This window comes from Herpailurus yagouaroundi, unplaced genomic scaffold (assembly GCF_014898765.1).
Source record: "Herpailurus yagouaroundi ecotype Mexico unplaced genomic scaffold, PumYag 159, whole genome shotgun sequence".
Taxonomy (NCBI): Eukaryota; Metazoa; Chordata; class Mammalia; order Carnivora; family Felidae; genus Herpailurus; species Herpailurus yagouaroundi.
The window spans coordinates 60,323,424-60,395,512 of record NW_024412400.1 but is presented as its reverse complement, the minus strand read 5'-3'; positions in this window follow the sequence as shown (position 1 = coordinate 60,395,512).

The following is a 72,089-nucleotide window of genomic DNA, read 5'->3' as shown; positions in this document are numbered from 1 at the left end:
CAGGTCACGATCTCACGGTCCGTGAGTTCGAGCCCCGCGTCGGGCTCTGGGCTGATGCCTCAGAGCCTGGAGCCTGTTTCCGATTCTGTGTCTCCCTCTCTCTCTGCCCCTCCCCCGTTCATGCTCTGTCTCTCTCTGTCCCAAAAATAAATAAATGTTGAAAAAAAAAATTAAAAAAAAAAAAAGAGTACATTTAGGTAAACTTACTAAATAGTCAACCAAAATTAAAAAGAATAATCAGGATTATTTTTTTAAAAATCTGCTTTGAAAAAAATATTTCTCAATATTCCTGAGTCCATGACATAATTTTTTTTGTCAGTGGACCATTGCCCCATTCAACTGTTTACTTCTCAAATTGGCTTCCTGCTCAGCCCGAAATTAGAAAGGCAGTGAATGGTAGGGGTGATCCACAGTTTCAAGTGTCTCAAGTTCTATTATTTCAGATGTAGAAATCCAAACTTGGAGAGCAGAGTCTAACCAATGACCCAAATATGAAACTGTTTACAAAAAATGCCAATACAATGGCCATTATTGCTTGTCCTAGACTCTGGCAGAACTGGTGCAGGAGCCTCCAACAGAAAACCAGTCTGCATCAAGATGGGGTTGTTGGACTTTTCCTCTGGATCCTTGCAATAGTCTCAAGGGCAAATCAGTAAAAAAATGTTATAGTCTCAAATTTGTAGTCCTTTGAAAAGTCTTGCTAACCATCAAGGATTCAAGAATAAATGTATGGATGAGTTGTTAGTTATGAATCGGACTAAAAAAAAGAAAGAAATTACATGGTTGCATCAAACACTGTGGCCTCCTGGACCTCAGAAACAGTTTTGAAACTTCTAGGAGGGTAGATTTGTTATACAGAGGGTTATTAAAATGCTTGTATGAATCTATGCCTTGTAAACATAGGTTTTTTTGGTTTGCACGTTTTTCTTGAGGAAAATTCCTTAGTTTTTATCAAGTCTCAAAGACTGTTCCCAGTAAGATTAGGGAACATCGCCCCCCTCTGTCTTCTCTCTCACACACATTATTTTAAATATATATATATTTGTATGTATTGTAAATATATATATTTATATATATTGTAAATATATATATTTATATATTGTAAATATATATATATTGTAAATATATATATATTGTAAATATATATATTTATATATTGTAAATATATATATATTGTAAATATATATATTTATATATTGTAAATATATATATTTATATATTGTAAATATATATATACACACACACACATATATATGCAAACACATGTGTAAAATATGCATACTTATATAAATATATGTATATAAGTATTAGTAGCTACAATCCATCTATTATGTACCACCACGTGCCTGGGTTAGAACTTTACATTTCTTCTCTAAGTAAATTGTTCAAAAAACCCAAAACTGTAGTTTTTATACTACAGTTTTATAGATACGGAAACTGAGACTAAGTATAATTATTTGTTCAATATCACACAGCTAAAAAGAGCTAAATTTTTGTCTGCAAAAGCTGTACGTATCCACTTTCAAAATAATGTATAAGAAGCCGTGTTCTTAGCTAATACCATAGTTATAAAATGGTCAGAGACAAGTTCACTCATAACACCTTATGGCTCCTCAGTGAATTAACATTCTGCCACTTTGTCATTATTGTTATTATATTGTTATCATTCTTCTAATATTCTGTCTCAGTTTGTGGTAAAACAAACTAACAAGTAGAAAAATTAATTACAAACAGCCTTTTTTTGAAAGGCTTACTTATGAAAGTACTTACTTATGAAAGTAAGGGGGTATCTTACTCTGGATTGCTATAACAAAATATCATAATCTGGGTGGATTATCGACCACAGCAATTTATGTCTCACATTTATGGAGACTAGAAATCTGAGATCATTGTGCCAGCATGATTAGGTTCTGGTGAGAACCCTCTTCTGGGTTGTAGAGTGCTGGCTTTTTGTATCTTAAATTGGTGGAAAGAAAGCTAGCCAGCTCTCTGACATCTTATAAAGACATTAATTTCATTCATGAGAGCTACACCCACATGAGCTAGTTACCCTCTCAAGACCCACCTCCAAATATTATCCTATTTGGATTAGGGTTTCAATATATAAATGGGGGTTGGGTGAGGCATAAACCTTCAGTCCATTGCAGGGAATAATCAATCTGGACATTTTCCAGGTTCTGAGGTTTCAGCTGGAGTGGGAGATCTGCAACTTGTGCTGTTTCAAGTTTAATCTCATATAGAGAGGCAGCTGGTTGAGGAAAGGATTGATATTACAAGTAAAAAAGAAAGAGAAATTCACTTTTTCAGTTACCAAACAAATTCTGGAAGTTGAAGAAAAATGTAATTGACAGAAGTATTATAGAAAATGTCTTTTGTGCATTCTTTTTTTTTTTTAATTTTATTTTTCAACGTTTATTTATTTTTGGGACAGAGAGAGACAGAGCATGAACGGGGGAGGGGCAGAGAGAGAGGGAGACACAGAATCGGAAACAGGCTCCAGGCTCTGAGCCATCAGCCCAGAGCCTGACGCAGGGCTCGAACTCACGGACCGCGAGATCGTGACCTGGCTGAAGTCGGACGCTTAACCGACTGCGCCACCCAGGCGCCCCTCTTTTGTGCATTCTTAAGATGAGATTCTGACATAATTTCAGCATAGCAGAATATAGGTCAGAATGAAATGTTTTTCTTGAGATTTTTTCTACTTTGGCCCACCATGCAGTATTCTACAGAGAAAGTAATTTCTTATCCTGCTTAAACAGAGGCAGTAAGAAAGAGAGCAATAGACAAATAAAATGGAAATAGCTTGTGTCTCAGAGAACGGGAGAAGATCCTCTCCCTGTGTCACAAAAGAGATTCTGAAAGAAGGTGTCTGAAAGAAGACTCAGTTTTAGCTACTTTATGCTAAGAGTATTAGGCACGTCCTTGGCTTTGGAAGAACAACAATAATTAAAGCTGAACTCAGGGTTCAAGATGGTTCCTTGGTCTTCTAGAAGCAATGGCTATGTGAGACATCTGGTGCATGGGCCAAAAAGCAATCTTACCTAAACCCACAGACCTAGTGTCAAATGCAGAAACCAGATCCCAAGCCTTCGAAAGGGCTTTAGATTTTGGTGAGGGAAAGATACCATGTGCCCAAAACAGTCTTATGGTTGTGATTAGGAACCCCAGGAGCTCAGTTGGTTAAGTGTCCGATTCTTGATTTCATCTCAGGTCATGATCTCATGGCTTTGCGGGTTCGAGCCCCACATCGGGCTCTGTGCTGACAGTGAGAAGCCTGCTTGGGATTCTCTTTCTCCCTCCCTAGCTGCCCTTCCCCCCGCTCGTGCTGTCTCTGTCTCTCTCAAAATAAATAAATAAACTTAAAAAATTTAAAAAAAATGAGAGAGAGAGAGAGATCCCAAATACCAAAAATCAAATAGAGGCAAGTTTGCCAAAGTTTTGGACAAGAAAGAGAGAATTAGAAGCTGCTTTAGCTGCTGTAACAGAGCTATGGGGTCAGATGATCAGAAATTGACCCGGAAGACTATAAACCCAACAACTGTAGACCTCAGTGGATGCCAGTGAGGATAACTGTGGGTCAGGCACCTCTTCCTACTTCATGGTGCCTTACAACCAAATCTGTCCCAGGGAAAAAAAGGGAATGAACAGAACCTATATGTGAGAGAATTTAACCCTGAACTTACAGAGAAATCATGCTAATATTGCTTTGTTCTTTAACATAGAACTTACATCTGTGAGACACAAAATGCATAAGAGGAGTTCAAATTTGCCAAGCTTTTTTGTCTTCCGGAAGGGAGAGCCTATTTGTTTTTAAATAATTGCTAAAAGTACATTTGTCTCCTCATAGGATTCACTATCAACAACATAAGTATAAGGTCAAAACAAAAAAATCACTAGAAAATCTTGAAAGAGGACATAAAACATAAAATTTCAGCCTTTAGTCCAGGTCTTTTTGATGCCACAGCATAATACAGTATTATTATTGAATCATCTTCTAGAACTTTTGCAGGCCTAGTATGGAATGATTAAAGGTAATATTTATCTGAGGAAAAAAAAAAACGCACCTTTCGCAAATGCCGTATATTCACATAAGAATTCATTAAACTTTTTTCATTATCTCAGCTGTAGAAACTTACCCCTGGACTTGATCAATAAATCTATGGTATTTAAAATTTAAAGTAATGATTGTCTTTTGACTTTTCTCTACAAAATATCATTCTGACTAATAATTGGAACTTCATATCTCCTTCTCCAGCATCACTTGTTATTTGCCTCTACTATTAGCAAATCCTGTGTGTAATTAAGTTTATAGCCACTTACTCCCTGTGGATTCTCCTAAGCTGTTTTTTTTTCATTAAGAATATTTCTCACAAAGACATAGAAGTGGATAATTAACATACATTCATAGATTAAGTTAATTCCCCCAAATTGATTATTATGTGAAAATATTTCCGCCTTCATTATTTGATGACTGTAACTACTTATATATAATTAGAAGTTTAGATACATACAGGATATAAGTCATATACAAATGGTGCTATTTATTAATATCTCTTTATCAAAATTATATGAGATAGCTATAAATCATTCCAGTACCAGGCAGGAGGAGATAAGTGCTGTTACTTTGACTTAGGGAGAGGAGAGAACCTCATGAAAAGTATGAGTTACATTTGACAAGTACAGAAGAAGATAAAGGTTGTTTTATGGGGGGGGGGGGGCCAACTGTATGACTAAAACATGGAGATGAACGGTTAACCAATGAGCAATCATGAGTTATTTGTTTATTTGGAACACAGTGTGAAAAAGAAAAAATGGTGAGAGATGATACGGGAAATACAGCTTGGAGTCAGATTATAAAATACCTTTCTAAAGAATTTGTGTGTTTTTCTGTAGATCAAATTTCCCACTACTTGAGCACCTCTGGAGCCTGGTATTGTGATAAGCACATTCCATATATTAAATAATGTCCTCAAATATCACAGATCGTCTACCTATTTACCTAAGACCTTTGTAATTAATGCTTTTATTCTCTCAGAATAAAATGGAAAGAATATTTTCCCATTCTGAATCAGCTGAGCATTCTAATATGGTGGTATATCAAAATTATCCAGTGTTTTGTATGCACGCGCACATGCACATACACACATACAAATATAAAATGAGACCTATTTTTTTATTGGTGAAATTAATGATAATACTAGCTAAAGCTGAGGGCCCAGAGAGATTAATTAGTTTGAGAAAGGTCAAGTACTAGTTAGTACCAGTGCTGAGGTTAGAATTAAGACCTTTTGACACCAATTCTACATTACTTTTTCTATGTTACTTCTTCAAGTATGTTCACTAAAACTGCTCACTCAGACTCTCTGGGTGAAGATCAATTTTTTTTTAAAAGAGTGCACTATATTGCTAATGTGTTTTATTACCATGAAGAGCAACTCTAACCAGGTGGATGAAGTGTGCCAAGTAGAATTAATTGCCAAAATAAAAATTAGTGCTAAATTAATGGCTTACATGAAAATCCATATTTGAAAGATCTTTGATGTCAACTAATGTAAGCATTACTTGCATAACCTTGTTTACATTGCTAATTTAAGTAAAAAATCCTTATTCATTTATTGCATACGTATTCACAGTTTTTGTGCATATTATCTATATTTCCAAATTAATGGACTTTACCAAAAACAGAAAGGTTTTTCTTCTTTAGAAACTTTGAAAAAAATAAAATTTAATTAATTTAGTCTTATAATATTCTTGAGAGTAATAAAACTATGTTATAAAGACTCATGACCTGATTTAAAAAGACTACTGTCTCCTCAGAAGCTAAGATGAAGTAGGTAAACATAAGTCTTAATTTAAATGAAATCTGTCAACTCAACTGCCATCATTCTCAGATGAGTACACATTTCACATTTCTTCTTTTTTTTTTTTTAAGTTTATTCATTTTGAAACAGAAGAAGAGTGAGGGAGAGGCAGAGAGAGAGGGTGAGAGAATACCAAGTAAGGTCCACACTGTCAGCACAGAGACAGACACAGGACTCGAACTTACTAATCATGAGATCATGACCTGAGCCAAAATCAAGAGTCAGACACTTAACTGAATGAGCCACCCAAAGCCCCACACATTTTGCATTTCAAAACATATGGGTATAATATATTTCATGGAGCACCTAAATTAATAATAATAATTATAATTATAATTATAATAGTAATAATAACAACAAATATATATGATAAAAAGTATCCCCACATTTCTAGGAAAAGAAGAGTCATTGTGTAGCCATGGTAAAAATAGACCTGGAACCAGTTTAAACATGCCTAATTAACAAATGGAAGATATGTATTTATGATAACAGCCACTGGAACCATTTTTAAAGCAGCTTAATCAATAAATAACAATACCTCACCTCAGTGAACACGTTTTTTTCCCACCAATCAATGAGGGCTCCTTACTTCTAAAAGTCAAGCAATTAAAAGTGGACTTTCATATGAATGCCAACCACTCAACAGTACTCTCATTCTAGACAAATTATGTCAACCCACTCATCTGTAAAACTCCACCAGTCCTTGGGTTCCATGCTTTCAAAATATTTTGTGGAAAATCAGCAATTAACTCTCCCTGGGAGACTGTGCTTGACTAGCAAGGTTTCTCTATTATAGTAAAATTACATTTAGGTTTCTGCTCTTTCCTTTAGATAGTAAATAAGAATTTCATCCTCTGACAATCGTGAGATTACATGAAGACCATGTTGAAGACCTTTGCTTGTCAGCCTTTTGGGGGGCCCTTGAATCAACAGACCCACATGCTGGCTTTTTGTGTCCAAATTCTGTTTGTCTTTAAGATTTACTTTTGGACAAGTCAGTCTCTAGAAATTTGAGCTCTGTCTTCTTATTCTAGAATTTTCTAGACAAATAGGTGTTTGGATAATGTCAATAGACCTAGGTCTTTATATAAAGTAGTTAGATCTTCTCATCATTTATTCTTGACTACATTGATGGGTAACAATTCTAATGTCCCCTTTTTCTGCTTTACATCACCTGGTATAAAATTATGTAGTTGGCATCCTAACATGGTAAATTATCACTTGAGTGGCCGTTTGCAGGTCTTTAAAGTTCTCTGAAGCTTATGTGACATGAAGATAATAATTCCTACTTCACAAGTGGCTTGTGACACTTGAATTAGCACACAAGAAAACATGTAAAATATTACTTATGAAAAACTTTATAGAATCTGAATGATAGTCTCAGTTTGCATAGCAACAAATTTTGGTCACATGCATCTCTCAAATACTGTTGTATCCCTCTCCCTAATCTCCATATATAACTCTAAGCATGGTTAAGGAAGACTACACTTCTTTTATTTTTAGGTTTCAGGTAACATGTTTGCACATAAAATTGTACACATTTTAAAAATTCTCATTTTTATTTTCTTTGGGTCTTATTTACTTCTTCCATATTCATTCCTTAAGAAGTTACACAGTATATAGAGAATTAGAGAGCATTAGGAGTTACACAAAGGAAAAAAAAAAGCCTACATTTGAAGCAGCAGAGATTTTGGACACAGGAAATAAGCCTATTATCTAAAAATGTGGAACATAAAACAGATGGTAGAAATTATGTTATCCAAAGTCTTCAATGGGTTTGCCTCATGTTAGCAAATATTGGTATTTACTTAAGAAGCAAATGAAGGGTATGTAGTATTTTTGTTTGTTTTATTTTATTATTATTTTTTTTTTTACTTTTGAAGGGCATTTTTATTGCTGTCTGTGATGGCAAAACAGGAGAATAAAAATAAATTAGTGTAATTGAAGTCAAATCCATTTGTATTTATCTTAAACCATAAGTTGATTAGTAACATTTTCTTTAAAAGAGTTCTAATTTGTTTTGGGTTTTTATTAATTTATTTTTGCCAATAAAGCACAAAGGAATGAGCCTATAAAAACATTTTTGCATAGTACTGAATTTGAAGATTTGAGTCTAGCAGTATCCTTAAGCAAAACACTCAAATATTATGGAACAAAATTTCATAAACTGCAAAGCATTTGCATTGTCAGAAGATGAGAACTGACATAGATTTTTCAGAAATTTATATAAGCACTGGAAATGCTGGATTCATGAACATTTCAAGAAGAAAGAAATACTAAGGAATATAAATGGTTATTTTTCATTTAATGTATTATCCTATTATATAATAGCTATGCCAATTACACATTTATCATCTATTATTACTTTCAAGGCAAAGTTTTACCAAGTCATTTTCCAAAGTAACAAGTAGATGGCATTATATTACTGTTCTTAACACATATTCTTAATGGCAAAATTCATGAAAAAACAATTCTGCAAAACTTTTCAGTTTTAAATTTTTTTTTTTCTTCAACGTTTTTATTTATTTTTGGGACAGAGAGAGACAGAGCATGAACGGGGGAGGGGCAGAGAGAGGGAGACACAGAATCAGAAGCAGGCTCCAGGCTCTGAGCCATCAGCCCAGAGCCTGACGCGGGGCTCGAACTCACGGACCGCGAGATGGTGACCTGGCTGAAGTCGGACGCTTAACCGACTGCGCCACCCAGGCACCCCACAAAACTTTTCAGTTTTAAAACTCGTAAGTTGAGTAAACAAATCTGTTCTTATTCAATAATCTAGTCACTTTGGTCTACTTAAATCTAAAATTATTGCAATTCTAGTGATTTTCTTGAAATAATTGCTTTGTTAAATTAAACTAATTACTTAAAGAAAACTACTTAACATGGCAAGTAAAACTTTTAACATGAAATACAATCCCTTATATTTTATGACATTTAGGGGTCTATAAAGAGTTCTAGTTTATAATGAAATATTAACCTATACAACAATGTACCCTGCTAGTCCCAAACCTAAGTAAATGAACAAGATAATTAAAACAAGAAAAGCAAATAGCAGCACGCCTCACTTCAAAGTAAAAAACAAACAAAAACATTGAAACCCTAAGTATATTGTTCTAAAAACAGTCACAAAGGAAACAGACCATAGAAAGTTCTAGGAATCCATGTATAGTTCTTACCCAGACATACGGGAAAAGAAGCAGAAACCATGCTAATATCCATCCACTTTCAGGTACACTACAGAGCTTCCTCTTCTTCCACTGGGGTTACATCCCAGCAAACCCATTGTATGTTGGAAACATCATAAGTCAAAATGCATTTGATACACCTAACCTAGCAAACATCATAGCTTAGCCTAGCCCACCTTAAACGTGCTAAGAACACTTATATTAGCCTAAGGTTGGACAAACTCACCCAACACAAAGCCTATTTTAATAAAGTGTTGGATATTTCCTGTAACTTATTGAGTACTGTATGTGTATGTACATATACATACACTGTATGAGTATGTATACATGAGTATACATGAGTATACACATGTATATACATGTAGTATATTGAGTACTCAATGTGTATGTACATGTACATACACACACTCATACATATATATGAATTCTATAATTATTACCAAGAGATATTTCTAACAATGAAACAACATTTAAAAACAAGAAAAGAGATTTAAAAAACAGTGTGGACACCGAAGCTGCTGATGGCCCAAAGAAGAGGGCCACTGAAAATCCAAATTTAAGCCTTCCTTTCTTGCTGAAAACTTATACTACTCAACATTTAGAAATTTTGCCTGTTTTTACTTCCTATTTCAGATAGGAAATCAGGGGTGGATGCTGTGAAGATTTGGCTAAAGTATGAAAAATAAATGTTTGGCTTTTTTTTTCAAACATAAAGGATTCAAAACATATCCTTAGTTAGAAAAACAATGCAAATCAAGATGGTATAGCCTACCAAAATATTAACATAATTAATATATATCTAGGTATATTAATATCTAGATCTAGATATGCATTATGTGTATGTATATATGTATGTGTATGTGTGTATATATATCCACCTTTACCCATATAAAAGAGATTATTTTATAGAAATCAGAGAAAAAATCCAAAGAGATTAAAGCAATTAAACATAAGATAAAAATATGAAAGGAAGAATGCACATGAAAAGTGATGATGGAAAGTTTAGAATAAAAGATATTTTCTTGAATGAAAGCCAAAAAAAAAAAAGAAAGAAAAGAAAGTAGTCAAAGGTCACTTTCTGCATCCCTTGAAAATTGTGTACATAGTTTTCATTTCTGATACATATTCTGTTAAGTTTTCTTGTTTTCTAGGAAGAAAGATAATTCTTCAAGAATGAAAAATTAACTGTCTATAATAAGTGTGTGTGCATATATATGTATGTCTGTGTGCATATGTATGTTTATGAAAATTTGTGTGTGTGGTGGCCATTGAAATGCACCATTAAGAAGTAGCTAGTGCTGCATTTGAATGCCCACACAGCAGAGCATCTGACCAAAGGATGGAAGTGTGGGAGCATTTTCTAAGGTTTCTGTCAGGAAGAGAAGCCCACTATTAGAGCTCGTATCTCAACACTGGCCAGAGAAGTAGGGCAGATTGTGGTGGTCAAGGCAATGGTCGTGTCTTAGATCTTATGCTGTAGGGACCATAACTGATAGCCTTAGGTGCTGCAGAAACCGTTAGCTAGTACATTAGCTCTGAAGCTGTGTTTTTCACTGTTGCTTCAGAAAACAAAACAAAACAAAATAAAAAACTGGCATAGATAGAAGGCAGGTCATTCCTGTGAGTATGGAGTTCCTATAAATGATGACATAGCCTTGAGAAAACCCCCTCAGTGTGACAGCAGCCAAAACTTTTCTTTGAAATCCTCCCTTCCCTTGCTCCTTCAAAGAATTCAGACTTGGTCACCCCTCCTTTTCTGGATCTCTCCTTTTTTTTCCTCTCAATAAATCTCTCAATGTTTTTTCTCTCAATACATCTCTTGTATTCCTAACAGTATCTTGGTGTCTGGTTTTCAGAGATCATGATCAATGTGCTTGTAACTTTCGAATAGAAAGAGAAAATGAAGCTAAAATTTTGATAGTATACCATGAATATAAATATAGAACTACATAAAAAATCTGAAGTATCTATGGTTGTAATATAATATATATATGAGTATATATTACTGTATATATAGTAGCTTACTGTATAAGTAATACAAATAATAAAACTAATAAGGAGAGCAGAACTCATGTGTTTATAGAGCCAATATTTCATGGAGCTAAATGTATAAAGAATAGGTCTCAAATATTGGTTGTTAATAGAGACCGTAAATAATTAATATGTTTAGTGATAGATGATAATCATAGTTCATAATCATAATTAATATTTTCTATACTTTTCTATACTTTCTATACTTTATTTTTTTTAATTTTGTACCATTTATTTTTTTAAAAATTTTTTTAATGTTTATTTATTTTTGAGACAGAGAGAGATAGAGCATGAACAGGGGAGGGGCAGAGAGAGAGGGAGACACAGAATCCGAAACAGGCTTCAGGCTCCAGGCTCCGAGCTGTCAGCACAGAGCCCGACGCGGGGCTCGAACTCACCAACCATGAGATCATGATCCCAGCTGAAGTTGGACGCCCAACTGACTGAGCCACCCAGGCGCCCCTTAACATTTATCTTTGAGAGGGACTCACTCATTAAGGCTTTTATTACCCCATTTATTTATGGATTTTCAAATTTATTGTTCATTTTTTTCCTTTTATTTAACATCTTTGACACATGGACCCTAGATAATCACCAAATTTTACTTTGAGTGTATGTGTCTTGTATATGTGTGTGTTTAATTTACATATATATTTGTATTTTAAATTATTTTATGGGACATATTTCATCTTGAAAAACCTAGGTATCAAAATTCTTAGTTGATACATTGGGATGCATGAATGTATTAAACACATTTCAACACTTTTCAGTCTACATGTCATATTCCTCTTTTGGGAGTTAATCAATTATGATGGCTTGTTTACATGTGCTGATTTTTGATACAGTAATGAAATAAGGTAGATTTTTAAATAGTCAGAAGAATTGTACTTGCATTGATTAAAATTATACCAGGATACGGTATAATAAAATAAATGTTTAGCTATGTAATTTAGCTATAAGACTATATGAATATAAGGTCATAAAGTTATGTAAACAAGGACCCATCTGATATTAGAGCTTATATAAATATGGTAAACTCCAATTGCTTGGAAATCATTTTCTCAAACGATTATTATCAGTGTTCTACTAATCATAGCTCCTTCAATTATGGATGTAAAGGTTAATTTTCACATTTGTTATTTTGGAAAGAAGGCTTTCATGCATGGCTCAATTAAATTTTAAAATAATTATAAGTAAAATTCTATCCTTCTCCAAACTCAGTACAAATTTTTTGAGTAGTGTCTATAAAAAAGACACATCTTTTCACATTTATTCATGATAGAGAATAAATTTATATATTTTTAGATTCAAGGAAGCTGATGGAGACTCAGTTCTTTGTTTTAATAACAAAAAGCAGAACTGTGATTAGTTTGCAATTCAATTTTATTTATCCTTTCGATTAATAGGCAAACATATTAATATATGCCCACACAAAATGTGTGCTTTAAAACATGTGATATTGGTATAAATATAAGAATAAATCAAGTAGTTTATTATTACTCTGCCAACAGCAGTAATGATTATCCAGAATAGTAAAGTCTAAGGAAAGGAACCACTTTATCTTGAGATAAGAAGATGAAAAAAAAAAAAAACAGTCTTTAAATATATCTTAATGACATCAATACATGAGCCTTATATCCTAATATTTATTTTAAATCTGTTGTTACAGGATTCAAGGAGTACAATTACTTGAGTTTTTTTCCATCATTTTGTTGAGTCATAATGGCTATGATACATATACATTATAATATTTATGGTAGATTAATGAAATTGGTAGATCCAAATTGACCTTTTTTTGTAGCCTGTAGGTTAATTTGAAATATAAGAATAGGATTTGATGAGTTTAGTAAAATCATTTGGTTTTCTTCTCTAATTCCCATTCGTTAGATTGAACACACTGTGAAAAGCCAGGGTGTTGTTAAGACTGATTCATTCATTTGGGATGACAGCTATTGCACCGAAAACAATGAGGATGGGGTGCCTCAGGATGGCTCAGTCAATTGAGCATTGGACTTTTGATTTTGGCTCAGGTTATGATCTCACTGTCTTGAAATTGAGCTGCATGTTGGGTTCCTAGCTGGACATGGGTCCTGCTTAAGCTCGCTCTCTCTTTCTCAAAAACAAAAGAAAGAAAAAAAAAAGAAAAGAAAAAAGAGAAAGAAAACAATGAGGATGGAAAACGAGATGTGATTCTTTATTATGCAAATGATGGAAATAAGGAAGGAGCTCATCTAATGTTCATTTCACTGTTAGAAGTTTTTTATTTCACAAAGTTGTATTTTATTACCACTTTTCTTGTATGAAGGACCTAAAAATTTTAAAGGGAGATAAATGTACATGCATGTGTAAAAGATTCAGGAAGTGCAAGATGTACATGTTTATATTATATAGATATGTGACATCTGGAAGTTCACCCTGATAAAGGGATGTGCTGAAAGTCTGGAAAAAAGTGAGTAGAAAGTGACTAAAGGAACTCTATGCTTGAAAATAACTAACAGATTTTATTACTTTAAATTCTAAACCAGAGTTATCTTAGACATATTCCAGAATAACATTTTTTTAACTGATGAGTAAACCAAGGTACAGAAATGTGTATATAGTCTCTTAGGATTTCCTCAGTTTATAAAACCTGTAAGATAACACACACACAAAAATAAGTTGAGAGAGATTGACGTGATTAGAATATTCCTTAATATAGATCAAGAGAAACCCTTTGAGTTTATGTGCTTTGACATTTGAGCTAAGATTTAAAGAATTAATAGTCACCCATGAAAGAGTCTTTTATACTGACTTCTAAGTTAGCGCTCTTTTCAATTAACTATAATTCTGTGGGTCCATTCACTTAAAATTAGCATATATTGGTTAAATAACCATAGCATATCCATACTATGAAATAAAAGACAGAGAAATGAACAAACTGTTGACATACCCAGTTTCCCAGATGAATCTTCAGAAAATAATGTGAGTAAACAAAGCCAATCTCTAACACATGAATACACATAAACATTCTTGAAATGACAAAACCATAGAGATAAAAAAAAGTAGTGGATTCCAGGGTTTAAGGAGGGGCTTCATGGAGAAGAGAAGAGGTTGGCAATAAAAGGGATAACATGAAGGATCCCAGTGGTGATGGATATGTTCTATATCTTGACTGTGTCAATGTCAATATCCAAGTTGTGATATTGTACTATAGATTTGCAAGATCTTATCATTGGGGAGAAGTTGGTTAAGATCTATGGGATCTCTTTGTATTGTTTCTTACAACTGCATGTGAATCTACAAAATATCTCTATTTCAAAATAAAAAGTCTACTAAAAAAAGGCAAAAATTAGCATATATTTACATATGTGGATTTATTTATTAGTTAATTATAATTCACATTTGATGATACCACAAAAATAGAATTTTAAAAAGGATTAAATAATATGAATTATTTTTAAAATGACTTACAGATATGTAAGTTTTAAATATCACTTACTGGTATTTCAAGGCACACTGTTAAGTGTCTTATTCGTTGTTAACAACAGTGGTTATAAATCCATATTTAAACTAGTTTCTACAGCAGTTTCTAACATTGTGACGGACTTATCATATCTAAATACAATACATTGTTACTTTTTTAGACTTATTGTGTGCCGAAAGAACTTGTATTGGAGTTGTGCCTGGCATCAGATCACTTTTTTTGTTGTTGTTCACTTATGTTCGTATTTTCCAAAATATTCAGTCTATGGTTTCTCTGAAGGAATCTTTTCGTAGTCATTTTTCTAGTTTGTGAGAGTTAGTTTAGTTAAAACTCAACAGCCTATTGTCTGAACCCACTGAACCAGGCATGGGTAACCCTCAATAAATTACAAACGAAGGGACTGAAACACAGAGGTGCTACTGTCAAGCCCTCCCTCCTCTAAAACTTCTACCCCTCCTTTTGATACTTCACCCACCCACATATCACACCCACATGACGTGTGATATGTGAGATATGGACCCAGTGAAAGACACAGGAGCAACCTGTCTACTAAATACCAGTAAGGGTTTTTTTCTGTTTTGTTTTTAACTTTTAGATTAAATAAAAAAGAAACATAACTTCTATCCATTTATTTATTTACCTCAATGGGCTGTTGCAGATACTCCCTGAGGAGTGCTCTCAGTGGAAAGCTCTGGTCTTTTCATTTTTGGACTAGAGGGAGGAGCTCAGGCAGCTCAGGGGCTAATGGATGTTTTACTTAAGAAAATGTCTTTTCCCAAAGTAGTTATATTTTGAAATATCCACACTACTAATGCTCTGACAGCCTCTTGGTAAACAAAAATATGGTAATGATTAAGGAGCTGCTGAGCAAAAAAAAAAAAAAAAAAAAAGAGAGATAATTGAAGTGCCAGTTAGGTAAATGTATCATTAATTCTGATAAATATCAATTACACTTTAGCTTTTATCTACTTAACATAGTGGTTAATTAGTATGCTACATTCAGCAATTTCTTTTTCTAGAGGTAGACTTTTGAAGCTAAAATTAAAATATCGAAAGTATTTCATATTAGCTGTATGAGGTTTCTCCAGAGAAACAAATAGGATGTATGCACACACACACACACACACACACACACACACACACCCCACACAAATATATGAAAGGAAATTTATTTTAAGAAATTGCCTAGTACAAATGCGTGGGTTGACAAGGCTCTGTGTCTTCAGGGAAGTCAGCAAGCTGGAGACCCAGGGGAGATGAAGGTGTCGTTCCAATCCAAATCCAAAGTCCAAGAACCAGGAGAGCTAACGGTATGGTTCTGTTCCAAACACTGGCAGACTCAATACCCAGGAAGAGCAGGTGTTTCAGTCTGAAGGCAGTGAGGCAGGAAGAACTCTGTCACTCTAGGGAACGTTGGCCTTTTTCTTCTATTGAGGCCTTCAGCTGATTGGGTAAGGCCACCCACGTTGGGAGAGCTATCTGCTTTACTCAGTCAATCCATTTAAATATTAACCTCATCCAGGGCACCTGGGTGGCTCAGTCAGTTGAGCATCTGACTTTGGCTCAGGTCATGATCTCATGGTCTGTGAGTTTGAGCCCCACATCCGGCTCTGTGCTAACAGCACAGAGCCTGGAGCCTGCTTCAGATTCTGTGTCTCCCTCTCTCTCTTCCCTTCCCCCATTCACCCTCTGTCTCTCTCTCAAAAATAAATAAACATTAAAAAAGTTTTTTTTCAAATGTTAATCTCATCCAAAAACATCCTCACAGAAACACTCAGAATAGTCGACTTAATATCTTGTCATCCTGTTGCCCAGTCAAGTTGACACATAAAATTAACCATCATATTACCCTTGCAGTAAACAAGGACTAATTTTAAAAAACCCATTAGAGATTTAAAGATGATAGTCATCCACATTTCTGTCAGATATTCCCTTAAGAGAAACATCTTTCTTTAGGTGACATTGCCATTTATGACAGTGACATTTTATTAAATCTACATGGCTGCTATGGCTTTCATCTGTAAATACCCCTCTTTATTACTGGCAGCAGAGGAAGGTAAAAGAGAAAGCCCCTTGATCATGGTGTTTCTTCTGTGGTATTAGCATTATTGTCACATAAAGGAATCAATCATTGAGACCTTTGAAAGCCAATAGCAAAGAATCAGGTTTTAATTATCAGCTACTGATTCCTGAGTAAATGCATGTGGTGCCTTATAGTTTTTCCCACAATGTCTCTATTCTCCACAATGCTTGAGTGGATAACATTGTCCCCTAATTTCTGTTAAATCCTATTGTGTCCTTGGGTTTTGTTTTGATTTTGTTTTCTGGGAGCTGGGATGGGGTGGAGGTTGCCAAAACCTACTCAGAGAAGAGTTTGCTTGCTGTGAGGAAATTATGCATCACAAAATATACAGTATAATGGTCAATAAATCATAATGCAAAATATATTCCTGTATTAATAAAATAGGAATAAGACCCAAAAAGTAAAATACAAAGAAGTATGAAATAGAAATAAGAAAATACAGACGAGCAAAATCTATGACTGTATAAGAAATTCAAGTGCGTACAATGCATACTTTTTCAAAAATTTGCATCTTATACTTATAAAACATAAATAATGTGCTGGTCTCAGAATTGAGTAATTACCAAGTTTCATATCATTGTTTTACTGCTTCAATGAAAATTATTAATTTTACCCCTTCTTTCTCACCTGCACCATTCTTCTTGCTTATTTTGATCAAAATGCAAGTCAGAGTTGTAATTCATGCTGATTGAACAAAGCTCTATATTTTCATTCTGGGACCCCGTTATATGCATATTCTCCTTGCATTGCATGGAGACCTCCAGGCATTTTAGTGATGACTTATATTTTCAACTTCCTACACGAAAAGTCTGGTCAATTCAGAAAGACTAGTGGGCTATTCCTTTCCAGCTTAGTTTTACATGAAAAAATTATCATTTTTAAGAAATTGTGTCTTTACTAGTGGTGTTTTTCTTAATATTGAATTTTACAATATTGGAATTTCATCAAAATTGTACTGTTATAAAGATTAATAAAAGCCTATTAATTATGTTAAATTTTTTTTACTTGTCCTGGCAATATTTTTCCCACATGTCAAAGAAAAAGAAGGTTGGTGGATATTTTTTCTTTATTTTAATCCATCATTAATTAATATATATTTTTAATTTTTTACGGTTATTAATTTTGAGAGAGAGAGAGATCAGGGGAGGGGCAGAGAGAGAGAGGGAGAGACAGAGAATCCCAAGCAGGCTCTGCACTGACAGTGCAGAGCTCAATGTGAGGCTTGAACTCACAAACTGTGAGACCGTGACCTGATATGATATCAAGGGTCGGATGTGTAATCGACTGAGCCACCCAGGCGCCTCACCATCATTAATTTAAATAAGTCCTATGTTGCTTTGCATGATGATAGGCACAGAGAATATGACAAAATCCCTGTCTTCACTATGTTTGAAATAATTAGTATTTTAATTGATCACACATTTATAAATACAACATTTATATATAAGTCCCAATTTTAGTTATATATATATTTATATATAATTATATATTCATTTATATATATTTATTTATATTCATATATATTCATCTATTTTATTTTATAAGCTTAAATAAAGAATTTAAGCTTAATCAGTGTACTGAAACTATTTTTGTAGGTTAAAATCATTTTAAATATTTAGACAATAAAATTTAATTATTTTTATTGCAACTTGTGTTTAAACAGTGATCCACTAAAAGGCCAAATATTGAAATGGGATGAACCTTAAGTATAGTCAGAGTAGATAAGTTATGTTCCTTTAAAAAGATTTTCTTTTTTTTTTTTTAACTTTTTTTTTTTTTTTGTTTTTTTTGTTTTTTTTTTGGGACAGAGAGAGACAGAGCATGAACGGGGGAGGGGCAGAGAGAGAGGGACACACAGAATCGGAAACAGGCTCCAGGCTCCGAGCCATCAGCCCAGAGCCCGATGTGGGGCTCAAACTCACGGACCGCCAGATCGTGACCTGGCTGAGGTCGGACGCTTAACCGACTGCGCCACCCAGGCGCCCCTAAAAAGATTTTCTTAACCTCATGAAAGGTCTCTTCCCTTTTCTACACGTGGAAATGCAAAATTTCTTTACCTGAGGCAGAGTCCTCATTAGATAACATTGTATTAGGCATAAAGTCAACATTCTTGGGGAAAATAAAATATTGACTGGTATTCACAATGTCTTAGTGCATTCGGGCTGCTGTAACAAAAGTACCACAAACAGGGGGGCTTGTGAACAACAAATATTCATTTCTCACACTTCTGGAGGCTGGGAAGTCTCAGATCATGGTGCAGGGAACTTCAGTGTCTGGTGAGAGCCCACTTCCTCACTGGAACAATCTCCCTGTGACCTCCCATGGCACAAGGGATGAGGGAGCTCTCTGGGATCTCTTTTAAGAGGGAATTGATCCCATTTCTGAGGGTTATGACCTAAACGCCTCACAAAGGCTGCACTTCAAAGCACCGTCACATTGGGGATTAAATTTTCAACATACGAATTTTGAGAGGGAGACATTCAATGTAAAGCACAAGTAATGTATGAATAATTAGACATATCTATTATTGTGATCCAAGGATGTTGATGTCACGGAGGGAATTGAGGTTATGGAAAATGAAAGATACACAGAACCAGGATCATTTGAAGGTAACCACACTCATTACACTGAGATATTGAAACAATTAGTCAACTCCATATAAAGAGAAAAAAAAATCAGATATCTCTGTGTGGGCATGAGAAAGGAAAAGTTACCAACTTAAAATTTTCTCTGCTGTTTCTTTTGGCGTCATACAGGAATAGTTTACCCTTGGAGATTTTTTTTCTCCTAGTCTCAAAAAGTTTTATAGTCAGTACTTGGGTAAAGCTCTTTTATTTGTAATGATTGGCAAGATCAGTATAATATTTACTTTTGTTTTATGCATTGAATTTTATGTAATTGACAGATTTTGTGGATAACACTAGCTTCTATTCCCCAGAGCTCTCTGTATGTTTCTGTATATTTATGTGTAATACATCTGTTGCAGTGCACAGCTCCTCTCAGAGTCATTTTCTGGTTTCTGTTCAGCAAAAGGGTGAAAGAAAAACAACTTAGAAGACAAAAATGAACTTGCTGCCAGGCTGCAGCTCTGAATGAGACTTGGAGGCTCTTTCACTCCTCTGAAGCAGCATGTGTCAAACTCGTTAGGAATCAGATTTTTATATTCGGAATCAGAATCCTCTCAGCTGACACAGCTGAAGTCGAAGCCTTGAGGGTATAGTGCAAGATACCTGTTTTGCTTTGAAAAACTGAACGCTTCCATTGGCAATGCTTTTGCCTAAAATAATTGCCTCAGTTTCAGTTGAATGCTGGGGTGCAGACGCCCGGGAAACTAGCATTCTTTTTTAGAAACCAAAACAATAAAAAATGTGATGTGACCTTTCTTCCTTTCTACAAATTGCCTCTGAGAGCATATCTACCTGTCAGTTTGCCTACCCACCTTCCTCTGTCACCAACCCCAACTGCTTAATGACTGAAAAGATGCAAAACAAGGCCCCATATATAACCATTTTATTAGATGTAGCAATCCTTCTTGAAATAGAGCACTGAGTTGAACTCTGATGCTTTGAGAGGAAGGAATGGGAGTTTCAAAAAAAAGGTTTATACTGAGGGGTGGGTAGCTGCTCTTCTGTTTTGAAGGAAATTCTATCACATTCAGAAGTTTCATATGACATAACCGTGCCATAAATAAGGCTTTGTCACAGTTCAGTCATCTTCCTCTTAGGTCTTTTTCAGTGGAATTTTTTCAACTATATAATGGGATTTTGCATGTGTACTATGGAAAACCATACATATAGGAAACACTTTTAAAAACATTTTCATGGGGCGCCTGGGTGGCTCAGTCGGTTACGCGGCTGACTTCGGCTCAGGTCATGATCTCATGGTCAGTGAGTTCAAGCCCTGTGTCAGGCTCTGTGCTGACAGCTCAGAGCCTGGAGCCTGTTTCAGATTCTGTGTCTCCCTCTCTCTGACCCTTCCCCATTAATGCTCTGTCTCTCTCTGTCTCAAAAATAAATAAAAGTTAAAAAAAATTTTTTTAATTAAAAAATATTTTCATTATCATGCTTTTATATTACCCTAAAATTCACAAGTGATTTTATTTGTAATTTGTTTGACAGATAAAGTTCTCTGATTTAAAGAAACACTGACTCTTGCCTACAAATTTTAAGATGCAACTTGGCCTTGAAGTGAATCTTTATTCCAGATGAAAATCGTACTTAACCATAATACAGGTATACATGGTAAGTACTGTCTTTCAATAATAAATAATAGCATATGATGTATAAATATATAGTAAAGAGCTGGATAAATACACACACATGGATCTTTTTTAAAATTTTTTCTTTTATTTTTTTAATTTACATCCAAATTAGTTAGCATATAGTGAAGCAATGATTTCAGGAGTAGATTCCTTAATGCCCCTTACCCATTTAGCCCATACCCCTCACACAACCCGTCCAGCAACCCTGTTTGTTCTCCATATTTATGAGTCTCTTCTGTTTTGTCCCCCTCCCTGTTTTATATTATTTTGCTTCCTTCCCCTTATGTTCATCTGTTCTGTGTTTTAAAGTCCTCATATGAGTGAAGTCATATGATATTTGTCTTTCTCTCACTAATTTCTCTTAGCATAATACCCTTTAGTTTCATCCACCTAGTTGCAAATGGCAAGATTTCATTCTTTTTGATTGCTGAGTAATACTCCATTGTGTGTGTGTGTGTGTGTGTGTGTGTGTATGCATATGTATGTGGTTGTGTGTGTGTGTGTGTGTGTGTGTATGCGTATGTATGTGGTTGTGTGTGTGTGTGTGTGTGTGTGTGTGTGTGTGTGTGTGTGTTTGTATATATACTGCATCTTCTTTACCCATTCATCCATCGATGGACATTTGGGCTCTTTCCATACTTTGGCTATTGTTGATAGTGCTGCTATAAACATTGGGGTGCATGTGCCCCCTTCGAAACAGCATACCTGTACCCCTTGGATAAATACCTAGTAGTACAATTGCTGGATCGTAAGGTAGTTCTATTTTTATTTTTTTGAGGAACCTCCATTCTGTTTTCCAGAGTGGCTGCACCAGCTTGCATTCCCACCAACAATGCAAAAGAGATCCTCTTTCTCTGCATCCTTGCCAACATCTGTTGTTGCCTGAGTTGTTAATGTCAGCCATTCTGACAGGTAGTATCTTATTGTGGTTTTTATTTGTATTTCCCTGGTGATGAGTGATGTTGAGCCTTTTTTCATGCACACACACACAGATCTTGATATTCTCATCCATTAGTTTCAAACAAATTAAGTAATAATAATCTAAAATCATGTCTTTATGGCATTTTATTATTTTAAATGATTTAACTTTTTTATTTTTTATATTCATCCCAATGGTTGTAGGAAAAGAAGAGGTTGTTGCATTAATATCTGTTTTAGGAATGCAGAAACTGAAGCTCATAGAAGCTTACCTAACCTGCATAGAGGTTACAATTCGTATAAAATAGTCTGAGTGTTTTGGTCCATTGTTTTCTCTGTTCACAAAGTTGAATGGACTACCTTGGTATGGAATGATCTCCCCTTGCTATGAGTATTTAAGGCATTAACATTAGTGTTTTAATAGATATTTTCATATTAGTTCCTTCTAACTATAAATATATATCACTGTAGGGGCGCCTGAGTGGCTCAGTTGTTTGGCTGAGCATCCGATCTTGATTTCAGGTCATGCCATGATCTCACAGTTTGTGGGTTTGGGCTCTGAGTTGGACTCTGTGCTGACAGTGCCTAGCCTGCTTGGGATTCTCTCTTTCTCCCTCTCTTTCTCTCTCTCCCACTCATATGCCCTGTAAATAAATACACTTTTAGAAAATATATCATTGTACATAACAAACACAAAATCGTAAGTTTTAGTAGATACCCACTGTTATGGACTGAATATATGTCTCCCCAACATATTCGTATGTTGAAACCCTAATCCCTTGTGTGAGGGTTTGTGGAGATGGGGCCTTCCAAATGTAATTAGGCTTAGATGAGGTCACGAAGGTGGAGCCTCAATGATACATGAATGTCTTTACAAAAATAGGAAGAGCAAACAGCTCTCTCTCTCCTCCCCATGTGAGGACTGCGAGAAGTTGGACATCTGCAAGTCAGGAATAGGTCTCTCACCAAGAACCAAATATTCTGGCACTTTGATCTTGGACCAATTAATCTCCAGAAATGTGAGAGATAAGTGTCTATTGTTGAAACCATCCTGTGTCTGGTGTTTTATTACAGTAGCCCTAGCGGACTAACACATTTACAAAAAAAAAAAAAAAAAAAAATTGCATATCTTGCAAAATGTAGCCGAATTAACAATGGCTTCATTTGAACATAACTAAAAACACTTAGTGGAGATTTCTAACAAAATTTATTAAAATGCCCATTTACTTGGGTTGATTAAGGCAAAATTTGGGTGGGGGGTGCAGCTTTAAAATAAAATTGTATCTAAGGGCACAATTTTACTAACATTTACATTGGTCAAATAAAAAATAGAATTATATTTACACACTAGTTACCCTTTATTAGATCACTTTTAAAAGAAAACCACAGGCCCAAACTGGCATCACTTAGGCCCAGTTCCCAAAACCAAGGTTTAATACCTAGTCTAATTTCAACTTCAACCTTCCCCAGAAAAGTAGTCTTAACCTGGTCAGTAAGGAATTTTCTGATGACACCAAGGACTCTGTCACATGGGTACTCTCCATCCCTCCAAAGGAAGATGAGATCATCTGAATGATAAGAACCCCTGCTCTGCTTTTTTTCCTAAGCACTAACCACCTTGTCTGGAACAATCCTTTTCTTTTGCTAGTAACTTTCTTGCACTGCCCTCCTTCCTGTAAAACACTTTTTCACTTTGTACAACTCCTCAGAGCTCCCATCTGTCACTAAATATTATTCTGATCTGTATATTACAGTTTAGTCTGTGACACTAGTGATAAAATATATTATGATGTGGCCATTTGTTTGGAAAGAGGGAAAAAGACACTATGAGATGTAATAGACAACAGTTTTTTACTAATTGCCTTCATAGAAATATTTAATATTGTTTTGTAATTCTAACTTTTATCTGGGTTCAAAAATATTTTCTAGAATTTTGGAGGAAGAATTTATATACATTGAAATTATTTATTTAAAAAATGCATATATGTCCATATATCTAAATACGTAGTTTATACTTTTTTAAACAAATGTTTATATGCACACATATACACACATGTATGTGTATGTATGTATATATGTGTGTACATATGTATATATGTATATATATGTATATGTGTTGTGTGTGTATATATGTATGTATGTGTATGTGTGTATGTGTTGTGCGTGTATATATACAATATGCTGAGCCCACTACAGATCTTGAACTCTAGACCCTGAGATCAAGCTCTGAACTGAGATCAAGAGTGGATGCTTAATCGACTGAGTCACCCAGACACCCCAAGATGTATATTTTCTAAACAAATGATCATCATTTTATGGTTAATTAATACAACAATTGGAATAATTTAGTTTTATAGTAAATCCCCAGTAATTCCTACGTTATGTATATACTTTATTTCTAAGATAAAATAATCAGAGGAAGAATTACCTAAAAATTACTAATAAGCCTGTAACAACATGTTTCGTAAGAAAATATTTTAAGAAGCCTATTTTCTTTTAAGCATTAACATTTACGGGCACCTCGGTGGCTCTGTCGGTTAAGCGTCCAACTTCAGTCCATGTCATGATCTTGCGGTTGATGAGTTTGAGCCCCACATCATTAGTAGCCCCTCTACTAGTGCAGAGCCTGCTTGGAGTTCTTTCCCTCCCCCTCCCCCTCTCCCTCTGTCTCCTTCTCTATCTCTGCCTCTTCCCCACTTGGGTGCTATCTCTCTTTCTCAAAAATAAATAAATCAGCTTTAAAGAAAAAAAATTAACATGTACAGTAAGTAGAAGACTGAGTGTGAAAGTGATAATGGGCCAACTGTAAAGTGTTAAAATCGTGACTTAATTAGCTACTGTTTTTTTAAATGTGTAAAAATTCTCATTAGATGATATTTTAACAAAAATCAATTTATGTGGGGATTTTTACCTGAAAAAAATGAAGTCCATCATATATTAAGACATACAAATCCTATATTGATTCAAATACAAATTTATGGAAATATTCAGGAAATATCCTTACTTCATCTGGTAGAACTACTAACTCATTCTCAAAGCATTTAAAAAATTATGTCGCTGAGCTTTTGGCTTTCATTTATATATTATATTTCTCTTGTAGACTTCTAGGCATTGTTATAGACTGTCATTTCTTTAGGAACAGGTTTAAGAGTGAAAGCAGTGACCACCAACACTGCTTTCCATACCTTGGGATTTATGTCATCCATTTATTTCAAGATTACCTCTCTTTGCTATGTTGAAAGATTCCTCTTATTTTACTACCTAGTAATGACAGGATTACAGCCAAACCATGACAGGAAGGATAAATTATATGGAGCATAATAAAATTGACTCTAGGAGTGTCCACTAAAAATCAACAAACAAAGCAAAAATGGTAAACACACACACACACAAACTGCAAGACAATAAAACAACTCTCTATATAAAAATATTAATTTTTACTTCTTTTGCTTAGTAGTTACCATTGTTTATAATCCATTAAATAATAATATATCAATTATTCCATTAATATTGAAAGTGGAGTCAAAATGAACTCTAGAAATAGAGTAAAAACCTAGTGCCTCTATTAGATATTTAGATCTAAGAAAAAAGACCAATTAAGCCGTTGAATTAGATTAGGATATTCTAAAATCTAAGAGTTAATGTCAACTTTGTGCTATGTCACTTTCTTAGAAACTTGTCAGAATTAATGGAAGAGGGGGAGCTTGGTGAAGGATTGAAGGTGGAATAAAAGAAATGTGTAAGAATAAAGACCAAACTGAATACTTGACCACAAGCAACTTTTAATCCAATAAAAATTATAATAATGACTATTGGTAACCTAATATTAAGTAATTCTTATTTAAAATATCTTCCCAAGTTATACTTTATTACATCACCCAGTTTATTTAAATGAAATGATTAACTGTAATCAGAATTTTTAGTTATTGTTCTGTTACTATTTATCTTTACATAGGAAATAGATTCTATCATACAGATTTCTTTTTCTTTTACACACTTTTGAATCCCTAGAACTTATTTCAGGACCAGGCAAATAACAAATGGTCAGAATTTTTAACTTAAATAATTAATGATTAAGTTGATTATGTGGTATTCCCTGAGCATACTTTAGCCGAAAAGTATAGAAAAGTAGTTTGACCCTGTGTTTAGCAGTGATTTTACCAGAACTTCAACTTTCTACACCCAGTAAAATCTGGACTAGGAACTTAAATCTGGCATATGACTTTGTAGATCTTGATTTATGTATTCTATGTGCATATCCTTCATTCCTTCTCATGGTTAAGCAGCTAATAATGACAGTGCTTCTTGCATTGAGGTGGTTTAGGCAGTGTTTTCTGGCTTTTTATTTCTAAAAACAAAATATAAATGAGGAGAAGCAAGTTTTTAAGAAAAAAGAGGTGGGGCCGCCTGGGTGGCTCAGTCGGTTGGGCGTCCGACTTCAGCTCAGGTCATGATCTTGCGGTCCGTGAGTTCGAGCCCCGCATCGGGCTCTGGGCTGACAGCTCAGAGCCTGGAGCCTGTTTTGGATTCTGTGTCTCCCTCTCTCTCTGCCCCTCCCCTGTTCATGCTCTGTCTCTCTCTGTCTCAAAAATAAATAAAACATTAAAAAAAATTAAAAGAAAAAAGAGGTGGTGGGGGAGAGAATATTAAAGATACAATAGTATGGTAGATGCTATGATTTTCATAAATCCCCTATAGGGATGAGGGATTTGTTTCTCAGACTCTAAGCACTCTTCAGGAATTGCTTCAGGTGAAGCAAGCCACCTGGCCTAAGGCTACTATACTAGTCTTCACCTTGAAAACTCCTCATAGTATTTTGTGGGGTTTCCTTTGAGATTGTTTGATGTGTATTCTTTCATCTGTTCCCTTCCAGAGTAATTAATCCAAGAATACTCTATAATCAACCTCCTATATGTAATGTGCATTTTAAATTATGTTTCCTGGGAAATACAACCTAGAAATGGTTAAGGATTGTTACCAAAATAGGGGCGCCTGGGTGGCGCAGTCGGTTAAGCGTCCGACTTCAGCCAGGTCACGATCTCGCGGTCCGTGAGTTCGAGCCCCGCGTCGGGCTCTGGGCTGATGGCTCAGAGCCTGGAACCTGTTTCTGATTCTGTGTGTCCCTCTCTCTCTGCCCCTCCCCCGTTCATGCTCTGTCTCTCTCTGTCCCAAAAAAATAAATAAACGTAAAAAAAAAAAATGTTTAAAAAAAAAAGGATTGTTACCAAAATAGAAGACACATGGGATTTTGGAGCAGTATTATCCACCTCCCAACTGGAAATAAAGGTCCTATCACTGTGGTGTAAAGAGCAGAGAGCTCTTGGCCCAAAGTAGCAGTACAAGTTTCCCCCCGTGACAAATTTAGGTGGTACAATTCGTGGGAATGCAAAAGTTGTGAAATGTATAACATCTTGGGAATTGTAAGAGAAATAATAACATTAAATACAGTAAGACTGCTAAACCTGATTACTTTGGGGAAAAAAAGCAAAATATTGAGAGTGGTTATTTGAAAATGAATGCTGTGTGAAAGCCAGAAAGTCTCCTTGGTAGTATACAAAGAGGCCCTTATCTCCTACAGTGGGAGGATAGAGAAAACTGAGAACCAGATCCCAATATTAATTGTAAGAATCTCTGAGATAGAGCAGTTAATGTATTTTAACAACCAAATAGGAACTCTGGGAGGCGATGCAGAAAAACTGGTAAGAATGGCTACTAGAAGCATGGAAAAGTTGTAACCCATACTAACCATGGTAGGCAGAAAAAATAGTTGCCATAGATGTCCCAATTTCCAGAACCTATAATACATATGTTATATGGAAACACTAAATTAAGGTTATAGATGGAATTAAGGTTGCCAATCAGCTGACTTTAAAATTAGAGAGATTATTTATATGAGGACTTTAAGAGACAAAACAGATGAACATAAGGGAAGGGAAATAAAAATATAAAAACAGGGAGGGGGACAAAACATAAGAGACTCATAAATATGGAGAACAAACAGAGGGTTACGGGAGAGGTTGTGGGAGGGAGGATGGGCTAAATGGTCAAGGGGCATTAAGGAATCTACTCCTGAAATCATTGTTGCACTATATGCTACCTAATTTGCATTTAAATGAAAAGAATAATAATAAAATTAAAATTAGATTATTCTAGATTTTCCTGGTAGGCCCAAGTATTCACTAGACATGTTTAAAGTGGAGGAGGATGTTTGAAGAGAGTACCAGAGAGATGGCAGCTTGAGATATATTCCATAAAGCAAACAAACAAAATTTTAAAACAAATAAACAAACATGAAAACATGCTCCATAGAGGGCTTATAAGATACATCATTCCCAAAATCCAAAAGGAATCTATTGATGAGAAGGTACAAATCTCACTAAGAAGTTTACTGATCTTTTTTTTAGGGCTTGCTTATTGTTTATGAAAAAAATAAATAAATAAAAAATAAAAAATAAAAAAAGCCAGGAAAGAACTGGGCTGCCTGAGAGCAAAGTTTAGGTGTCATCACTTAACAAAGACAACCAATCAACCAACCAAACAAACAAAAAACAAATAAACAGGAAAAGTTTATATGGTAGCATTTCACCATCAGAAGTCAGGCCAACTTAAGTATTGTAATAAGCAAGCAGGTCACAGTTCACGGGGAAGCCATGGAAGCTCCTTTAGCAGAGAGTAAAGTGTGAAGTGTGTTAATAGAACAGCATCTTCCTAAGGGCAAGATAGATGAGCAGCCAACAAGGTTACTAATCAAACTCTACATTCCAAAGAAATCAAGAAATAAAGAAACTGGGGAGAAGGGAGGTAGGCAGAGAGGGCAGAAGGGAGGGATGGAGGGAGGGAGGGAGGGAGGGAGGGAGGGAGGAAGGAAGGAAGGAAGGAAGGAAGGAAAGAAGGAAGGAAAGAAGGAAGGGAGGAAAGGAGAAAAGAAAGGAAGGAAAGAAGGAAGAAGGGAAAGGAGGAAGGAAAACAAAGCAAGAATGGATGATCAGGGCTGACAGCTCTAAAGACAACCACAATTCCTTGCATGATTTTTAATTACAGAACCAATTTTTGGACCAAAACCACAATGACTAAAGGCATAGTCAGAACTCCAGAGGAATAACCTACAATTCCACAACAATTGTATACAAAGATTACTCCTTCAGTCCTTTCCCGAAGGAAACTATGATCGTTTTACTGAGAGAATTGCATACTGAGACAAAAATACATAACAGAATATTTTGAAAGCTACTGAATACAGAGCCTAAGTTAGCATTGATACCCAGAGATTCAATGTATTATTATGACCTCCCAGTTAGAGTCGGGACATAATTGGGCTAGGCAATAAATAGAGTCTGCTCTGTGTCCAGTTTATAATAGGTCCAGAGGATCTAAGGACTCACCCAGTGGTCATTTTCCTGGCTGCTTAAAGTTTTAATCGAATTGACATACCTGATACTTGGCAAAATTCCAACATTTGCTTTTGAGCCCATATAGGGTGAAAATTATCATTGTATGGAAGGGTAAGTGGAGGTTTCTAAAACTGTCCTCATCACAGGTAATATACTAAACATAAAACATACCACATCCTTAAAGAGGTAGCAAAAATAAGTGTTATTCCTAAAGACCTAAGGACTGAAAGTAGGGTGTCCTGAACTGATGAATGACAGTGGAGTCCTGAAATTTAAAACAAATCATAGCCCCAAATGTAGCTGTTGTGCCAGATGATGGATCATTGGTACAGCAGATTAACACAAACTCACATGCTGTGTAATAGGATATTGAGTTATTGATATGGTGAACATGTTTTCATCTGTATCCCAAAATAGGATTATAAACAGTTTGCAGTCACTTGGAAAGGCCAGTGGTATACATTTACAGCCTTGCCTCAGGGCTGTGGTAAGTCTTCTGCCCTCTGTCATAATATAAAGAGATCTGGACCAGCTGTACATTCTGCAGAATATCACACTGGGCCTCTTTATCAGTGGCACAAAGCTAATAATGCCAGAGGAGAGCTAGTGTATTAGAGACCTTTGTTGACACATGTCCTCCAAAGGGTGGTAAATAAATCACAATCTCATCTAAAGTAAAGGATATACTATTGTATCTTGTTCCTTCAGCCATGGCAAAGGTTGCACAATGCCTAGTAAGCCTTTTGGGGTTCTAGAAACAGAATACTCTACACCAGGAATTCTGCTCTGGTCTATAGATTGGAGAGCTGACAGCTCTGAGTGGAGTCTAGAACAAGGGCAGGATCTACAGTGTATCCAGGCTATGGTACAAAAGATTTTGTTACTTTGAACAATATCATCCAGTATGATCTTAGATATTAGAATATCACTGAAGAAATTATAGTTAAGCCCACCAGAGTTCTGGAGTAAAGCCATGTTATATGTATCAAAGTATTATACAACTTTAAAACAAAACAAAACAGAACAGAACAAAACAAAAAAACCTCCTGGCATTCTACTGGACCATGGTAGAGACAGAGAGCCTACCCATGGTATAGCAAGTGTGGCCAGAACTGCCCAATATGACCTGATTAATGTCACATATGCCAAATCACAGGTCATGTAGACCCAGAAACAATTGAATAATCAATTATAAGGTGAAGTAGTATATCCTGGATATCACGTGAACAGTATCAGAGGACATAAGAAAACTGCATGTGTTGGTGACTTTGAACTTTCATGTCAGCCACCACTGTTGTACTAGCACCTCATAGGTTAATGTCTAAGAGTGCTCATATTCATGCCTCATGGAGGTTTCCTGATGATCTGATAGTAAAGGAAGAAATCAGAGCTTGAATCATGAATGGATTGGTCTGGGATGCAGGATAGTCTCAAAAAACTGTGAGAAAAAGACATCTTCCCAATGTAGGGAGCCTTGAGTATTGACTTGTCATCCACTTTGAATGGAAAGAAAACCTGTTGTAGAATACATGGTGAATCATAGGCAATGGAGAATGTCTTGGATGGCTGTCCAAGGCCTGAGGGAGAGTTTGCTAGATGGAGGACAAGAAGATCTCAAGTAGAAACATAGATTAGGCAAATATTTATTGTTTTGACTAGCTCAGGATTAAAGAGGGATTGATAACAGAAGAGATTATAATTAAATTTTTATGAGTTAAAATTGAGTTAAATTTTCAAAAGGAGGAAGTATTGTAATTTGGGAGAAGAGTAGTTGGTAAACTTTGCAACTTTTTTTTAGCTGCTGTATCATTTGCATCTAGCTTATGCTTAGCATGTAATGAACACTTAGTATATGTTTGTTGAAATATTTGTTGAGTAGTATGAATGTACAAAATATACCACCAAGGAGAAGTGTCTAGATTTAAAGTATGGAAAAATGTGCAAAAGTAATGTGTGGTACATGTCCAATTGGTGATTACAATGATGGCTACCTAGGAGTTTGTAATTGAGTAAACTCAGTGGTGTTAAAGTTATTGATATACTCAGGATTCAATTTCCTTTATGAAATGTGGTCAGTGATAGTATTCACCTCCTAGATTTTTTGATATAATTAAATGTGTGATTGCATCTGAATGCATCTAAGCTTGCTGGCAGTCATTTAGCTAATGCTTGAGGAAATTTAGCCATTTAATGCACTTATTAATGAAATTGTTACAAGTAATTGTAACTTCACATAAGAAAAGATCAGTGTCAGTGTTTATTTTCTGTATTTGCCAATACATAGCAGTATGTTTTCTCTCAGCAGGAACAGATATATCAAATGACTGCCTCTATTTAAGGATTAAGTGAAAATTGGGAGGGTGAGGAGCTAATTCTACAAAGTCATTTGATTGCACTTTTTTTCACTTTTAAATATGCTTATTGCTTATTGCCTCTGGCATACTTGAGCATTTAAATCTGCTCATTATATTTATACACTGACTCAAGAGCTAAAAGACAGATGACAAAGATTTAAACAAAATGAGTGAGAAACCAAACACTTCTTGCTTGTGCTGATGTATGCTTTTTCTTATGTAAATGCCTAAATGCTTTGGCTGGGGTGAGGCTGGGAGGATCTTCATTAATACTTACATCTGTTGTTGCAGATGTAGATAAAATATATTATTTTATTATTTTAGAAAAGTAGTGATAAATGACATACTTGAAAGACCTTCAGTTTGAAAGACTTTTCTACATTTCCTACATTTTTATCTTCACTATAAATACACACACACACACACACACACACACACCCATATATACATATACATACACACATATACATGAAACATTTTTAGACAGATTTGCACAGTTAAAATGAAAAAAAAAGAAAACAATGAAAAAACAGTTTAAACAAAAAGTTCATATCAATCTGAAGAACTCAAAGTTTTTGAAGAAAATTGTTTTCTTACTTAAGACATAGTCTTTATTTTCACTTCTCCAACCTCTCCTTCACTGAAAAATCCCACAAAATTAAAAAAAAAAAAATAGGAACGTCCAAATGTCAAACTTATGATGAGTCTTATGATTTTACAAACATCTGTTAAAAAAGCCCCAAAAAACAAGAGGACTATGATTGACTATAACTGTATGTTTTGAAACTATATCTGAACATGGACTTCCTGAATTAAGATTATTCCTGAGGTTCAAAATAGTATCTAAGTCACTCTAAGAATTCTTGCTAAATTATTACAGTCTAGTAAATACTAAAAAAATACTGTGAATGTTGATAGTAATCAAATTCTAAGATATATACTAATACAGCAATTCCTAAGTAATAAATCAAATCTTTATAGAAAATATTTTTGTTGGACTTTTCAAATCCAGCCTAGGAGGATCAGAGAACTATTTTTACCCCAGTAAGTCCTCTTAAAGGAGCCAACACGTCTCAGTTTGTTTTCACTGCAGGTGACCCTTATCAACAATCTTCATATGACAGCATGTCTAACATGTCAGCTCCTTCCAATATAATGTTATTGCTCCAAGGCTAGCCACACTCAGAGGCCAGGATTTTGATGATGGTTCCTTAGCGTGTCTTTACCTACAATGAAAATGCGTTTACATCAGTATAAATTATTTGTCTTAGGAAAAGTAATTTAGAATGTTTGAGAATTAGGTAGGGTTCAAAATGAGATTTGAAAAGATAGTGACCATTGTGATATCTAATATATTAAATATCTTTGTTCTGAAAAATGAAACACAAAGGGAAACTTCTGTTTTTGTCTGATCTTGAACAACCCAGGGGGTGAAGTCAAACATCTGGAAATTCTCAAGTAAGTAGTCTGAGATGGGGGGGTCAGGGTGGATCTGTGCACAGGGATATAGCAGGACTCTTTGGAGAGGAATCCTTGTCCACGTGACACAGTCTTTTCTCCCTGAGGAGGCCCAGAATTAGGAAGGCTCTTGGAAGTCAAGTCTGAGAAGTAGAGAAGCAAACACTGATGCTGGAGGAAATGGTGAAGACATCTAAGAAGGAGACATCAAGAAAAGCTCTCCAAGAAGCAGAATGTTGCCAATGGAATCAACATTTTCCTCCTGAAACCATCTTATGTTAGCTGTCTAGGTAGGTGACTCTTGCTTTAAAAACAGGCATCTGTGGAGGAAGGCAACATAAACTATATTTAATAATACAGAGAGTATATAGCTCAAATTGAATTATCTTAAGATTGTTTATATACAAGTTATATATTTACTTTACCCTTACTGTGTACTGGGTAGCTTGGTGACTGGTGAAGACCTGGTGGCAAGCAAGACAAATGGCCCTTCAGTCAGCTTCTATTCTAGTGAGGGACAAAATAAATATGTAAGGAGGACATTTCTGGAATGCTCTAAGTTCTGTGAATACAGTAAAAAGAGTTAAGAGTGGTCTTTGAAAATAAACCAGCCAAGGGGCAACACTGAAGGGAAAGTGTTCAAGGAGAGAACTAGTGCCAAAGTCTCAGATATGGAAGTGCTTAGCTATGGAGATTCCTGGAGGAGTCAGTGTGGCTGGACTATAGAGTTACTAGCTATTACTATCAGTTACACCTGGAGAGATTACTAGTGACCAACCAGAGGAAAGAGGATCTTACAGGCCCCAGTAATAAGTTTAGATTTAATTTGAAGAATAATGGAGAAAGCTTGGAATGTTTTCCTTCCTTCCTCCCTCCCTCCCTCCCCCCCTCCCTCCCTTCCTTCCTTTCTTCCCTCCTTCCTTCTTCCTTCTTCCTTCTTCCTTCTTCCTTCTTCCTTCTTCCTTCTTTTTTTGGGGGAACTTGACCTAATTTATATTTTTTAAATAATCTTTAACTTCTGTGTGAAGAATGGAATTTAGAGAATGGTGAATGGAAGTTGAACCAATGAGACCAATTAGGAGGCTGTTGTGGAAATCCGTATGACATCTAGCTAAGGGAAGGGTCATGGAGGTAGAGAGAAGTGAAGGGAATTTGAGATAGGTTTTGGAGGAAGAACTGGTATACCTGTTGATGAATTACATGTATGTTCCAGAAAAGGGAGAATAAGGATGGTTCCAGGATTTTTTACTTAAAACAGGAATTTTTTTTTTAATTTTTTTTTCAACGTTTATTTATTTTTGGGACAGAGAGAGACAGAGCATGAACGGGGGAGGGGCAGAGAGAGAGGAAGACACAGAATCGGAAACAGGCTCCAGGCTCTGAGCCATCAGCCCAGAGCCTGACGCGGGGCTCGAACTCACGGACCGCGAGATCGTGACCTGGCTGAAGTCGGACGCTTAACCGACTGCGCCACCCAGGCGCCCCAAAACAGGAATTTTTTTAAAGGAAAAGTTTGCTTTGGAAATTAAGATTTCTGCTTTGAAAATTTGTAGCTTAAAATTATTATTAGACAACCAAGCAGAATTGTTAAGTAGTTGCATATGCCAATGTGAAGAATCACTTACTTATTGTTTGTGTTTTAGTTCTATTTTTTTTCTTCCTTAGTTTCTAAGTAGAGTTCATTTTAAAAATTATATTCTAACATTCCTTAAGGGGAAATAAAGGCAATCAGAAGCGAGGTTTTTCCATATTTAGCCCTGCAGAGCCAAGAATGTTAGAGCACCTCTAGAGATCAGTGATTACAGTTTCAGCAACATTATCTTGAAACATATTAGAAAAAACATGATTTATTTTACAATGAGTTTCCTAACGTGGAGTAGTTATAGTATCATGGTTACAGATTATACCCCGTGATGAGACTCCTGAGTTTATTTTTTATCTCCTTTCTAAACAATTATCAAACTGTCATTGCTATTAATATAAATTCATAATTACTCCACCTTCAACAAGCAGAAATGATTACCGTCTCCCTTGTGCCCTCATACACCTCACATATACTTCTAACATGGCATCCAACACCTTTTTGTTTCTTATTTGACTAGATTATAACCTCCTGGACACAGTGATAGTATCTTATTGTCTTTATATCTCTTCCTTTAGCACTGGCACATCTGAATAAATAATTGGTTAGTGGATAGATGAAGGAATGAATAAATGAGTGAATGGGGTACCTGTAGAGTACAGCTAAGTGAACGTTATCCTCTAAAGCCCTTGCTTTTCTGAATCTTGCCCTGCTGACAATTTGGCATTAAACTTGGACAAGAGGTAGAGGGGAGAAAACCTCAGGAGATCAAATGTCCCTAAACAATGGAGAACTAAAACCCTGATAAGTTCAATTATATTATACTTTTTATATACAGCACCTATAAATAGCAACACTTCTCAGTGTAAAAGAGTAACTGTGTTTTAAATACACATGACAAAAGCAAGCATTTTGTGTTTCATTTATAATAAAACAGAATACACATAGATTAATTTATTAGAAAATCTTTAACTGTTAATGGAACTAGATTCAGCTTGTCAACCTAGAATATATTTTTCATTATAGGCAATAGACATGAGGAGAATCAATAGGATGCTTTGTAAGCATGAAATTAGAAGGAAAATAAATTCTGTGATTCAACAACTGAAAAGTGTAAAGCTAGGGTAGAATTATATATCATAATAAAGATAGATACACCTTGGCAACTGGTATTTACAAAAGTCTAGTCATTGAGTTAGAGAAGCCTATGATCTAAACAGTCCTTGGATTGTTACTTCTAATATTTAACTTGTATTCATTGTACTCTGTTCTTTGTAGTCCACCTTCCTCAGTCTCCCAAATATAAAGCTTCTTGTTTTGTTTGGTTTGGTTTCCCCTCCAACATTAACACAGCCTAGTGCTTCCCAAAATACTGAAGAAAAATAGGCTGATATATGATATGTATACTGAGAGGAAGAAATGCTGAAACACACTGAACTTCTCAAAATGCAAGAGATCCGTGTTGTTATACAGGTTGAATGTAGTTTTGAATATACTTTGAATTAGACTGTTTATATTGACTCCCTTTTTGGTGCACCTGTTATGTAACAGTATGGTGCCAGCTGATAGGAATAAAAACACAAAACAAGTTGAGGCAGATATGTAAGCAAACTGCAGTGCAGCATAAGACAGAAACATGGAATATGAAAAAGATTCAGAGTCAGCTTTATGAAGGCAGTGATTAACATTGGAAAAAGTAGAAACTCAAATCCTTGCTTTTCCATATAAGGCTTTATTCAATTGGGACTTGAAAGATAGACAGGGCTTTAGCTGATGGGTTGACGGTGAGAGCTTGCCATAACATGGAAGAACATATCTAATGATACTAAGGACTCATGAATCAGCATGCTGTGTTCAGGAACTAAGCACTGAATAAACTACCATGAATTTATTTTAAATATACTGTTTCCAAAGACCAGCATTATAAAAGATACATTGTGTTTATTTTCTTTCAGTTGGTTTAAATTATAATGAATTTTATTTTACCAATAAATAGTGATATTCTTTTGCAGTATTGTTTTTAAAAGATTTATATGTATTTATGAAGATGACATAATATCAAAATTGCATCATTATCCAATCAAATATAAACCAAACAATGGATGGTACTTGATTTGAGATTATAATTTAGATCATGCAGGTGATTCAGAAAGTTAAACTTCCTTTTCAGAGTAAGAAATAAACTAACTCTTAGGGATAATGTTTAAAAGAGCTGAAGGGATACAGTGATTGTTTTTAAATGTGGTATATAAATGTTTACAAGAAACTAATTTTTTTTTCTCATCTTACGGGTTATATAGTTGTTTGCTCTTGTGTTCCTAATGAGTCTTTTATTATCTGTGGCTGTTCTTCTGAAACATAATCTAAGGTCTGTACTGAAGGCTGTCTGTGTCTATCAACACAACTAATATTAGGAAGGGTCTACACTCTACAAAATATTTCAAGCGAGGTAGAAGACTGCAACAAAACAAAACAAAAAACACAAAAGAAAACAACTTGCTTCAAGTCCTAGGTCAGATGTGACTTCTTGGTAACAATTTCTGAGGAAAACTGGTATTAGATTTTCTTAGTCTATGATCCCATATAAAATTTATATATCTGTATTAGCAATAATAACAAAATTATGATGATTTATTTACGCTGCTCTTTTCTCATAGCCTGAAGGACCTTAGAGGCAGCAGAGAGTTTTAATTATTTCTGATATCCCAGCATCTATTGAAGTGTGCCACAGTATTCAGGGAAATGTTATCATATATCATATTTTCCGTATGGCTGATGGATTGAATTGAGTTGAAATGTATAGGAGAATATTTATTTCAAAAAGCAAAATTTGCATGTGGCAACTTGAGGAATAACTTGCAAAGTATACTTTTGGAACTTCTTAAATGTTACATAATAGTATATATTTTAATAAATACTTGAATCAAAGGTCATTTTTTCATTACTCTTACAGAATATACACCATACTGCATGTTAGCTGTAGCGTAACCCACCAGACTTTACAAAGATGAAATAGCAAATAGATGTGGCATAGGTCTGAAATGACAGGGATGAAGAATTGAAGTTAACTGAAGTGAATAGAAAAGTATCACTCTGCCCGCCCCCCCCTCAAGTGTCATTGTCTAACATTTAAGTTACTCTGAAAGAGTAACTTTTTAAAAGTATTAATGAGAAGTATTAATGAGAAATTAAATTGAAAGGCAAAGAGCTTATGGAAGTGTTAGTTTCAAAGCAGAGTTCATAAAGAATAAATTCCTTATTAGTTGATGCAAAAATGATAGCATTAATTCATTGTAATAGATTATTCCATAAGGAGATGAACCTATTAGGCATTACCAAAGAAGAGGACCCTATAGTGTAAGATATTTAAGATGACATAATGGGATAAACTTTGAAGGTCACAGATCAATTGCTTAGAAGCTCAGTAAGAATAATTCTACTCTTTGAGATAAGAGAATTTAGAAAACATTTAAATTGCTATATTAAACATGATAAATTGCTTTTCATGATAAATTCCTTTTGTCTTAGGAATTTGAATGTCTAACTCATGCATTTTCTCACAGTGTAATTTGATTAATAAAATACCATGCTTTTGTTGATAAGCAACTAAGGCAGTATTGTATGGGATAAATAGATAGGACCAAGTCAAATATTTTCTTCCTTTATGTTCCTATTAAAAAGACAAAATAGGGATAGTGTGGATGGATGAAGAGACAGACTACAGAGGATTTTTAGGGCAGTGAAAATTGTATGATACCATAATGATGGATTTATGTCATTATGTAAACTATAGACTAATTATGATGTGTCCATGTAGATTCATCAATTGTAACAAATGTACCACTGTGGTCAGGAATGTTGATAATGCACATATGTGCACAAGGAATACAGGAGAAATCTCTGTATCTTCCCCTCAATTTTGCTGTGAACTTTAAGCTGTTCTAAAAAATTAATAAAAAGACAAAATAATCTATGAAAACAATATAGGGTTTCATAGATTAGTCTTTACACTGTGTAGTTTGCCTAAGGATAGCACATATTTTGAAGTGAACTAAATATTGTATTTTAAAAAAATAAAAAAAAATTAAAGCAAACTGGTAATTCTTTTTGATCCATAATATTCCCAATCTAGGCTTGGGGAAGCAATGATAGTGTAATTTGCGAGCTCGTGATTACCAATGTTGTTTTTCTGATCAGTTTGACATCTACTGGGCAGGACCACAGGCAATGCCAGAAAAGAAAACAAACAAACAAAACAAAATAAAACAAAAGGGTAGAAGAATTAAATATGTGTGAATTTGTCTAGCTGGTAATGTTGCCCTTCCATAGTCTTAATTATGCCCTGTGTGTTCCAAGGTTTTCTTTCCCTTAAATTCAGCCTCCCAGGTTAGTATAGAAATCAACATTTTTTAGAATTTGTTCCATAGAACATTAAATTCATGAAATATTACTTACAAAACAAAACAAAATCTAGGGTTAAAAAACTTCGAGAAACTTTGAGAAAGGCTGTGTTAAGTTAAGCAGAATTTTCTACCACAGGTTTGTTTAAAGGATTTATGATGCTAATGTGCATTGTACATCTCCAAAGGGGGATCTTGTGTATATGAGGTTTTCCATATTTATTGATGACTACTAGATTTGTTTGAATACCTAAGCACTTTAAACCAGAGATTTGGCAAAGTGAGAACTCCAGAGATGTGAGAGTCAGCTTTCTGAACTCTCATCCAAGGACAGCTAAAATTGTGTTGATGTATGCTTAAAATATAAAGAATAATGACAACAATATGGGAAATGGGTCCCTAGGTCCATTTGGTGTATCATTCAGAGCAGGGTAGGCAGTGGCTGCTGTAAGGGCAGTATTTGACCCCAAGGTTGCCTAAACCAAATTAGGTACAAACACCCCCTCGCCAATACCCCACCACCAAAATCTTACATTCATAAAGATAGGAAAAGGTAGAGTAAGAAGAAAAGTTACTAATATTTATAAATGAAGAAAACAGAATACTGAAGGATATATCCCTGCTATCAAGGGCAAATGGGGACATATCAAGGTGTTAAGTGCCCTGACTTCTGTCTATGGGCTTTTGGGACCTTCAGTAGTGTAACCTTCTTCAGGCTCCTTAAAAGGGAGCAGCTGAAGCAAGAGGAATCCAGTATTATACCTTAATGTGCCATTGACATGGTGATGCTGGGCACCTACATAAAATCTTTGCATATAGGATGGAGCTCAGACTCCAGAGGAAAATGAGAGGGACATTGCTTAACTTGGAAAGCTGGAACAGTTCCTAAGATACAACTGAGACAAAACCAAGCTACTATCCTTTCCCATTAGGCTGGCTACTTAAGAAAAAGGGTATTTCTGGGAGACATTACCTGAGGAACAAATCCCACAGTATCTATTCAAAAGCTCAGACTTGCAAATTGGATTTTGGAAAGATTCAGAGAGCAGGGAAAGCCCAGTGCTGCCACTGATGAGACTTAACCTGTACCTGCTTGCTCTTGCAAAATGTTAACTGAAACAGAAGAAGGAGAGACATAGTCTGAAAAAGTTGCAAAGTTAGAGTTGCCACAAATCAGTGGAAACATGTAAGTGTATGATGGAACCACCATTAGAATCTGCACCTATTATGGGAAAATTGCTGAACTCTAACACCATGGGCTCATTTATAAAGACAAAGGGAAAACAAGTAAATCGAAAATAGATAGTTGAAATATAAGTAGAGGACCTGATGTCCGCTTATGAAGCCACATGTGAGCTTAATAAGAAAGTGACCAGGAGACATGAGGAAGAATTCCAGAATAGCATTGTGTATCAGAAGAAGAAAAAGAAATGATGATGATAGCCATGGACCAAGGGTTAGCATACTTTTATCTTTTCCTGTACTAGTTAAATTTCAGGATTTTCATCAATCTCAACTCAAAAAGATTTATATTTAAGGGGATAGAGAATAATACGCTTGTGAGAAAACGTAGGCCAACCTCTCTTTCTAATGTTTTGAAAATGAAAGAAAGAATAAGAGAGTTAATCATTAAAAATGTATGAAATTAAAAAAAACTATTATTTATTCATTTAAACCTAATTTTGCTGGGGCATGTTCATATCTTGAAGACTTGATTGTTCATGCTGGCATGAAATAGAGTATCACTAAAATTCTATTATTATTTCTAATAGATTAGAAGTAAAATATTTAATCTCCAAAGTTCTAAAAAGGATTTTGTGAACTTTAGCTTCCATAAAATGTGCACACTGGAGGTAAAGCATTTTAGTGTGAAATATTGATCTTTTAAATGTAGGTAAAATTTCAAGTTATTATAAGCATCCATAGCCATAGCTTCCAAAAAGGTAGCTGCTATTTTCACATTTTAATCAGTGATATTTAAACACTGATATTGGATTTCTTCGGAGTTGAAACATACAAAATTAATTTTGTGTTCGTATTGTAACAACTTTTGCCCAGTTTTGATAGATTTACCTTGTTAACATTAGGAAGGAATAGACTTGCTCCAAATTAAGGGCAATCATGTTGCAACATATGTCACCGTTGTTTACCAAATATTGTTTAAGTTGTTTGGCTCTCTAGGCAGATGTTCTCCTCCCTCACAGCACCATGTTGCTTCTCCTGAATTGTAAGAGATTTGTGTTTATTTCAACTAAATTTTATAATTAGGCCTCTGTTTTTCTAATTTCTTGTCCTTTGATTAGATGTTTGTTGAATGTTTATGATGCAAGCATTTCATGGTTTATTGAGGGAAGACTTTAAGGTCTAGCAAAGGAGAGTCACAAATAAAGTACCATCTAAGTTGAAACAAAAAATGAGAATGAATGAAACCACCAATATGCCTATTGACTACTGGGAAATGCCAACTAATCATAATTGAGTATTTCATGAAGACTAAGAAACTCCCTGGATGACTTCTCGAGGGCAATTTATACTGTAAGATAATGTAATAGCTGGAGAATTCAAGGGAAGAGCTAGCATTGCAAGCTAGCTCAGTGGTAAAAGCCTGAGAAAGGGAATAGAAGTTTAAAAGGGAAAATGCAGATGGATTGGTAGGGAATGGACATTATTTCTATGTAAGTGGGACATAGAATGCCTAGATGAAATTTTTCACACGATACTGGCAAAATCTTATAGAAAACATCTGATGTCTCACTAAAGAGATTGGGAAACTCTAAAGCATTCTGAGCAGGGCAGTTCAATCTTTATCTGAAGAACAGTGTGAATAGACTAGAAGCAGGGAAACCACCTCAAAGCTAGGATATGACAAGGGTTGTGAAAGGGAAATGTTGAAAACTAGAGAATATTTCTATTCAAGGAAATTAAAAGGATAATGAGACCTTTAAACATGAAACAGAAACCAAGGAGGAGATCACTTTTTGACAGCCAATTACATTTGATTTTGAAAATATTGAATATGTGCTATTGTCTGAACCGCATGATATGTGCTCAGCCCAGCCTGAAATAAAGGTTTGAACCTCAGTAAGTCCGAGCTGGCATTCAGAGGTGATACATAATCATGCTTTCTGAAAATTGTGGGAGATTCATCCTAACAAGAGAGCTCAGAGAAAAAATTGGAGAAGTCTTAGAGCATAATGTTAAGGAATAAGATCTTAAGGTTGACAAGGTAAAGAAGAGTTTGTGTGGGGATTGAGAAGATGCAGTTGGACCTGTAGAAGATCAAGAAAAACAAAAACAAAAACAGAATTAAGGAAGCCAAAAGCCGAGAGGCTTGGGAAGGGAAGGAGTGGTTTAAGAGCTAAAAATACGTAAGCAAGCATGGAAAACAGACCGCTAGCAAATTCTGCAAGATGATAGGATCAAGATACAGATTTTTTTTTTCAACATTTATTTATTTTTGGGACAGAGAGAGACAGAGCATGAACGGGGGAGGGGCAGAGAGAGAGGGAGACACAGAATCGGAAACAGGCTCCAGGCTCTGAGCCATTAGCCCAGAGCCCGACGCGGGGCTCGAACTCACGGACTGGCTGAAGTCGGACGCTTAACCGACTGCGCCGCCCAGGCGCCCCAAGATACAGATTTTAAGAGTTAAAGAGTCAGAATATTGTAAGGCAATGGAGGTAGATAAGCCTTGTGAACATTTTAGTAATTAAAGATTTTTTTTTTTTTTAAGTAGGATAACTCATGGGGAGAGCAGAGACTAGAGAAAACATCTTCAGAAAGAAAAAGACAGGAACACGCTTAAGAATCAAAATTAAGAAGCTAGTTGGGAGAAAAAGATAATTAAAATAGTCTCAATGGTTTGAGACCCCTCTTTGCCAGATAATCTTAGACAATTACATATGCAACTCTATCCTCACTACAATCTGTGCTGTAAATAGCATGATCCCTATGGTATAGGACAGAGAATGGAGGCTCAGAAAGTTTGTGTAGCTTGCTGAAGGTCCCATGTGATGAGAAGAACCAGTCTTTCTGAATCTAGAGCCAGTGTTTTCTCCATTTCTCCATTTTGATTCATCAAGACTGATGTTACACAGTCAGATGGAGAGAGACAAATATATCATCTCATTTATATGTGGAATGTAAAAACACAAAACAGACAAACAAAAACGGAACTCATAGATACAGAAAACAGATTGATGGTTCCCAGAGGTAGGGGATGGTGAGTGGGGAAAACAGATAAAAGTGGTCAAAAGGTGCAAACTTCCAGTGATGGGCGACGAATATCTCTATATTCTAGAGATATAATGTATAGTATGTTCATTAAAGTTAACAGTATATTTGAAAGTTGCTAATAGACTAGATTTTAAGAGTTCTCAACACAAGGAAGATGTAACTATGTGACAAATGGTAACATACTGTGATTATTATTTTATAATAAATTTTATATATAATTTATATATAAATTTTATAATAAATACTTATATACAATCACATTATACACTTAAAATGAATACAGTGTTATATGTCAATTATATCTCAGTAAAACTGGGGAGGGGGTCATGGTGATTCTATAAAGTAGTGGGGAAAGAATATTTGAAGGGGTAAGGCCTCCAGTTAAGGTAAACCTTGTTCTTTGCTTCAGTAATTAGTTGAAATTTTTTCTTGCCGTAATTCTTCCATAATTTCTTCAGCCCCCTTCTTTAGCTATTAAATCCCTGTACTTTTCTGTGTCAATACGAATGTAATTATCAGACAATTTAGTCTGGATTGTATAATTAGGTGGTGAGGGGATTTCTAAAACTGTAGCTGATACTTCATCTGAGGCAGCTCTTGTAGAGAAAACCTATCCTTTTGAAGTTCTACAGCCATAAAACTCACTCCTTGTTTTTCTCTCCCTGGCCACTTTGACACCGTCTCCCAGCAAACCATCAGATAAAGTAAGATTTCCTAAAATACAATAAAATGCTCTGCTAACACAAACACATGACATAGCAATCTTATTACATTGTTGTCCTGTCTGGTGTGGGTAGATTTTATTATATATCATTTATCACTGTATTGTATCAGTCACATCAAGAGATTCGTGGTAAAGAGGTAATAAGGAGATAATTTTCTTTTTAATGTGAAATGGATGAAAATATAAGTCAACTGCTAAATGTTAAAATGTATTTTTAAAATGACTCCTGCAAAGGGTCACCTGGGTGGCTCTGTTAAGTGGCCAACTCTTGCTTTCAACTCAGGTCGTGATCTCCCAGTCGTGGGAGGTCATGGGATTGAGCCTTGCATTGTGCTCAGCTTTGACAGTGCGGAGCCTGCTTGGGATTCTCTGTCTCCCTCTCTCTCTGCCCCTCCCCCACTCGTGAACAGAGTCTTTCCCTCCCTCCCTCCCTCCCTCTCTCTCTCTTTATCAAAATGGATAAATAAAAACTTTTAAAGAAATTTAAAAAATGACTCCTGCAAATAAATTGTAGGCGGTAAGTACCTATCCATTACCAAATTATCCTTCAAAGTAGAACAGGAAGATGATTAAAATTCTGTGGATAGGATATTTATTCATAGTCATTATTCAACAACTGACATTTTGTGACCTCATGAAAATTCTAACACCCATATTCTCATTCATATGTAACCCCAGAAAAAATTAAACTGGCCCCAATCATAATTTATCTGGTCGTACAATACCCTACTTACACTTTAACATTATTTCATCAAAGTGTCCTCATATTTATCACTAAATGACATACTGAAATCCACAACAGTCCTATATTGAACTTTTACTTTTTACTTTTTATAATACAATTATTTGATATATATGACCCACAAAAAATAATATAGACAAAAAGTTTTTCCCAAATAATGTAATATATTATTCACCAAGTGTAGTGTTTGCTCATAAAATAAAATTTGAACCAAAGTTTTTTTTCTATTTTTTTTAACAAATCATGCAGACCAAATGTTCTGATTAGATGTCTTTTCTCTGCTGAATACTTCAAGGTCCACTCTGGCTACCAAATAATTACATAATTCTAAATTTGATGTAGTAGACAGAATACTTCAATCTGGGCCTATCCATTCTGACAATTTCACTGTAATCCTTAGACCCTTCCAGTCACCAGTTGCCTTGGAAATGTCACCATCAATGCTTTTTGGATGCACATTCAGGCAGCTGATCTTGAGGCTAGGGCAGATGTAATACCAAATTCCCTACTGGTGTCCCTCGGGTATACGACTTTGTTCTTCCTGGGTCAAACTTGGGCAGATTGGTGGAAGTGGTTGGTATCGGATGAACCCAGATGCATGATAACTGAGGAAAGTTTTGCCTTGGCCTCCTCTGCAGCTTTTTTTTTTAATATTTAGAAATACTTCCTTGATATATATTGTCCATATTTTCAATTATTTGTGGCAATAAAGTAAATCTCTAGCCTGTTACTCCATCATGGCTGGAGCCAAAATTTGGTAGATTCTTAGAAACTTAATCTGCTTCTGCCCTATGATTCAGCACATCTACTCCTAATTATTGACCTAAGAGAAATGGAAACATATTTCTATTAGAATACATGACAAGAATTCTCATAGAAGCTTCATTCAGAATAGCCAAAAACAACAGTCCAATTTCATAAGTAAGTAGATAAGCAAATTTTGTCATATTGTTACCACAAGAAAAATGAACTAACTGCAGATACATGGATGAGTATGGAGGAGAGGCAAGCACAAAAGATTTCATGTGATAATATTCTATCTTTATAAAATTAAAAGTCAAGCATAATCTATGGTGATAGAGATAATAATACATAATTGCCTTAGGAATGGTTGGTATTGACTTGAACAAGGTGTAAACTTTTTATTTTATTTTATATTAAGTGTTTATGTATTTATTTTGAAAGAGTGTGTGAGCAGGAGAGGGGCAGAGAGAGAGGGAGAGAGAATGGAGGTGGGGCTCGAGCTCATCTCTGTGAGATCATGATCTAAGCCAAAATCAGGAGTCAGATGCTTAACCACAGCCACCCAGGCACTCTGAGGTGTAAAAATTTTAGAATCACCAATATTTTCCATATTTACACTAGCATGACTTGTTTGTAGGCATAAATTTGTCTAAACTGTTCATACTTTGTGTTTAAGATGTGTAGATTTACTTTACGTAAATTTGACCCCTAAAATATGTATATGTATTTGTGTGTTTATGTTTCATAAATAATGGATTTTGATGTAACTCATCTTTGTTTATCCATATTCTGGAATTTGGAAATTCTGTGAAACTAGTTGTAGGAGTAAGACCATGGTTTTAGAATGAAAGAGTCACATAGATGGCATTATAAAAGAGTAGACAGGTACAATTTGGTGTTGAGAGGTTGCATTTTGTGATTTGGTGAACTGCCTTAACCCAGAACGAAGCATTCAGCTTAATGTGGATAGATGAACTATTTGTTTCTAAAATCTGATTTTGTTGTTTTGTGTATTTTTGACCAAATAGTGTTCCTTTACTAGAACAAACTTTTTCAGACTCGTGGGAGATATATGAAGCTCATTTGTTACTTGATTCAAGAAGCTGGTAAGGACTCCTAGGGGTGCCTGGGTGGCTCAGTTGCTGAAGCCTCTGACTCTTGGTTTCGGCTCAGGTCATGATCTCATGGTTCGTGGATTTAAGTCCCACATCAGGCTCTGTACTGATGACAGAGAGCCTGCTTGGGATTCTCTCTCTCTCTCTCTCTCTCTCTCTCTCTCTCTCTCTCTCTCTGTAAATAAATAAACTTTAAATTCCAAAGTTGGTAAGGACTTTTGCAGCAAGACCTGTTTGGATTTTCTTGCCTAAATTTCTAAATAATCACCTGAGTAACAGGATTAAATTGAACTGTAGTATTCATGGAATGTACTGAATGTTCTAAGCTACTTCAGCCCGGCTTGAGCTGACTTTTTGGTCACAATGAGTTTCTTGCTTTTTGTTAATTGAACTTAGCCTTATATAGACATACCATGATTTAATGACAATGTTCAATGACATTTTCATGATTGCTTGCACCTTATTGCCATCTGTCCTGAAAGTACGCTCTTCTTTTTTAGCTACATTTTAAATGAATTACTAGATGCTTAGAAGTTTCCAGGATATGCATTTTTATTGATTTAGATCTAAAGGACTATAGCGTTATTAATGCAGTTTGGAAAATCAAAGTGTAAAGCTTGTGTATACATACAGTGGTGTGTTTCTTTGGGTTTTTTTTTTTTTTTTGAAACAACCACTTAAAAACAATATAACAAATACCAATTGTGTGAAGTTGCCAGTCATACAAAAGCTGCTTTAAAGTCCAAAGAATAAATATGTCCAAATAAAGATATCTGAAGCATTTAAAAATAATTAACTTTATCTGTCATGATTTACTGAGTTCTCTTGGATCTTCATAATTGACTTGCCACATTCTGCTGGTGGCACTTATTATATAATATTCTGGATCTTTTTAACTACACACAGTCTACACAGTACTCCTTGTGCTTATGTCTCACTTTTTCTACAATATTGTAAATTCTGAAGTCAAGGGCTATGTCAAATTTAGCTTTATATTACCATTATCACCACAAACAATGTTTTGAACACTGCAAGACATCAGTTAACATGTTTAATTAAAATATGGTCCAAAAGGCGTAGTGTAGCATATATTAGAAGACAACACATAAAATAGAATGCTTCCCAGCCTTCAAGTGTTTCTAAGGTTTGAACTTGATCTTCAGCAAAATTTTTGAGCAAGGGAGGAGTAAAGTGAAGATACGGTTACTATAATTGTCTCTCCTAAAGACTATTAATATATAAATTTATTTTGCTTTAATTTTTATCTTTTTTTTCATTTTGCATTCTTTCAGATCTATTTGTGTTTTTGACTATAAGCTAACAATGCCACAGGTTTGATTTTTTTTTTCTTGGTCATCTACACCATACTGAAATTCTGTTCAATTCTTTGACCACCTGAGTAAAGGCTCACCCAATTCAAAGCAATTTATGAATGCAAACCACACAAAGAAACATATAAATTGACAATTAGGAAAATTATCTATAAACATTCCACAATATTTTTATAACAAATAAGCATCAGTAAATACTTATCTCAATGGTTTAAACAGCTAAGTATAATTTTAATACCATCTTCAATTACTTCAATACTCAATTATTTCTGATTATATGCATTTTTAATTTAAATGTAATTACCTATATAACCTACTTATTTATTTTATGTTTATTTTCACAGTGTTTGCATGTTACTGATTATTATAAATCTGTGACTAAACGATGCCCTCAAAATTAGTTCAGTTAAGCCTATGAAGTAAGGTGATTTAAAAAAATCATTTCAAGGGCACCTGGGTGGCTCAGTCCGTTAAGCATCCGACTTCGGCTCAGCTCATGATCTTGCAGTCTGTGAGTTTGAGCCCCTCTTGGGGTCTGTGCTGACAGCTCAGAGCCTGGAGTCTGCTTCCGATTCTGTGTCTCCCTCTCTCTCTGCCCCTTCCCCAATCACAGTCTGTCTCTCTTTCTCAAAAATAAATAAATAAACATTAAAAAAAAATCATTTCAGAATAGGTGTTTTACCTACACCTGGATTAATGGGTTTTTTAGCCCAATAAAGACAAAGCTTTGTAAAAAAAAGCACAAAAATATTTAATGACACGAAATTGTGCTCTTTTATTTAAAAATTTTAAATATTTATTCTGAGAGAGGGAGAGAGAGCACACACACGTGAGGAAGTGGGGGAGGGGCAGAGAAAGAGAGAGAAAGAGAATCCCAAATAGGCTCCTTGTCCTCAGTGTGGAGCCAGAGCCAGGCTCGATCCCATGACTTTGAGATCCATGACCTGAGCTGATATCAAGAGTCAGATGCTTAACTGACTGAGCTACCCAGGCACCCCAAAATTATGCTTTTTTAATCAACTTAAAATATGGTTTCTTAGACTATCAAGAATTCTGGCACTGGTAAACATGTTATCCTTTGTATTGAGACTACAGTGGACTTCAATGTAACTTTAAGGATGAACTAAAAGTAAACAAGTTGTTATATGGACTTCAGTTAGCCTTAAATACATGTGGGTGGGCCTAAGAAACTCAAATTCAGCCCCAATTTTTTTTTCTTTTCTTTTTTTTTTTTTTTTTTTTTGTTTTTTGAAAAAAGAACTGTGGGCATCAGCAGGTGAGTGTCAGTAGCAGATAGGCATCAGGGAAGAGTGTCAATATTACATAATGAACCTAGACCTAAGTTTATTTATACAAATGTATATATGTATATACACACATATACATATACATATATATATGTATATATAAAATGGGTGTGTGTGTGTGTATATATATATATAAATGTTATATACTGTTTACATTGTATACATATAATTGTGTGTATATATATATACACAATATATATATAATGGGGGTGTGTGTGTGTATATATATATATATATATATATATATATATAAAGACAGCAAACTATAAAGTAATCAGATAATCAGAAACATTAGGACAATACTATCATAAATGACAAGCAATAGAAACATTAGAAAATAGGAGAACATCAGGGTGCCTGGGTGACTTAGTCGGTTAAACATCCGACTTTGGCTCAGGTCACTATCTCATGGCTTGTGAGTTCAGGCCCAGCATCGGGCTCTGTGCTGACAGCTCAGAGCCTGGAGCCTGCTTCGGATTCTGTGTCTCCCTCTCTCTCTGCTCCTCCCCCACTCATGCTCTGTCTCTCTCTCTCTGTCAAAATAAATAAACATTTAAAAAATTAAAAAAAATAAAAAGTTCTGAGAGAAGAGACACTTTTCATAGCAGTAGAAATATGTAGTTTGATGAATATATAACTCTAGTTCTTTGAATGGAGAGCTCAATTTTATAGAGAAATAGTCATGAAGGATGATGTTCTCAGTTAAGACAATATTTTTCAAATCTTAAGCTGGTTTTTACTAGTTCTGTCACTTCTGAAAAACTATTAAAAATGCCTTTAATAGTAACAAAGGGAACATCAGCCTTCTTTGTGATACAAGATTAATAATCTACCTTTACTGAGGTATTTCTAAGGATAGAATAGTGTAATGTCCATACAATGCTTATCTTATTGCCTAACCTTGAGTAAAAGGACTGGAGATGTTTGTTTTGTTTTGTTTTGTTTTGTTTTAATTTGAATACTGTGTTTGTATAGGACAATGGAAGAACAATACAATGGGACAGTGATGCTGAGCAACTGTCACACTCTGTCACACAGCATGTGTAAGCCTCTAAGTAAACAACTTCCCTTTATTTTTGCTGTAGGATTATATGGAATTTCACATCGTAATGGTATTATAACTGTTTACAACATTCATCTTGGAAACAAAACAATGTAGGGACGCCTTCGTGGCTCAGTCAGTTAAGCATCCGACTCTTGCTTTCAGTTCAGGTCATGATCTCATGGTTTGTGCTTTCAAGCCCTTGCTGGGCTCTGTGCTGACAGCGTGAAGCCTGCTTGAAATTCTCTCTTTCCCTCTGTCTCTGCCCCTCCCCCAATCATGTACACCCTCTTTCTATCTCTCTCTCAAAATAAATAAACATAAAAAAAAGCAACACAACAGTGTGCTATGGGTCTTGGTGTAGAAATTTTGTGTAAGTAATATTTGAAGCTGGCTGAAGCATAGGTTCTAGTTAACATACAATACTATATACATGAAAATGCTGGGGGATAAAATTGAAAATAAAAGCTGGGACATAACTGAGAATTTAGTGCATTGTATAGCCCTCACTAAAGAGCACTGTGCAGAGAAAAATTAGATTTCAGCGTATTCTTTCTAGTAGTTTAGTACTAGAAAAAAGGAAATGATGCAGGTATATACGAAAATTGCCAAAAGCCCATGTGTTTTAACCTCAAATCCAAATAGAAAAAATTATTAGCAGTTGTTCCATTTAGGTGGAGAAATATGTATGTATTTTTGATAAACTACAACTTTCTATAATTAGTATGTGTTGCTTCTATATAAAATATAGAATAAAATATGTTTAGTTGCCATTGAAGGAATCATTAGGCAATTTTTATAGTACCAAAATTTTTAAGATTAATTAAATAATTAATAATGGGAAAGTAAGATGAATTGAACAATTGAAATCATGGAAGTTTGCAATTTACACAACTGTTCACATATATGAATATATATGTATACTGTGTACAGGTTAGTATGAAAAAGAATATAATTGAATACTGAGTTTAACTTTAAAACATGGAAACTTTAATTATAACATAAAGGATCAACACTGTATATTTAGAGGTGGCAAATAATATAATAAAGAGAACTTTTGCATGTTTATCCAATTGTGCATAAAAATAGAAGCATAATATTATTTGTCAGTGAATAAATATACTAAAATGCTGTGACATAGAATATTATTTCCATTTATATATCCCTTATTGACTTTTTAAGGAAGACTGAATAGAATGTTTTAAAAAAATATGATTTCAATTTGTTGCAGTTGTTATAAATAGAAAACTTGTGTTCTTTCCCAGATTTTCGAGCATCTTTTCCACTGACAATACCTTTGTAACAATATAAATATAGAATGTAATGTCTTAACAGATGTTGAGTTTTTATCAATCATTGATCGGGATGATCACTTGGGGTAAAGAGTGTACAGAAGACATAATCATGTCATATCTAGACCACCTGGTTTTAAACGTGGCCTATAACATAGATACATTATAAATACAATTTTTATTAAATGTTAATTAAGGTGTTTTATACTTCAGAAATCTAAATTTTTGTGAAATTATTTCCTATTTTTCTATTGTTACTGTTTTTCTTCTATGGACAGGGAAATTGATGTGTTTCAAGTTTCAGAGGACTCTGCTCTTACACAATGTCTTGCATCATAAAATAATTTATACATTTAAAAATGACTCTTAGTATTATTCTCAATGATAGTTTATTTCATCTCTGGTGATATGAAGTTCTCCATGAAATATCATGAAAAGATAAATGTTGACACTGGGAGGAAGTTTGGATGTCCCTTGTTGAAATGAAAAGTATGACACATTGTTTTTTTCTTCCAATTTGCCTCTGAATAGTTTCACAGTTTATTATAATCAATAAAATAACTTGCAGGGAAATCCATGTGCTGCCCTGAACTGTAAAGTACGTCAACACTTAACTTCAGAAGAGCTTTATTAAGAAATAAGTTATAGTTCATGTTTTAAATAATATTACATGTTTAAGTAGCAGCATTTAAAATAAATTCATCAAAAATCTAAAATATAATTTTTTTCAAAATAACATCTAAGGGGAGTTCAAACATTGAAATATTGATTAAATAAGCTTGACTTTCTTATTGATATAATACAATAAACTAACACATTTTAATTTCATGCATTATGTTTATTGCTTTTAATCAGACATTTTTAAAAATTCTTAGTCATTAAAACATTTCAGGTGTAATGTATATTTGTTTGACTAAAAGTATAAATTGACTATGTTGGTAGCACATTTTCTGTGCTTTCTTTTTCTGGTGGATATTCTTTCAATAAAACTCAAGGTTAAATGATCAGTTCATGGCATATTTAGTCACATTATTCTTATATTCCTCACCACTCCAAATTCAAATGTGCTTGTGATACACATAGTTTATATAACTTTTTCAATTTCTGTACGTGTTGAAAGTGGAGTTAGACTCAGAAATATGGCTGAATAAAAACTTTTACCTAATGTGAATAAAAAAATTAAAATGGAATAAGAACAAAAACTGAGTTAGATTTTTTAAACATAGATGGGGCGCCTGGGTGGCGCAGTCGGTTAAGTGTCGGACTTCAGCCAGCTCACGATCTCGCGGTCCGTGAGTTCGAGCCCCGCGTCAGGCTCTGGGCTGATGGCTCAGAGCCTAGAGCCTGTTTCCGATTCTGTGTCTCCCTCTCTCTGCCCCTCCCCCGTTCATGCTCTGTCTCTCTCTGTCCCAAAAATAAATAAACGTTGAAAAACAAACAAACAAACAAACAAAAAAACATAGAGAATGAGGTAAAAAGAAAAGAATAGAAGGACATTTAAACATTCACTTAACCAGATGTATTCATTGGGTTGATCACTTGGCAGAAACAATGTATAGAGATACTTTTGGGATCTGACTAGAAATATATCTTTCTATTAATTCAGATTCTAATTCTAATCAATTGTATTGCATTTTATTACTTTCCTTAATTTATACTTATGATACATTTGGAGTCAGAACATCCATTTAACTTGTGGGAATTTAATTATATTAGATAATATATTCACTTTTCATTATTCTATTAGTGGTTCTAACAACACAGACTCAATGGAGCTTGCAAAGGAGACAGAAGGAAAATCTCTTGATAAAAACACTGTGTTCTAAAAAAAAAAAGAAAAAAAAAGAAACCTTATTTATCTATCTATCTCCTGAGAGAGAGAAAGAAAAGCGAGTGCATGAGTGGTAGAGGGAGAAAGAGAGAAATTCTTAAGCAGGCTTCATCCCCAGTGTGGAGCCTGATGCAGGATTTGATCTCACAATCCTGAGATCATGATCTGTGCCAAAATCAAGAGTTGGATGGTCAACTGATGGAGGCACCCAGGCACCCCTAAAAAAACTTAATAAAAAAAGGAGAAGGGGTCCCTGTCTGGCTCACTCAGTAGAGCATGTGACTCTTGATCTGCGTTGTGAGTTTGGGCTCCATGTTGGGTATAGAAATTACTCAAATTTTTTTAAAAAAATATATTTAAAAAACAACAAAACAACAAACCACCATTTTCTTCTGTTCTGTTCCTGTCCCTATTTCCTTTCTTCTTTCATTACAAATGTCAGTGATACAGTAATAATTTGATAATATTTGAAGTATCATGTATCACTTACCTATATGAAAAGATAATTTTGAAGATGAAAAACATGAGATGTCATTACAGATGAACATTAACTGATGAACTTTTGGAAAAGATTTTGAGGTAGGTAACACTAACTTTGAACTCTAATTAAGTAAAGCTTATCCCCCCAAAATACTCCCATTCTTCTCATTTTACTAGATTATTATTGTTATCATGTACTGAATTATGTTCCTTCCAAATTGATATGTCGAAACTCTAACACCCAATGTATTTGGAGATCGGCCTGAAAGGAGGTAAAGTTAATTATGGTCATAAGTGTGGGGTTCTAATCCAATAAGACTGATATCCCTAGAAGAAGAGGAGGGGACACCAGGGATGTGTGAGTACAGAGGAAAGACCATGTGACACATGATACTTGACACGACACAGCAAGAATATAGTCATCTGCCAGGTCAAGAGCAGAGGTCTCACGAGAAACCAAACCTGCTAGCACCTTGATGGTTTACTTCTAGCCTCCAAAACTGTGAGAAAATTATGTTTTTGTCATTTAAGCCACCCAATCTGTGGTATTTGTTAGGGAAGCTTGAAATGCCTAATACAATTATGTTTTTGAATTTCAACAGTGAAATATTCATGAACATTTGTGTTTGTATTTATATAAAAATATCTGCATGCTAGGCTCAATTTTGCTTCTTAACTCTGCAAGCCTAAATCTTTTACTATGTGGCCATTAACGAAATAGTTTTACAAATTCCTTCCTTAAAGTAACACTTTCCTATAAACTTTTTATAAGGGGGTCTCTTCCCTTTAAAATGACATTTACTGTAATTTACGTTCTACTCTTTGCTATTTCCATATTCATTTTATTTAACAAAAAATGCCTTCTTCCACTGTAGGCCTAAAGCTGTTTGTAGCAGATACTTAATAATTGATTGTGAATTGAGGCCTCCTGGAGCTAAGGGCAGTAACTAGCTGACAGCCAACTGGAACTTGATTCCGTCAACAACCTAAGCGAGTGTGGGAGCCATTCTTCCCCAGAGCCTCCTGGGAAGAGCTCAGGATGGCTGACTCCTTGATTTTGGCCTTGTGAAATCTGAAGCAGAGAAATCAGTTAAGCCAACCTGGACTTTTCACCTGCAGAATCGTATGTTAAATTTCTTTAAACTTAATAGCTTTAATTTAGTTAAATTTAAGTAAATTGTTGCTAAATGTCTGGTATTTCTTATGGCGTAAACAGAAAGCTAATACAAGTGGGTGCAGGTTTTGTCAGCCTGATTCATCTACATTAAAATCTCACCTAAAAGTTTCAGCAACCGTTGATGATTGTTGCTTACATGTATTGTTGTCATTAGGGTTTACAAAATGGTGATTTTTTTCTAATTCTATCAAACCTTCTGGATTTATTACCTGTAATTGTTCCTTAAGGAAGAACTTTTATTTGCCAATGATTTAGCCTGAAATACATTTTGCATGTGAAAAGCATGCTAAATGCCTGAATTTTCCCCTTTGTTAGTTTTCAGAATAGTGAGGTGTTGACTTTACTACTGTATAAGGAAAACAGCTAGGTTTTTTGTATCATTCGTTATAAAGTCAGAGATTGTTACATATTTGTGTGTTTCAACCACTTTGCTGTCTGTTCATGGTGCTTAAATGGTCTCATGTGTGGCCAATGGAAACCCCTTCAAGTTGTAACTTTTTGTCAAGATTTTATTAGTCTATGATAGATTACTTTCTGGCACTACAGATTATCCAAGGTTTATCTTGTATGTTTTTACCCCAGACATTGCATTTTCCATTCCCCCAACTCTCTTGTTTTTTTGGGGTGCCCGTATCTGGGCACTTAGGAGTGCTTTTAATTACTTCAAGGCCATCTCAGTAAACAAAACCGGTTCATGTTGTTTTTTAGAATTGAAAGATAATTTATGAATTTATACTACATTTTCAATTCAAATACATGGTTTATACTTAAGTGTGTTGATTTTTATACCTGAATTGGGTTTTTTTTATGTTGATATCTAAAAACACTACTATAATTTATTACTGGTTTTATTTAGCTGACAACATAAACATTATTCCTTTTAATAAGAGGCATCAATTTTTGTGGTAGATGTGTTATCGTACAAATATCTTGTTTGTAAGCTGGGGAAATAGACCATAAATCTCATGAAAATTGTGTGTGGTAGAGTGTTGGTATGTGGAGAATTAAATATGATTAAGAGATAAAAATTTTCTCTGACTAAAGCTTAAAATTTCATCAAGGTAGCTTTGGCTTCTTGCAGTTGATTTTGTTTACTAATATTTTTTACTTCTGTATAAAAGTGAATATATCAGATCTATAAGTAAGATATAGAAAATTTACTAATACAGATTTGTGAAGGCAAAATGCTTAACCAAGTACTGTTTGCCTTTCACTGTAACATTCCACTTTTCTGACTTTATTCAGGACTTATGCATTCGAAAAATTTAAGAGCTTAGTGATGTAATTTACTAACCTAAACTATGCTTAATTTTCAAGATGTAAGTATAAACTTAGTGGAAATATATTATGTATATTATATACTAATTAGTAGAAATAATATATAAAGATGAATAGGCAATTTGAGGCATTGTTTGTATTTTTATAGAATTTAAAGTAAGTGTTAAGTATACTAAACATTAATGAAAACTCTGACATTGCTAAGTGTTGAGTGAGTTAAATAGGAACATCAGAAGAAAAATTGGGGCCTGCTCGTATGTCAGGAACAGATTTTTACTTTAAGAGATTTAAAAGGAAAAGAAAGGGAAGAGGAAGAATGATAGAGAGGAGGAAGGAAGGAAGGAAGGAAGGAAGGAAGGAAGGAAGGAAGGAAGGGAAGGAATATTAATGGAAAGAAAACACAGTTTGAATGTGAATGATTAAATCTAAAAAAGAAAAGGAGATTGAGGATATTATATGGTCATATTGGGTAGGGTTAAAAATTAGGTGAGTTAAAGATTTAAAAAGTTGTAACAGTATTCCTGGGAGAATCTAGGCTTATTTTCATTGTCCCTTTTTCCTGTCTGGTTAACACTACTTTTGTCTCAAAAAGTATGTGGCAGGAACAATAAATCACATTGTCACACAAGTCACACAATACTTAAAAGACAGTAAATTGTAAACCTATCACCTATTTAGAACAAGCACAAAATGTACTGTTTCATTCTTACTAATTCTTGTAAAGATTTCCAATACATAGTTCTAAGACTAAAATTTTGAGGCAAGAAAGTACTTTTTTCAGTGAAGTTAGTGTTTATAATTTTTCTGTAATTATATCTAATTGAAACTCAAATAACCTAAATGCATCTTCAAATTTAAATGATTGCTCACAGTTATTTTAAAAGCCTTACAGGTGATAAAACCCATTAATATTTCCATATAACAACTCTACTTTTCTGTAACTGCAAGATAGAAGTTAAGCAAAGTGGGATTAAACAGAAGTGCTGTAAATGGAAAAGATTTTGCACCTTAGCTACTATAACTACTCTGACAACTTTGGATTACAGATATTTTGAACATGGGTGGTAAAATCAATGTGTTAATTTGAGAAAAGACTATAGTATGATTAAAACACTTTAATAGGCATAAGGATTATTATAGAATATGATGAATCACAGTGGACATGACAGAGCAGAGGAAGAGTTAGATGGGTGAATTAAGACAAAAAGAGTATTAAAAATTTTTAGGGTTTTTCTCCCTTAGGAGCTAAGTGGATATTTAGACCCTGTCCCTCTGTAAATCTTTGGAAAGGTGTGAGGTGATAGCTTATTGTGGTTTGATTTGTATCTCCCTGATGATGAGTGATGCTGAGCATTTTTTCATGTGTCGGTTGGCCATCTATATGTCTTCTCTGGAGAAATTCTTTTCATGTTTTCTGCTCATTTTTTAAACATTATTTTTATTTACTTTGAGAGAGAAGGAGAAAGAGAGTGCCAAACAGGCTCTTTGCTGTCTGTGCAGAGCCTAACATGGGGCTCGATCCCACAAACCATGAGATCATGACCTGAGCTGAAATCAAGAGCTGGACACTTAGTGACTGAGCCACCCAGGTGCATGTCTTCTGATCATTTTTAATTGGATTATTTGTTTTGGGGATATTGAATTGTATTAGTTCTTTATGTATTTTGGATACTAATTCCTTATTGGATATATCATTTGCAAATATCTTCTCCCATTCAGTAGGCTGTCTTTTTCTTTTGTTTGTTTCCTTCACTGTGCAGAAACTTTTTATTTTGATATAGTCCCAGTAGTTTATTTTTGCTTTTGCCTGAGGAAACATATCTACAAAAATGTTGCTATGGCCAGTGTAGAAGAAATTACTTTTCTAGAAATGTTCTTTTCTAGGCATTTCTGGTTTCAGGTCTCATGTTTGGGTCTTTAATCCACTTTGAGTTTATTTTTGTGTATGGTGAAAGAAAATGGTCTAGTTTCAGTTGTTTGCATGTGGCTGTCCAGTTTTCCTAACACCATTTATTGAATACACCTCTTCCCAATGTGTATTCATTCCTCTTTTGTTGAAGATTTACTGACCATATAATTGTGGGCTTATTTCTTGGCTTTCTGTTCAATTCCATTGATCCATAGGTCTATTTTTATGCCAGTACCATTCTGTTTTAATTAATACCACTTTGTAATGTAACTTGAAATCTGGTATTGTGATACCTCCAGTTTTGTTTTTGTTTTTGTTTTTGTTTTTTCAAGATTGCTTTGGCTCTTCAAGGTTGTTTGTGGTTCTGCACAAATTTTAGGATTGTTTGCACTGGTTCTGCACAAAGTGCTGTGGTGTTTTAATAGGGATTGCAATAAATCTGTTGATTGATTTTGATAGTATAGACATTTCAACAATATTCTTCCAACACATGAGCATGGAGGGTCTTTCAGGTTTTTGTGTTGTCTTGAATTTCTTTCAACAGTGTTTTATAGTTCCAGACTACAGGTGTTTTCCCTCTTTGGTTAACTTTATTCATAGATATTTTATTGTTTTTGGTGCAGTTGTAAACGGGATAGTTTTCTTATTCACTTTTTCCTGCTGTATTATTAGTGTATAGGAATGCAACATATTCTGTACATTGATTTTGTACCCTGCTACTTCACTGAATTCATTTATCAGTTCTAGTAGTTTTCTGGTAAAGTCTTTAGGGTTTTCTGTATATAGTACTATGTCATCTGCAAATAGTGAGAGTTTTACTTCTTCCTTACCAATGTGAATGCCTTCTATTTCTTTATATTGTCTAATTGCTTTGGCTAAGACTTCTGTTACTATGCTGAATAAGTATTGAGAGTAAACATCCTCGTTTTGTGTCTGATCTTAGGGAAAAAGCCCTTGGTTTTTCATCATTGAGTATAATGTTGGCTGTGGGTTTTTAATAGAAAGCCTTTATTACATTGAATTATAGTCCCTCTAGACCTACTTTGCAGGGGGGTTTTATCATAAACGGATGTTGTACATTGTCAAATGCTTTTTCTGCATCTATTAATATGATGATATGGTTTTTATACTTTCTCTTATTGATGTGGCATACCATGTTGATTGTTTTGTGAATATTGAACAACCCTTTCATCCTGGGAATAAATCCCACTTGATCATAGTGTATGATTTTTAAAATATATTATTGAATTCAGTTTTCTAGTATTTTATTGAGAATTTTTGCACCCATGTTTATCAGTAATATTGACCTGTAGGTCTCTTTTTTAGTGGAGTCTTCATCTTGTTTTGGTATCAAGGTAATGCTGGCCTCATAGGATAAATTTGGAAGTTTTCCTTCTATTTCTATATTTTGGAATAGTTTGAGAAGAAGAGGTATTAGCTCTTCTTTAAATGTTTGGTAGAATTCACACGTAGAGGCATCTGGTCCTAGACTTTTGTTTGTTTGGAGTTTTTTGATTAATGATTCAATTTCATTTGTGGTTATTAGTCTCTTAAAATTTTATGTTTCTCCCTGCTTCAGATTTGGTAGGTTGTATGTTTTTAGGAATTTATCCATTCCTTGTAGGTTGTCCAATTTGTTGGCATATAGGTTTTCATAATATTTTGTTACAGTGGTTTGTATTTCTATTGTGTTATTTCTCCTCTTTCATTAGTGATTTTGTTTAACTGGGTCCTCTTTCTTTCTTTTTTTTATGAGCCTTGCTAGAGGTTTATCAATTTTGTTGACTTTTTTCAAAGAACCAGCTCCTGATTTTATTGATCTGTTCTATTGTTTTTTGTTTGTTTGTTTTGTTTTTGTTTTGTTAGTTTTTTTAGCTTATGTATCATATATTTATTTCTACTCTAATCTTTCATATTTCCTTTTTTATGCCCGGTTTGGGTTTCATTTGCTTTTTTTTTTTTTTTTTTTTTTTAGCTCCTTTGGTTGCAAGATTAGGTTGTTTATTTGATATTTTTATTGCTTCTTGATGAAGACCTCTATTGCTGTAAACTTTCCTCTTAGAACTGCTTTTAATGAACCCCAAAGATTTTGGACTGTTGTGTTTTCATTCTCATTTGTTTCCAGGTAATTTTTTATTTCTTTTTTGACTTCTTGGTTGACCCACTCATTGTTTAGTTTAATTTAACCTCCACCTACATGTTCTTTCCATATATTTTCTTGTGCCAACTTGTAGTTTCATAGAGTTATGATTCAAAAAGATGCATGGTATGACTTTAATTTTTCTGAGATTTGTTTTGTGGCCTAATATGTGGTCTATTCTGGAGAATGTTCCCTGTATGCACTTGAAAAGGAGGTATATTCTGCAGTTTTAGGATGGAAAGTTCTGACTATCTCTGTTAAATCCATATGGTCCAGTGTGTCATTCAAAGCCATTGTTTCCTTACTGATTTTCTGTTTGGATGATCTGTATATTGGTATAAGTGGTGTGTTAAAATCCTTTCCTATTATTGTATTTCTATTAATTAGTTCCCTTATGTTTGTTATTAACTGTTTTATGTATTTGGGTGCCCCCATGTTGGGTGTGTACATATTTATAATTACTATATCTTTTTGTTGAATTGTTCCCTTTATTATTCTATAGCGTCCTTCCTTGTCTCTTGTTACAGCCTTTGTTTTAAGGTCTACTTTGTCTGGTATAAGAATTGCTACTCTGGCTTTCTTTCTACATTCATTTGCACAACAAATGTTTCTCCACCCCTCACTTTCAGTCACTAGGTGTCTTTTGATCTGAAATGTGTCCCTTATAGACAGCATATACATGGGTCTTTTTTTTTTTTAAGTTTATTTATTTTGAGAGAGAGAGAGTGAGCAAGCAAGCATGAGTGGGGGAAGGGCAGAGAGAGAGAATCCCAAGCAGGCTCTATACTGTCAGCACAGAGTATGATGCAGGGCTCAAACTCATGAACCATGAGATCATAAGCTGAGCTGAAATCAAGACTTGGACACTTAACCAACTGAGTCACTCAGGGGCCCCTAGAATGAGTCTTTTTATTCACTGTGTCACACATGTCTGTTGATTGGAACATTTAGTTTGTTTACAATCAAAGTAATTATTTGTAGATATTCATTTACTGTTGACCATTACTTTAAATTCTCTATCATATATATTGCTTATCTCTATTTAGCTCTCTTGCTGTGATTTTGTCCTGATCTTTCATTTGGGAAATGTTCCTCTGTCTCCTCATTTTGTCCAACTCTTTATGTGTTTTTATATGTGTTAGGAAAGTAAGCTACATCTCCTCTTGCAAGTAGTTGCCTTGCAACTTCTCTACTATGAAGAAGAGATCCTGTAGTGCCCTGCTGTGCAGTGTCCCCTGTTCATCAGAACCTGGTGCTTCATGGGTGTCTCTAATGTGTGTTGTGTGCACCCTACTGTTGTGGTTGAGCCACGTTTGCCTTTATTCTAGTTATCTACAATGGCTGTCTTTGTCTGTTGTGGGCAGGGTTTGGTCCCTGTGTTGTGAGTGGGCTGGTCTGGGGCTGCCTTGGGCTTGAGCTGGATCAACCAGGCTTTTGCCACAGCTACAGTCATACTGAACTATGGGGTGCTCTCCCTGTGTTGGCCCCTGAGAGGTTTTTATTAGCTTGTGGAGCCTGCTGTCAGATCAGTTGTCTGCCCTCAGCCCACTTGTGGAGCAGCAGTGAAGCTGGTATGTGTGTGTGGCTGTCTCCCCTTTTCCCAGAGGTGGAGTCACTTAGGAGTATTGTGGGCCCCTTATCCATGTTACTTACATAATACCTTTTTTGTGACTCTTATTTGAATTCTTTTTTTTGAGGGAGACAGAGCATGAGTTGGGGAGGGGCAGAGAGAGGAGACACAGAATCCAAAGCAAGCTCCAGGATCTGAGCTGTCAGCATAAAGCCCGTGGCAGGGCTCAAACTCACGAACCCAGGATATCATGATCTGAACCAAAGTCAGTCACTCAACCAACCAAGCCACCCAGGGCCTTTGTGACTCTTTGGACTCCTGCTGAATGTGGGTTGGAGGAGGCAGTCTGTAGGAGATTGCAGAGGTAGGATGAGTTGTTAGCAAGCTAGATAGAGTATTCATCAAATTCCTGCAAGTGTCCATGTATCTAGGCTGAAAGTCGGAAGTAGCACTGGCCAGTTCTTATTTTTGAAGACGTCTCCTAAAGATCCTTGTCCCCTGGCACATGTTCTGAGATTAGGAAATAAATCTCCTTACTATATATACCATGCCAAGTTTCCCCATGTATACCTATTTTTCAAACTGCTGCTTCCATGCTATATCTCAGCAGGCTGTTTGTTATGTTGTCTCTTTAAGGGAAGGAACTCAGTTTCCTATTTTCCTCCAGGTTCTCCTAGAGCTGAGACCTGCTTTTTAAAGTTCCAGTTGTTAAGCTCAGTAAGAACTCATGAAGCCAAATGTTGTAAGGATTTGTCTTCCCAGTATGGGCCCCTGTGCCCTGGGTACCTAGGGTAACTGGTGTGGTGTCTGATTCTCTTCCTTTTCCACGCTTCTGTTGTCCCTCTATCCCAAGGAAAGTCTTGGGGTTGAGTTGGTTCCTGAATGCGTCTCTGCCCTTCCTACCTTTTTTGATGTTGTGTCTTCTCTAGGATTAGCTGTGGAGAGTCTGTTCTGTCACACTTTGTGTCATTTTCTGGCTTATATACACTGATATGGATGTTATCTCAGTATATCCATGGGACAAGGAAAGCCTAAGGTCCTCCTACTCCACTCTCTTCCCTGGAGGTGTCAGCATTTTAATTTGGGTGGTCTTTAACCTCTCTCATTTTTTCTGCTTGAAGGTTTATCTAAAATTTATGTTTTTCCAATTAATTTAAGAAATAAGAGCATAGAAATAAAACACCAAAATAAATTTGAAAACTATTTTACCAGTAGTCCTATCAGTAATATTTCAGGTAAATTTTTATATATTTTTTCATCAGTTCACAGTCTAATTCTGGATCTACAATTCTCAGCAATAGGTCCTAGTTGGGAATGGGAGGTATGGAGAAAAAGAAATTATATTCATAGGTTTGTAATAAACCAAAGGAAGCAAGTAAATTAATAAATTAATTTTTATTAAATAAATTAATGAATTATAGGGATATTTTTCACAGTAATGATAATGAAAATTTAAGCTATTGCCATTATTAATTATTATGGGCAATAGAATAATATAGACAGATTATGGGATAAAATAGGAAATAACTCTGATAAATAGCAGTTGCAAATTTTCACATTAATATGTGATTGTAGAACATAATTATTTTGACTAAAATATTTTGCACATTAATTGGTACAACAGTTCACATATTTGAAAATAGCATTTTAAAATAAATAAAATTAATAGCATAAATAAAAAACAGGAATAGAGAAAGAACTGTATAGTTTGTGGGAAGTAAAACATTGTATAAGCATAAACTATTCCTATTTTAGTAGTAAGGGTGTATGTGTGTGACATGTGTGTGTACACATAAAACATGACCAACTTGAATATATTCTCATAAAAATTAAGATAATTTTAGCTACTTTTTGTTTTCTCCATATTCCAGAGGGAAAAACTCCTAGAAAATGAATTGTGAAATAAACCCAGGAAAAAAGATGGAAAAAATAAAAAGCAGAAATCAATGAAAGAGAACATAGAAGAAATTTAAAAAGTCAATAAAACTGACAAATGTCTTTTTTTAAAAAAAGGTTTTTTTAATGTTTATTTTTGAGAGGCAGAGAGACAGAGCATGAGTGGGGGAGGGGTAGAGACAGAGGGAGACAGAATCTGAAGCAGCTTCCAGGCTCTGAGCTGTCAGCATAGAGCCTAATATGGGGCTCAAACCCACGAACACTGAGATTGTGACCTGAGCCAAAGTCAGACAGTTACTTACTGAGCCACCCAGGTGCCTCTAAAAGTGATCTTTTAAAAATTAACAATAAAATAAAATAATCTTTATTTACTGATAAATATTAAAGTTTAAAAATGATATAAACCATTGATATTAGAATTGAAAGAAGGGGTATCACTAGCATTCCTACATACCTTAGCATGAAAATAAAGAAGTGTTATAAAATAGCTTATGACAGTTACTTGACCAAATCAGAGAGAGTACACCAATTCCTTGAAAGATCTAAATTATCAAAATTAAGAAAAAACAGAAATCTTGTATAGACCTGTTTTTTAAGGAAAGTTAATTCTGGATTTACCAGTAGTACCTTTATCTTATTTTTGAGTTCTTAATTTTTTACTTTATATCTCAGATATTGTTATATCCTCACTTGACACAAAAAGTGATATATCTTCTGAGCTATTCTGTATCTTACATTCTTTTACTGTGGACTGTCATTCTTGCACTGTATGACCTTCCTATGGCAAAAAGCGTACAATTAAAAAACAGAGTAAACCCTACTTATTTGAGTTAATTTTTTTTCATTGAAAATAAATAAAAACCCTGTTTTACTTAATTAATGTAATGCCACATGTTGATAGAATTCTGGATTTAAGAGGTTGTAGATGCATAATTATAAACACTTCATTGACTTCAAGATTGCTCCATGTTTTCTTCTGTCTCTTATTTTTCTCATTCTTAAATTCATCTCAGTGTTTTTTAATGATGTGGATTTCCTCTTGGTATAAATTCAGATGAAAATATGAAGGGTCAGTAACATGATGTAGCATTAGATAAGTTTTTAAGCTCTTTTTCATGAGCTATGAGAACAATACTAAGGCACTTGTTGGTAGGAATGTTGTTTCACTGAGTCCTGGTGAATTGTGTTTCTCAAGACCACGAGTTTATTTGTTGTTCTAAGCCATTACAAGATTTCACTGGACTGTATTTTTATCCAGTCCACCTTCTTAAAGCCTCTAAAATTCAAAACATTACAGACTTTGTAGGCTTTTCTTGAACTTGTAAATCTTTTGTTGTTCTGTTCTTTTGGGGAGATTCATCTTTTAGATAAATTTAATTGACTCGTGAATCTTTTCAATGGGTGGAATTTCAAGATGGACTTCAAGTGTGATTCATTGATCATGACTGATTTATATATGTAATATGCCAATTCTTATTTAATTACAAATACATATAATTACATATACCCAGCCACATTTTAAAAAGGAAGGAAGGGAAGGAAGGGAAAGAAGAGAAGGAAGGGAAGGATGGAAGGAAAGGGATGAGTAGAGTAAAGAAGAGAAAGGGAAGGAAAGGGGAGAAGGAAAGGAAGTGAGAAAAGGAAAGGAAAGGGGAAAAGGAAAGAAAAAAGAAAAGAATAAAGGTATTTTACCAGTACCAGGCATGTGAACTGGATTCAAATATATGTATATCATTAACTGGAAATTTGATCATGGGCAAGTTGCTTATTCTGTAATCAGTAATCTTCCTTTATGGAAAAATGTTGAATTAAGTATATTCTATAAGACTTGCCAATATCAACATATTGTGAATCCATGTAAAGAAAAGTAGATCACAATAAAGTATTTTGGTAAGTATGGCACCCAAAAAGAAATAGACTCTGAGTGAGAATGCAACTTACAGGAAATCAAGGGGATTCAACTGTTGATCAGGGTTTTACTATCAAATTTCTTTACTGATCCCATTTTAGGAGTGCCAACTAGAGACAAGGTAAAACAAGGTTATTATTTCAGTATATCTCAGTTCGTAATCTCCTGTAGTTTATATCACCAGAAGAAAAATAACTCCTTTAAACCCTGGGTGTGCATGTTTTTGGTTTTTGGGTTTTTTTTTTTTTCTTTTGGTTTGTTTTGTGTTCACAAAAGGGCCATAAAATTTTAGCTTGAGTGATTTTTATCCTTAGAGAATATTGCTGAATTGGATCACACTAAAGAAAAAAAATCTATTTCCACATGCTACAGATTTATGTCGTCTAACAATTAGTAGATGAACTCTCTGAAAGCCAGGGGAGGAATCAAGAATAACTAAAATAATCTGTATAAAGAACAAGAATTTGGCAGAAGAAAAGAGTAGTAAGACAGTATGGGCTGGTAGAGAAATAGATTGTGATGCAGGTGACAGAGGATAAATTTGGAAAGTAAAATACCCGGTGTTAAATAACCTGAATGATTTCAAAACTATTAGGAAAATCTGGTCCTTCTGTTGAAAATTTTACTAAAGCTGCTAAAGTGAAATATTACATAAAATAATTTAAGTTTCACAATTATATTCTCATAACATTAAAAAATAGAGATAACAGGCAAATGTATCCTTTGATCTACTTCCTTCCCCAAGGTCCACTCTCTTCCCCAAATGGAAACTCAATTAAATATTATTCATAATTTTAGTCTGTTTTCTATAAATATAAGTGCAAATATAAATATATAGTTTGGTTTTGACTAAATGTCTATTTTAAATAGCAAACTACAAAATGATTTAAATAAGTATGGGACATTTGCAATGGACACACATTATATGTAAAAACACAGAAACTTTGAAAATAATAAGATGGATGATAAAACAATATGAAAACACTAGCCAAAATGGTAAAAATTATATTAATGGAAAAATATACTTTAATGAAACAGTGTTATCAGAGATAAAGAGAAATACTTCACAATGAAAAAAGATTATTCAAAAGAATATAAGAATCCTAAATTTACATGAAATTAGTAGACACCCTTTAAAATATACAAAACTTAAGTTTAAAGAATCAAAAGAAGAAAAAAATTCAAAATTGTACTAGGATATTTTCAAAATACTTTTTTCCCCCAATAAATTATAGAGCAAGCAGACAGTCAATAAATATGTGAAAATTAAAAAAAAAATCAACTTAACATAACTTCTATTTTTACAGACTACTACCAAACCACTTTTATTGGGTGAATCTGGTCTGCATTCCAAAAATATACCATATTATAGGACACAAAGTAAGTCTCAAACACAAAAAATAGCCTTGAATTAAAATTTTTAATGTTTTTTAATGTTTGAAAACTAATCAAGATGGCTTAAAATAGCCTTTGGAACAATGGAAGTCAGAATAAATATTAGAAATGGGGTGGCTGTGTTGCTCAGTTGGGTAAGTATCCAACTCTCAATTTTGGCTCAGGTCATGATCTCACAGTTCATGTGTTTGAGCCCTGCCTACATCAGGTTCTGCACTGACAGTGTGGGGCCTGCTTGGGATTCTCTCTCTCCTTCTCTCTCAACCCCACTCTCAAAATAAATAAATAAAAACTTAAAAAAAAGAATAAATATTAGAAGATATTGGACTGAAAAATAATGAAACTGTGACATCTCAAAAATTAGAAAAGGTGAAAATCTGTGAGCTAACATTTATTCTCAAAATGCTACCTGACAGCAGGGGCGCCTGGGTGGCGCAGTCGGTTAAGCGTCCGACTTCAGCCAGGTCACGAAGGTCACGATCTCGCGGTCCGTGAGTTCGAGCCCGCGTCAGGCTCTGGGCTGATGGCTCAGAGCCTGGAGCCTGTTTCCGATTCTGTGTCTCCCTCTCTCTCTGCCTCTCCCCCGTTCATGCTCTGTCTCTCTCTGTCCCAAAAATAAATAAACGTTGAAAAAAAAAATTTAAAAAAATGCTACCTTACAGCATAGAAAACCCAAAGATACTGGAAACTAATTAAATTAGAAAGAAAAAAAAGAAAAGGTGAGCAATTGAATCAATGAAATCAACAACACATACACACTAGAAGAGTAAGCAGAGAATAATCAAGAAATGATGACTGAAAATAAAACTTTTTACAAATATCCAAAATGGAAAATGGACATCATTAAACACTAAAAGGGTAGCAATGATATTTGAAAAAAATATGTCAGTAAACTTGAAAACTAGGATTAATGGAAACACTGATTTCCAAAATGCACATTAGAGAAAAAAAAATTTTAATACTTATATATCTGTTCAAAAATTGAATCTCTACCTAAATTTTTCCTACTGTAGAAACTCTGGAGTTAAATTTACCAATGCTTACTAATCTTACAAACTCTTCCAATATATTGAAAAGAGGGGAAAATAACTTCTCAGGTCATTTTATGAGAAACTAAATCATTATTATTCAGAGTTGACATAACTGGGGATATGTGAAATTGAAAAGAATCTACCAAAATAAACAATGAGAATTAAAATATGAATTTTTTAAATGTTCTATATATGTTTAAATACAAAATTAAATGTATTTCTTAAGAGGAAAAAGTTTTTAAGATATTACCTATACACATTAAATACATAGGAATCTATGTAAAAAAGTGCAAGATCTTTACAATAAAAGTCACGACTGAGAGAAATCAGTTGCGCCCTAAATCAGTCAATTGATATAACTCAATCATCATGGATTTTCAGATGGATTGGAATATTTAATATTGTTAGCATTTTATTTTTTCCCAAGCAGATCTATAAACTAAAGAAGTCCTAAATAAAATTCCATCAGATCTGTGTCCAAATTGATGTGATTTGAAAATTTATATGGAGAATACTTATGTAAATTTTGTTTATGAGCAACAAAACCTGATGATTTATTATCTACCAAATAATGACTTGTTACATGAAACTGATGAGATTTATACAGACAATAAAATGAGAGTTAATATACATACTTGTACATATATAGAAACCTGATTCATGAAAGACACCAATTCAATTTGGTAGGAAAATAACTGCCTTTTCAATAGATATTTCAAGGTCAATAATATATCTACATGCAATAGAGAGGAAGTTGATTACTATCTTGCATCATAAAAAATACACAAAATACATTGTTAACCTGAATGTGAAAGCTTAAATTATGAAACTTCTAAATGATAGAATATCTTCCGGAACTACAGGAGGGCAAAAATAACTTCATAAATCACAAGTTTCCTATAACAGAACAAATTGATAAATTATACTTAAGTATATTAAGAAGATAGTCTCAAAAATCAACATTAAAATTGAATTATATTTTAATATAAATAAATTACAAATGTCTATAATAAAATAATGTTATTATAACAAAAAATAACTCACATCCATGATGCACAAAGAAGTTTAATAAACCTGTAAGACAAATACTGCAGTAGTAAAAATGATCAAAAATTTATATCAACTTGAAATATAGATTAATAAACCATTATATATCTCTATATATAGAGATATATAAATGATAAAACCATACTGTGATACTTCTGCATCCCTTTGACACCTGGGCAGGGCACCTGGGTGGCTCAGTCCATTAAATGACCAACTCTTGGTTTTTGCTGCAGTCATAATCTCACTGTTGGTGAGATCAAGCCCTGGGTCAGGGTCCGCACTGCCAGTGCAGAACCTGCTTGGGATTCTGTCTCTCCTCTTTCTCTCTGCCCCTCCCCCAGCTTTCATACACTCTAACATTTAAAAATAAATACAATTTAAAGATAAAAATAAATAAAATTAAAAGTAGTGACAATACAAACGTTTGAAAGGCTTTGGAGCAACTAGTAATCTCACAGTTTGTCTTGGGAATATAGATTCATACAACTTTGGAAAATTTTGGCAACGTCTAATAAAGTTAAATATTTGCATATTTTATGGCCCAGCACCTTCACTCCTGTATAAAACCAAGAATGATTGTGTATTTCCATGAAAAGATGTGTACAATAATGCTTAGAGAAGCTTTATTCACAATAGAGTTATAACTTAACCTAAGTTGTCCATGAGTAGTAAAATTTTAAAAAATCAGTGGTAGGATATTCTACAAAATACTACAAAAATACTACACAGTCTTAAAAAAGAACAAACATTCCTTGAAGCCACAACATGGGTGAATGTCATAAACATAATCCTGAATTAAAACATCAAGCACAAAAGTGTATATATTATATACTTTCATTCAGATAATGCAGGCAAAATTAATCTATGGTAATAAGAGTAGTGACTAGGTTGAGGGGAGTCTTAAGGAGGTTTCTGAGCTGAAATTTGCTCTATATCTTGATCTGATAATAATAGGAGTATGTGTAAGTAAAAATTCTCCAAAATAGAACTTTAAGATTATTTTATATTTAACACAAAGAAGAGCAGACTTCATTAAGTAAATATGAGTAAACCAGCTGTATTTTTCCAAATTAACACATATGTTGATATCCTGAAGTAGAATGTTAATATTTCAATAAAATATTAAATATGTGCCTTTGCCTTAATATTGGCAGACAATTGTTAGAATGTAGGTTACACTTGTTTTACTATGGCAAATTGTGAGTACAATCTTCACTGTCAACAACCAAGGAAGTACTGTGTGTGTGTTCTTAGCTTTAGAAATAGCTTTAGGGGCGCCTGGGTGGCTTAGTCGATTGGGCATTGGACTCCGGATTTTGGCTTAGTCGTGATCTCGTGGTTGTAGGACTGAGCCCTGTTTTGGGCTCCATACTGAAAATGAAGCCTGTTTAGGATTCTCTTTATCTCTCCCGTTGCATCTCCCCTGCTCATGCTTTCTCTCTCTCAAAATAAATAAATGAACATTAAAAAAAAAAGAGTTTTGAAGCATCACAATGAATTGTGTATTAGTTACTAGTGATTGCCATTCATAAGGTATTACCAAAAAAATGGTGTAAATTCAGCAAACAATTGGTCATTTAGCAAAGGAAAGGGAATACAGGGAGACCCACAATTTGGGCATAAAATGTTTGGAGATTTTGACATTTCTAGAACTAAAATTGTAAGAGATAAGCTTGAAGAAGTTTTTGAGTGGTAGAAACTCACTAAAAATTTAATGCCCTATAGCAATAATTAGATTAGTTTGTTTTCTTTATTTAAGACTTAAATTTGCAGGAAATCCTATTACCAAGGGAAATGTAAGCCTTGTCTAAAATGTTCTGTGATTCCTCAATTCATCTTAAAACAATTGCTGAATAGCCTGTAGAGGCTGCCCAGCAAGCAATGAGGGAATACCCACCACCGTTCATTTCAGATATAACCAGAGGAGTTAATACATGAGTAGCAGCCTCCAAAAGACTAGAATCAAGAACATCAGGGAAAACAGAAACAGCAGTTCCTTTCAGAGAGTAGAATCAGTGTGTAAAATGACCATTGCACAATGATGGCAAGATTTAAGAATTGTCAGTGCCCTTAGCAGGGCACTCCTCTCATCTCCTAGTTTTACTCATATATTCTGGTTATTTTTCTGTGACTGTCTCTCCCCGCTCCATTACTATAATTTGATTGTTTAGGGTTGGTGCATAGAAAACTTTCTAGGTCTTAACATTGATTTCTTAAAAAGATCCATATTGCCATCTCAAGGATATTGGTATCCACGAATTTGAATTAGATGAAGGAATTGGATGAAATTGTGTGGTGTCTTCATTAACAAACATCCTAAGTAAAAGAGTGGCAGTAAAACATACATTTGGTAACCAAAATGTTAGATTTTTTTAAAGAGCACTCTGTGCTCATTAAATGTAGTATCTTCTCTTTCTTCTAGGAATACAGTTAGAATATGTTTCCTGTGCCCTTTTGGAGTGAGTTTGAGCCACAGTCCTAAGTTATAACCAATGGGACGTAGATGAAAATGATATACAAATACTTTTGTGATGGGGCTATATGTACTTCTCTCACAACATTCTATATTTCCTTTCTTTATCCATTTGTATATCTTATAAAGAGGATACACAAAAATCTCCAGTTCCCTAGGTAATAGTATTTAGTCACTGAATGGTTGCATGGAGATACATGTCCTGCAAATATACACACATAATCTCTGACCCTCATGGAATGTTTATTAGAGACACAAAAAAGCTTTGCAGTAATAAGCCATCGTGTTTAGGCTTTTTTTTTGTTTTTTTAATTATAGCAACTAGTGTTATTTTTCTTGACTAATAACATCCATGGGAACAACCAATATAAGTTGTACTTTGGAACATCAGAGAATTAATTTAATTAATTATCTTAAGGTTTACTTGCTTTTG